We start from the raw sequence: 70,721 nt of genomic DNA, 5'->3' as shown, positions 1-70,721 counted from the left end.
AATTCTGCTGGCAGTTCATGACTTTATGGTGACTCAACTCTGGTCATGTCACATATCTGGAAAAAATGCTAAGATGTACTCTATCAACAAGAAAAGCGAGGTTTACTTAGTGGCAAGAGCTTTCCACATTGAAAACACACACACAAAAAAAATGCTTTTCATGTCGAGCAAGGAGGTTAGATGTTCAAATCATCAAAGGTGTAAAGTGGGAATAGGCCACTATTAACTTCTGCCTGGGCAGGGGTTTTAGGGGGAGGGGATTAGGAGTTTGCACATGAAAACAAGATGTAGCAAATGCTTTTCCATGTTTCCTTAATTCCTCATGAAAGGCACTTTTGAAGGAAGAAATCATATCTTTTTGCACATTGCATTGGCTAGAGAAGCCTTAAAACATGTTGTGTTTGTATCCACTGGGTTATGTCTTCTAAAACTTTAGAGTCGTCCAACTCTGGCATAGAAAGTTTATGCGATGTGATGTGATTTGAGATATCTGCCTCCGTGCTTGTTGTGAATAAAGAAGAGAATTCGGAGATTTTTGAGGTTGACCAATCTGATTTTGCCTAAAACAGATAAATGCTACCTTCAATAATATGAAACCTATGTAGTGGCAACCTTTTTTTTAACTGAAGATTCAGTACTTTTTTCCAAAAAAGAAAAGATACTTAGTACGTGAAATTTGGAACAATTTTTTGACTTTGCTGCCAAGAAGAAAAAGAATATGACTTCTGGCAATTTGGAAGATATTTGCTTCATCTGGTGTTATGAGTTATGGATATTAATTGTAAAGCGCTTTTTAAAATCACAGGAGAGTCGCATATGCCATTGATACACTGGGATTGAAAAAAGGATCTGCAATTGCCATAGATATGCCAATGGATGTCAATTCCGTGGTGATCTACTTGGCAGTCGTTATTGCTGGTTATATGGTTGTCTCAATTGCTGACAGTTTTGCGCCAAATGAAATTTCGACGAGACTCGTGATATCAAAAGCAAAGGCTATTTTCACTCAGGTTGATCCTATTTGTCCTTCTGGAAATAAACAAAAATATGTGACTGCATAACCAGAACTATTATCCGATCCATGGTATCATAGGCAACCTAGTGATTGCAGTAGGGTTGGTGATAAACACATTACATATGAGAGTGCTAAATGTGTGTGGCTTTGAGAAAGTTGGACATGAATGCACTTATTTTTCAGATTTAGAGGTAAGCTATGTAACCTAACTTCCTGGGATCTCAGCTTTGTAGATCTGAACTTCTGGGCTTCTCACAGAGAATCTATAGTTAATGGTTAATTCCTCTTTCAAGAGTAAACATTGCACATATTGAAGTCATATGTTATAGTGAAAAATGACAAAGGTAAGTACGTGAACCTTAACAACAACAACAACAACAACCCAGTATAATCCCACTTAGTGGGGTCTGGGGAGGGTAGTGTGTACGCAGACCTTACCCCTACCCTGGGGTAGAGAGGCTGTTTCCAAATAGACCCCCGGCATCCTTCCCTCCAAGAACTTCCCACCTTGCTCTTGGGGAGACTCGAACTCACAACCTCTTGGTTGGAAGTGGAGGTTGCTTACCATCAGAGCAACCCCTCTTGTCCAAACAATTGATTTCAACATTATTACGAAACAGCCTCTCTACCCCAAGGTAGGGGTAAGGTCTGCGTACACACTACCCTCCCCAGACCCCACTAAGTGGGATTATACTGGGTTGTTGTTGTTGTTGTTGTTGTTGTTCTCTGAGATTGTTTGAATTTATCTTGAAGGCTGTTCTTTATCCTTCGGAATTCTGACTGGACTTTCAGTCACTGAACTCTTTGTATTTGATCTCTCTTTCTCTCTCTCACTCATTGGCTAAAACTCTTTTGGTTGACCATATTCCTAGGATTTCATTAGCCGTGGCGGAAAAAAACTACCACTGTACAGGTGATATCCCACTCCTTTGTCATTTTGTTCTATTTATTTGTTTCACCTTCCTAACTTACATTTCAAACCTGCAGCAAAGTCATTGATGCTCAATCACCAATAGCAATTGTAATTCCGAATAGAAGCTCCACCTCGAGCATAAAATTGCGTGATGGTGACATTTCATGGCATGAATTCCTAGAAAGAGTAGACGAATCTAAGTAAGCACTCATCTTTCTGACGTCATTTTATGGCTTTAATTCCTTCTTTTTGATAGCTAAAGTTGGATTTTGCTTCATTAATGATTTACATCTATCTAACTGTTCCATACAACAACAACAACTACGCCTCAGTCCCAACAAGTTGGGTTGTAGATATGAATCCTCGCTTCTTCCTTTAAGCTCAACTCAATATTAGCAACCAAGAATTTCACCCTTATCCTAACTTCTTGAAGACTATTTACGCGTTAAACATGCTCAAAATCATTCCATGTCTGACAAGACTCTCAAGCGGTATAGAGTAATTGTTTTGAAATAAACAACTATGTATACAGTCAGACCTTTCTATAACAGCATCCTTATATATAACAACACTTCACTATAAAAGCCAAGCTTTTCCGGAACCGATATTTATGTTATGTTATAATATATGTTCTCTATAACAATTAACAGCACTTCGCTATAACATCCAAAAATATTCGGAACAAACGAGGTTGTTATAGAGAGGTTTGATTGTATATAACTTTCTTGCTTTATCACTACCTAGCTGATCATAAGACATCAAAGATTCTTATACTTCCTACCAATCCTGTGAGGTAACCATGGCACATTTTTACTTCAATCTTGTTTATGGGAAGCTCAAAACTCATTAGCCCTCTCTCAACGTGGAACATGCAACCTGTGCATTTTATCCCCTCAATTAGACTTGGTCAATTACGCGAAAAAAATGTATCAATAAACCAGTGACATGTTTAACAAAGGAAACTTCTCTTCTTTTTTTCCCGACTATACCCTCAAATTCTTTGGACTGAAGTGCAGCGACATGGTCAGTGATATAACCGACTCCAATTGGCTTGTGATTGAGGCACAATTGTTGTCGTACAATCAAATTCCTTGAAGATATTACCTGTAGGAAAGGGTGCAAGTAACTTTGCGCAGCCAGCTTTAATGACTTGTAGATCATCAGAAATCGAGCCATCAGCAGCAATAACCCCAAATAGCTTCACTCCACCATCTGAACCTGCACTTCTACAATAGCAGCAGAAATAAAAAAAAATCTTTTTGTTCCTTGATGAATGCAGAGAATAGAGATTACGCAAGTTAATTAGTAGGTGACTACTTACTAAGGCAACCAATACAGTTCCAGCTTTACTATCATAGATAGCAATAGCCAACTCTGCAAAAAGAAAAGTTTATGCTTATGCCCAAGAGGACATCCAAATAGGGAAGCATTAATAATAGTCCTTTACCCAAATTGAGGTCTTGTTTACAAACCTATTCTTCCTCAATCCTGCTAATTGCCTAATCGGATCTTTTACCATCTAAGCCGCTACCTTGACTCTGGTTATAAATAACTAAGTATAAACTCTACACTAGCTAAAGTAGATCTGGCTCTGGAATAAAAATTGTTGCTCTCTCTCTCTCTTTAAAAAGCAGGAAGTTTGAGTATATTGGGGTGGAACTACCTGCTGAAGCATTCACAAATATCCTTTTCTCTTCTGGCACGACAGGTATTTTGATATCCATTGCAAGTATTCTGTCTTGTTCACTTATTCTCTGTACTGGGGTAAAAGTTTTCTCGAAATTCAGGGACCGGTTAAAATTATTTTATGGTTCCACTGTTAATGTGTATGTTCATTATTCTCTCTCATGGAAGGAAAGGGGGACCCTTTCTACCTTATCAATAATATCTTACCTTATAATAAGAGGACCCTTTCTTTTCTCTCCCATATTTACTGAAGAATTTTCATGATACTTACGGGAAAAGATTTTCAGTTTTTTTCTAGTGTCCTTGTAGAATTCATTTTTAAGTATTGGTATGAGAATAATGTAAAAGCTGCTTAGTCGACCCATTCATGAAGGATTAAAAAAGAATTTGTAGAGTAGAACTACAAATACAAGATTATTACATTTACCCTCTATAAATGTGTTTTAGGGGAACCAAAGGCGATTCCGTGGACTACCACTACACCCCTTAAGGCAGCTGCTGATGGATGGTCCCACTTGAACATTGGCAAAGGTGATGTGGTGGCCTGGCCGACTAATCTTGGATGGATGATGGGCCCTTTCCTAATTTACTGCACTCTTCTGAATGGAGCAACCATGGCCTTACACAATGGGTCCCCCCTTGGCTCTGGCTTTGCTAAGTTTGTGCAGGTTTGATGCAATCTAACACTGTAGACTCACTTCAATTACGGAATCAGTTGTGGTGGTGATGGTGATGATGACAAACAACTTTGATTTGTAAAACACAAATTTTATGAATCTCACTAGTTGCATACCTGATTGGCCTTACGTAAAGCAAGGAACTCTCTAAATAACACTCAATACTTCAAGCTAGATGGTCAGAGGACTTGTACAAACTTGAGGTGGCGCGCTTGCTGGACCAAGTAGATATAACAGCAAACTAAGCATTTATGCCAATACAACCTAGGACCAACTCTGTAATTAGTAGTACTCCCTCCGTTTCACTTTATGTGAACCCATTTGACTGGGCACGGAGTTTAAGAAAAGAAAGAAAACTTTTGAACTTGTGGTGTAAAATGAGGCACATAAATTTTGTGTGGCTATAAATCATTGCATAAAGGTAAATTGTTTCCAAATAAGGAAAGGGGTCATTCTTTTTGGCACGGACCAAAAAGGAAATAGGTTCACATAAATTGAAACGGAGGGAGTAGTATTTTGGACATCGTTCCTTTTTTTCCCTCTAATGCTATCAATTATTAACTTGTGATTTCTCAAAGCTAGATCCATCCCAAATGATCTTAGATTGAAAAATAGGTTTTACTATCTACAAGCTCGCTTCTCTTGACATTTTCCCTTTTATGAATTCTACCATTTTTTGCCATCTAAAATTCTCAAAAACATTTTTAGGATGCTAAAGTAACTATGCTTGGGGTGGTCCCAAGTATTGTGAGGACATGGAAATCTACAAATTGCACTGCTGGTTATGATTGGTCAGCCATCTGGTAATGCTTCTTAAGCATCTTTCAAATAGTTAGGTCTTTACAGAGACACTGTATTGTTAATGAAATTATGTGTTATTTTGTTGCCTTCTCTTTTTACCCCTAGACCTGCATGCAAACACTGCTCTGTGCTCTTGGACATATCTATACGAAATGAGTTTCTTTAGAATTTTATTTGACTTCCATAATCCGTGTTGAAACTTGAAATGTCTCACGCACCAAAGATACTTCCAACCTTTTTCTAGCTTAATTTAGTTATGTATGATGGCAGCCGCTTTGCCTCCACTGGTGAAGCATCTGGTGTGGATGAATCCCTTTGGCTGATGGGAAGAGCTCATTACAAGCCTGTAATAGAGATCTGTGGTGGGACAGAAATTGGTGGTGGATTTATTGCTGGTTCGTTGTTGCAACCACAATCTTTATCTGCTTTTAGCACAGCAGCTATGGGTTGTAGTCTATTTATTATTGGCGAAGATGGGTCCCCTAGAGTAAGTATCTTTCACCCTTTCTCAAAACAATAAAGAGTGATTTTCTTATTAAACGAGTTCATCAGCACAGATCAGTTCTTTCTTTAAGATGCAAACATTGCAGGTCTCGTGTAGGAGGCTGTCAAACATTATAATGCCTTAGCTCTTGGTAAATTTCAACTTCTGTTGATACTGCATCTAGGGGCTCTTCCTCTAAAGTATCGTGCTTATTTCTGGGCTCTGTCTATCTCTAGCATACTTGGATATAGTATTGAAGTTAGAACCTTTGGTATTAGAAAACATAATATGTTACTGCATAATATTCCAAGTCAGATGAGCAAACAGTCCCCTGCTTTTACATAAAGAGCAGAATATTCCATTGCATCTGTCTGCTGTTAAGCTGTTCTTAAAAATGCTCTGGTACATTGATCTGCCTTTTATGTTTGGCATGCATGTACCTCATATTCCAAGTGAATAGAGTGGAGCATCCTTTCAAGTTAGAGAGTCAACTGCCTAAGAAGTGATAAAATATAGTGACAATCTGGCAGTTGGAGTTGGATAACGAAAATGGTTTGAAAGAGATTATGTTAAGGTGGTCTTTCTGGTTTTTGGTTGTCTGTGGTTTACATGTTATTTTTATAAAAAATCAGCTTGTTCCCAGCCAATTTAGTAAACTTCCAAGTTTTTACTAATATTCTGGGTTGCAAGGTTGAAAGATTTCCCATAGCATATCTTAGCTTGCTATGAGTAAAAGTCAAGCAATCTACATTATCACAGGGATAGTTGAAAATTATTAAAGGAGGTTAGCTGCATGGAAAAAGCAGTAATCATCCCTGGAAGGGAGACTCACGCTCATGAACAGTGTGTTGGACGAAAGCTCCTCATACTGTAAGTCGTTATACTCTATACTTCCGTCGTTGCTAAGCAGTTGGACAAATTAAGGAGAAATTTCTGATGGCAAGGGAATTCTGAATGGAGTAATAAGGAAGTCTTCGGCACTAAACATGGTATGGCAGATAAGCACTTGAAGAATTTCAGAAAAAATTCAAATTTCTGTGGAAGATGGAAGAAAATTTAGAATGTAACAGAATTGAAGTGAATTCCTTTTCGAAAAATAGAAATGGAGTGAATAGGAAGCATAAGACAATTTTCGAGATCTTCCACCCGTTATTATGGATCAGGAAGAAACCATTGCTGAATGTAGAGCTAGAAACAGGTGAAAATGAACTTCAGAGTAAAAATATCTTAATGGGAGATGGACAAAGCTGGTCAACTCCTAGGGAGAATTAAAATTTGAAGGACTTGGACAGTGGACCTGATTCCTTAAGTGGAAATCAAATTAAAATAGTGTCATCTTTGTTAAATCCTGTTAGAACACTTGAAGCAAAGTAGATGTCATGAAAAAGGATTGCCATGGACGAAATATTGTAGGAAAGAGGAAAGAGTAGCGGGAATTGGGTAGAATTCTGTTCATTCAAACTGCAGCGAAGTGATCTTTATTCTCCTCTTTTCTTTGCAGGGGAGGGAGGGAGGAGGTGGAGTGGTTGAGGGTTGTAAAGAAAGAGAGCTTCCTTTTATTCATAAAGTGGTGCCATAATTACCGTTGAGTAGGAAGCCTTCTCCCCCAAAAAAAAAGATACTGTTATGAGGAAAACTTCAAACTTTACCTAAATGCCCTTTTCATGGTCAAGTACAGGGTTCTAATCAATAGGGGGATGAGCACGTATGCTAATGGCAATTGATGGCTGCTAAATGAAAAGCTGAAATTTTACATTGAAAGATAAATATTGTAAGTAGCCCTTTAAAGATATTCGATACATTCAAAGTAATGCTGTAACTTTAATTGTAGCCATCAGATGTTCCTGGGATTGGTGAACTGGCCCTTGGTCCCCTTCTACTTGGGGCGTCGAGCACACTGCTGAATGCTGACCACTATGGTGTCTACTTCAAAGGAATGCCAGTTTGGAATGGAAAGGTAGCTAGTTATTATTTCTAATTCTATGATACTTTAATCTTTCTTACATGTTTGCTTAATGAGTTACTCATCACCTAGCAGGTTCTGAGAAGACATGGAGATGTATTTGAGCGTACTTCTAGAGGTTATTATCGTGCACATGGCCGTGCAGATGACACCATGAATCTGGGGGGTGTGAAGGTTTACTCTTTACCTTGTATTGTTACTCACAGATCATGAATTAGGGTCTCTTTGGTTTTAAGACTTCATTTGATAAATATTATTACTTGAGACTACTCCTATTTTATCAATTTTTCAGTTGAACCTATCCTGCTTATGTAACTGATATATGCTTCATTTGCAGAAAGATAATATTCCTCATTCCCAAACAAAAAAAATCTATTTTGATATATATTTAATCAATTCAGATTCTCATAATAAGTGGTCCTTGGCTCATTACATCTATATCCTTGTTATACCTGTGTATATTTATGAATAAATGCATGTTTTCTCTTCTTGCTTATCAGTTGTATTAGTTGCAGACAAATTTATGTATTGTTTTCTCTCTTACCCGTAACTGAAACTTGTGATTCGTTTTGCCAGGTAAGTTCTGTCGAGATTGAGAAAGTTTGTAATGCAGTTGCTGAAACTATCCTTGAGACGGCAGCTATTGGGGTACCACCTCCTGGAGGTGGCCCTGATAAGTTAGTTATCGCCGTTGTATTTAAGGATTCTGAAGGGTCAAAGCACAACTTGAATTCATTGAAGTTCTCTTTCAACTCAGCTTTGCAAAAGAAATTGAATCCTCTATTCAAGGTATGCATTTATATTCAGCTTTGGTAATGCTAAGTGTTGAATTTTCCCTTATCAGGCCTAAATATTGCAGGTTTCACATATAGTAGCCCTCCCTTCCCTTCCAAGAACAGCAACAAATAAAGTCATGAGAAGAGTTTTGAGACACCAATTCTCTCAAATTGGCTCTAAACTGTGATCTATGCAACTATGTAGGCCCTTGATTTGACTTGTAATTATATTAGTTTGATTAGAACTACTATTATGAGAATAATGAAGTATTTAAACAATTAGTCAATAATGGTGGGTTATTCTATCTGATTTAATATTTGTTTGTTGCTATATCTAGTTCTTCAAGCATAATTCAGCTTTTCACTATTGTTGTTATAGTTAGCTTTTAGGGTCGAAACAGATTATGGACTATCTTTTCATTCGACTAAATTCACAAATAGCCGAAATTTGCTGACTTTGAACCTAAAATTAATGTTTGAATTAGATAGTGCAAATATTGACAAAAACTTGATTTTTAAACTAAACATTAATGTTAAAATTGTGATAGTGTAATAATTTAGCAAAATTTGACTTAGCAATTAATTTTAAATTTTCTCAATCATTGTTCCTCTACTTACTAACTATAGGGGTATCAAGTTACTAACAACTTGTTTGGATGGTTGTTTTATATAGTTTCATAATGTATCGTATTGTATTGTACTGTACTGTATTGTATCGTTTGATGAATATAATGTTTGGATGGATTGTGTCGTTTTGTCGTCGTTTTATGTTATCACGCACCAGTAATATGATGAATAAGCTTGCAATATTATAAAGAAAAATTATGATGCGGTATATAAAAAGGTAGGGTAAATGATAAAATAAAATTATTTAATAAAAATGAAGGGTGAAATTGAGAGAAAAGGACAAGGTAACGATGCGACCACACCAAATCGGTCGTTGCATAAAGTGGCACATTTCATCGTTATGTAACGACGGATTTAAGATACGATACGATAAAATTTAAGTAACAATCAAAACAAACACTGTATTTAAAGTAACAATACGATACAATACAATAGGTAACAACCATCCAAACAAGTTATAAGTCATACCATGAAAGTTTGGGAGAGAGTGGTGGAAAGGAGGGTAAGAAGGGCGGTGTCTATATCAAAAAATCAGTTTGGGTCCATGACGGGTTATTCTACTACAAAAGCTATCCAACTTATTAGGAGGTTGGTGGAATAGTACAGAGATAGAAAGAGGGATTTACACATGGTGTTTATTGACCTAGAGAAGGCGTATGACAAGATCCCTAGGGACGTTCTTTGGAGATGCCTGGAAGTGAAAGGTATGTCGGTAGCTTATATTAGGGCGATAAAGGTTATGTATGATGGAGCTAAGACTCGGGTTAGGACTGTGGGAGATGACTCAAAGCCTTTTCCTGTGGTTATGGGGTTACACAAAGGATCTACGCTCAGCCCGTTCTTATTTGCCCTGGTAATGGACACACTGACACACCATATTCAAAGGGAGGTGCCATGATGTATGTTGTTCGCTTATGATATAGTTTTGATTGATGAAATGCGATGCGACATTAATGAGAGATTGGAGGTATGGAGGCAGACCCTAGAGTCTAAAGGTTTCAAGTTGAGTAGGACCAAGACGGAGTATTTGGAGTGCAAGTTCGGCGATGTGTCGGGGGACACAAACGTAGAAGTGAGGCTTAATTCACAAGTCATATATAGAATAGAGAGTTTCAAGTACCTAGGGTTAATTATCCAGGGAAACGGGGAGATCGATAGGGATGTCACGCACCGTATCAAGGTGATGTGGATGAAATGGAGGTTAGCGTCTGGAGTCAAGTGTGACAAGAATATGCCACCGAAACTTAAAGGTAAATTCTATAGAGCGGTGGTTAGACTGGCCATGTTGTATGGGGTTGAGTGTTGGCTACTCAAGAATTCACATATCCAGAAGATGAAAGTAGAAGAAATGAGGATGTTGAGATGGATGCGCGGGCACAATAGGTTGGATAAGATTAGGAATGAAGATATTCGGGAGAGGGTACGCGTGGCTCCCATGGACGACAAGATGCAAGAGACGAGACTTAGATGGTTCGGGCACATGTAGAGGAGGAGCCTAGATACCCCGGTTAGAAGGTGTGAGCGGTTGGCTTTGGCAGATACAAGAAGATGTATATGGCGGCCTAAGAAGTATTAGGGCGAGATGATCAGGCAGGCCATGACACAGCTTCAGATTTCCGAGGACATGACCCTTGATATAAAGGTGTGGAGGTCGAGCATTAGGATTGTACGTTAGGGGGTAATTGAGCATTTTTCCTCGTTGTATCGACTAGTCTGATAGTATTTTGTCTAGGACTACTAGCGGTTTTTGTTGTATTTCATATTTTTTTTAATTATTATCATTATTATTGCCCTTCCATTTATTTGTTGTCTATTACGGTACTGTTATTATTTTTCTGGTTTCTGTTGTTATTACGGATATATTGTCTCTGAACCGAGGGTCTCCCGGAAATAGCCTATCTATCCCCTCGAGGGTAGGGGTAAGATCTGCATACACTTACCCTTTTCAAACCGCACTAGTGAGATTCTACTGGGTGATTGTTATTGTTGTTTGTTCCTCTTACTTACTGCCTCTTGTCCATTTTAGTTGTCAAATTTCTTCTTACACGTTCTTTAAGAAGCTATTAACAAGTAGAGTTTTTGATTATTATACTTTTATTTACTCTTACATTTAGGTTTTTTATGCGATATAATCAATATGTTTTACTTTCAAGAATAATTAATATTAGGGACAAATTAAAAAAAAATTGTATCTTAATTTGTTAAAATGCTAAGTATTTTGGATCAGTTATTTTTAGTAACTACTACAACTAAAATGTACGAGAGGGAGTATTCTTTTCACTCTCCGATGATGTCTCTTAGATGAAAGGAGCTACTGAACCCATCGAATAGGGGTGAGCATCAGTCGGTTCAGTTTGGTTATGAATGTTATCGGTTTAGCATATCGGTTATCGGTTTATAAATTTAATAAATCGATAAGATATCGGTTATCGGATATTGATTAATCGGTTATCGATCATTATCGGTTCGGTTATCGGTTTACCCGATAAGATAACTCAATCTAGAGTTAAACAAAAAGGATAAGACAATTCACTTGGAGTTAAGCAAAAGAGAGAAGAATTCACATATACTATACTACCCATTTCTACATTATGTCTAGTGGCCACAACTGGAGTAATACTAATACTTCAACAACCAGTTGCCCAAATACATTAATAATAATACAAAGTAGTAGCAATTTCACCTTAAAATTAACTAGTCCAAACATATAGTACTAACAATTTAAATTCAAGTTAACAAAACAACAACTACTCAATCCTTGTAGGCTTCACCAAAAAATCAGTGGATAAATACTTATCAAACTGCAGCAATTCCCACAAAATATTCCAAGGCATTAGTTGCCTCCTCCAATATGATAACAACAATAGTTGATTTAGAATTTTTATTTCACACAATACCTGCACTTCCACAAGCGTTGAAGCCCTCAAACAGTCCAATATAATATAGATGTTGTTTGTCAAATGCCTAACCTGAAAAAAGAAACCATAAAGCAATCCCTATATGAAGATGAAAGGTTTACGCTAGAGTAACTAGTAAGGTCTATGAAGAATGAAGATGAAGCAACTGAAGAGTGCGGCTGAGAAAGAATAGGAGAGAATGAACTGAAACCCTAGCTATGTATATACTTAAGGGTAAAGTCATAATTTTATTAATTCTTATTGGGTTATCGGTTAACCCATTAATAAAATTGGCAAACTGAGGTCCGGACCGATAACCCAATAGTGAAAAAATTCTAAACCGTTACCAAACCATTAACCCAATAACCTAATACCGATAACCCAATAAACAATTAACGTTCGGGTTATCGGTTTTATCCGATATATGCCCAACCCTACCATTGAACACGATATGCAGGGATTACATTGAAATTAAGCTATAATTTAAGGATCAAAGTGGAATTAAATTACTGTAGAGGGGGCACAATGCGCACCAGGCACAATCTAGAGACCACTAGAGAACACGATATCATAATCGAAAAGCTTAGCAAGAAGTTCCTCCTTTGCAGGCATTCAAGTTCCACCTAACCGGAGACGGAGTGAACCACCTCGGCCGGCACGGCCTATATGGAAAAATTTTCTCCACAATAAGCTCGATTTTCATTCAGAAATCAGTTCAAAATCTAGGGTTCTTATTGGAGGGGACAATTTCATGGCGTCAACTCTCATCTCGAAACCTACCCTTTCCTCTGCTTTCCTCGGCCAACAACTGTAAGCATCTCTGCCTAGAGAAATCTTCCGTGGGATTTTCTTGTCTATTATAAGTCGTATATTGAACATTTGGGATCTATTAAGTTGTTGTTGGAGTTTAAAAGTTCCTAATTTTTTATTTTTTATTTTTGCAGTTCGACTAGAGGAAATTCAAAGAGTTCGGCACCCTCTGGTTTGTTTCTAAGGGGCCCAAGATGTGCGGCGACGGACACTCCTTATGGAGGTGAGTTTTTTGATACTAACACCCATCAAATTAAAACGTCTATGAGAAGGGAATTGTCAAGTAGATAGAATAGACAACAGTAATTGATGAATTTTAGTAGGTTTAGATAGATAAATCAATGGCCGGTTTGGATTTCTGGGTTAGTGTTGAAGTTTGTGTTACAATGTTATAACGGGCTTGAATCTTGGTGCTCAAGGAGCTGAGTTGAAACTAAGTATTTAGTAGGGGAACTTTATACTCAAAAGTATTCAGAGAATTGAAACTCTGTAAATTTCTCTACTGAAAACTCCATTGAAAATGATAAGGGATTAAAACAAAAATTCTGGGGCACAGATATCTTTCTGAAGCCTTAATCATTCCCTCCAAGCCAAATTATTGAAAAGGGCGTTGACTTTTTTCACTTAGATAAGTTTTTTTGTGTTTCCAAGGAGCTGTAAGAAGAGGGAAAAAGGGATAGTTAAATTAACCTTGTCTTTTGGTATTGGATATGATACATATGTATATTGGATCTCAGGTTCTTTTCGAAATGTTTGTTTAAAATTCTAGCATTAAACTTTTATGCTGATGTTCATGATTCGATTTTGGAAGGTAATATTCCGCAGTTTCCTCGAGTGAATGTTTGGGATCCCTACAAACGTCTTGGAATAAGTCGCGATGCTTCTGAGGAAGAAGTTTGGAGCTCACGCAACTTTTTGTTAAATCAGTATTATAATCACGAGAGAAGTGCAGAATCAATTGAAGCTGCCTTTGAGAAGATACTAATGGCAAGCTTCATAAATAGAAAGAAGACAAAGATTAACTTGAAAACAAGGCTAAAAAAGAAAGTCGAGGAATCTCCCCCTTGGGTTCAGAACCTCCTCAGTTTTGTGGAACTTCCACCGCCTGTAATTATTTTGAGGAGATTATTCCTCTTTGGATTCATGGCTTGCTGGAGTGTGATGAACTCTGCTGAAGCTGGACCTGCATTCCAGGTTTGTTCCGTCTCCATTTTGATCCATGAGATGTCTTCAAAGCTAATTTGTCTTGACGATACCCGTTGGGATGGGAAGGGAAGGTTCTTACGGCACACTATGCTTTCTCGCTGTGAATAAATGTTTTCAATGAGTGCAAATTGATTCAGAGATAAGTTTCATAGGCGAAAAGATCTATACAAGTGTTTTTAATTTTCCATTTTGGTTATTAGAGCTAAATTTACAGCCTACAAAGATTGTTGCTTAAAGGTTTTTATTAAAGTCACTACTTTTTAATGCATTAATTTGGCTCTTAGCGCCAGGTCGTTGATAGTGTCTCTCTACTGCGATTATGGACCGTACATGCATTCCACATTTGCCAACCCCTCCCGTATGCCAAACCAAAAAATAGATAAATATAGAAAACAAGAGAGATGAGAAACTTTACTGATATCAAAGAAAAGGAAAGATAAGGATACCCAACACAACATGTAAAGAGAATGAAAATGTCAATGTTCTCCTGTTGATAAAGAATTATATCTGATAGTCTGCAAAAAGGCAAAGAACTTGTTTTTTATTCATCTGAATTGTTTCCTTTTTTTCATAACCGTGGTGTTCGGCCAGTTTGCGCGCACCTTGACTAATTCCATGGGGTACCTGCTATCTCCCACCAGCACAGCGGCACAAATACTGGGTAACTCTGTCCACCAAGGCTTGGACAGATGTGAAAAAATCAATTAGTGATTTACCTCTGCTGGGATTTTCATCTGAATTGTTCCGTGATGCCTTGTAATATCATTACAATAAGATATCCTTGCCGAACATCTTCATTTGCCCTGTTCTCGACAGTGGAAAGGTGGAGGGGGCTTGTTTAAGTAAATAACAAGTGGCCACTTTATATTGTTGTTTGATCCCCGCATTTCTAAGTGTATGGACTATAGTCTATGATGATCCTCACTGCTGGAGCTAGGTTTTGTGATGAGTTAGGGCTAAGGTCCATTTTCTTTACACGTTATTATAGTCGGGAAAGGTGTGGCTATAATAAAGTGTAAAGAAAATGGACCTTAGACCTAACTCATCACAAAACTTTTGAAGCACCCATGTTATATTACTCCACGTTCCAGACATCCAACCTTGAGCATGAGGGGGTGTCAACTCCCTCGTAAGTAAAGTCAATGAGTTGTAGTCTTTTCATATGGTCTTGGAGAAACCTCAGTACTTGAGCTAGTTGTTTGGATTGAGTTAGGTCCAAGGTACATTTTCTTGATTCCAAGCTGAATCACAGGAAACAACCTTTTGTACTCTCAAATATCTTTTTATAATTCTCTTTCATTTCTCTGGCTTCTACATATAAGAAGGGTCATTAATTATGAGCCCCGTACATCTCCAGGGAAATGAAAAAAACGGAGTAAAAGAGCTGTAAAAAGTCGAGCAGTTCATTAGACAAAGTAAAAAATACCTCTTTTCTGTTTGGAAGCTAGTGGTACTAGGGGGGGGGGGGGGTTGATGCTTTGGGATAGTAGAGTTTGGAAAGGGGAGGTGCTGCATATTGGAGCTTATACTGTGACATGCAGATTTGAGGCACTTTTGCAAAGTTTTGAGTGCCACATAACAGGGGTATATGCTCCTAATTGCTACATTGAAAGGAGAGCAGTTTGGAGGGAAATAGGTGGTGTTAGAGGATTGATGGAAGGACCATGGGCTGTTTGTGGTGACTTTAATGTCACCAGGTATGCTTCTGAAAAAAGAAATTGCAATAGGAGAACTAGAGCTATGTTGGAGTTTTCAGACTTTATTGAAGATATGGAATTGATTGATCTTCAACTGGATGGGGATTCTTTTACTTGGTTTAAAGGGGATAACCGAGTCCCTGCTTCTAGAATTGATAGAATATTGCTATCGGAAGAATGGGATGCTAGTTTCAGAAACATCAAGCAAACCCTTCTTCAAAGATTGGAATCTGATCATGTACCTGTATCTTTACAATGTGGTTCCTAGGAGCAAACCAAATCCTATTTCAAATTTGATAATTGGTGGCTAAGTACTGAAGGTTTTGTTGACATGATCAGAGAATGGTGGTCTTCTTTCGAGTTCCCAGGGAAACCAGACTACATCTTAGCATGTAAACTTAAAGCTCTTAAAGGCAAGCTTAAGGAATGGAGCAGAAGTAGCCAGGGTAATTTGGCCTTGCAAAAGACCAATCTGCTAAGTCAAATAGCAGCTTTCGATTCAATTCAGGATATTAGAGCCTTGACGGAGGATGAATCAGTCAAGAAGACATCTCTCCTTATGGAATACGAAGAACACATAAAAAATGAAGAAATTGCATGGAGGCAAAGATCAAGGGCCCTTTGGCTTAAGGAAGGGGATAGAAATACAAAGTTCTTCCATATAACTGCTAATGCTCACAAGAGAAGCAACAACATAGACCAGTTAGTGACCCACGGTGAAACAATAGAATTGCCAGATAGAATCAAGAGTGAGATTATTGATTTTTATAAAATATTGTATACAAAGGCTGAAGGGTGGAGACCAGCGATCAATTTGGATAACTGTCCAGTAATATCTGAGGAAGAAAAGGAGTTTTGCAAGGAAGTTTTGAGGAACAAGAGGTTTTAGATTGTCTGAAGATATGTGCAGTGGATAAAGCTCCCGGACTTGATGGCTACACAATGGGCTTCTTTGTAAAGTGCTGGGATGTTTTGAAGCAGGATATTATGGCTATTTTCCGGAATTTCCACTCCCATGGAATTTTTGAAACAAGTTTCAATGCTACATACATTGCTTTGATCCCTAAGAAGACAGGAGCTAAAGAACTAAGAGATTTCAGGCCTATAAGCTTGATAGGCATTGTTTATAAGTTGTTCTCAAAGGTTTTGACAGAGAGACTCAAAAAGGTGATAGAAAAATTGGTGGACTCGCAACAAATGGCCTTCATTAAAGGAAGACAAATAATGGATGATGTTCTGATAGCTAATGAAGCTGTGGACTCTAGAATCAAACAGAAGAAGCCAGGAATTCTTTGTAAACTAGACATAGAGAAGGCTATGATCATGTCAACTGGAACTTCTTGTTGAAAATGTTAGACAGAATGGGTTTTGGGGAGAAATGGATCAAATGGATAAAACATTGCATCTCCACTGTTAGATTCTCTATTCTTATTAATGGATCTCCTGAAGGATTCTTTCCTGCACACAGAGGTTTAAGACAAGGAGACCCTCTGTCTCCTTTTCTGTTCATATTAGCAATGGAAGGTCTTAACAATATGGATAAGACAGCAAGAAGTCACGGTTGGATCAAAGGTTTTGAGGTAGCCAAAAATGGAAACAATAGTCTGGAGGTTACACATCTCCAGTATGCTGATGAAACTTATTTTTTGTGATGCAAAAAAGGAGCAACTGAGGTTCTTGAGAATTATCTTGGTACTATTTGAAGGCATTTCAGGACTCCACATCAATTGGAGAAAAAGACACTTGTTCCCCATCAATAAAGTTCCTGAAATGGAGCATCTGGCACTAATCTTGGGTGGAGAAGTAGGAAGCCTACCTTCAATTTACCTTGGTATGCCCTTGGGAGAAAATTCTAAATCTAAGCTGATTTGGAATTCTGTTATTGAAAAATGTGAAAAGAAGCTGGCTAGATGGAAATCCCAATATTTGTCTTTGGGTGGTAGACTCACCTTGATCAACTCAGTCTTAGATTCTCTTCCAACATACATGATATCCCTCTTTCCCATTCCTGCAGGGGTTACTCAGAAACTTGATAGACTTAGAAGATCCTTTCTTTGGCAAGGAAACAAAGAAAAAAGGGTTGTTCATTTGGTTAAGTGGAAATCTCTTACAATTGGCAAAGCTCATGGTGGTTTAGGCATTAGGAACCTGAAGAACCAAAACAAGGCCCTAAAGATGAAATGGTTATGGAGGTACTCACAGGAAATTGAAACCTTATGGAGCAAGGTAATCAAAGCTAAATATGGTGAGGAAGACAAGTGGGTATCAAAGGTCGTTAATACAGTATATGGAGTTAGTTTATGGAAGTCCATTAGGTCACTTTGGCCTGTGATGAAGAGTCATTCTTCCATCAGAGTAAATAATGGCAACAAAACCTCCTTTTGGAAAGATAACTGATTGGGAGTTGGTTGTTTAAAGGAACTCTTCCCTGATTTATATGGTTTGGTTCAACATCAGCATAGAACAATAGCTGAAGTATGGACCCCCCAAGGTTGGGATCTTATATTTAGGAGGATGTTAAATGATTGGGAGGTGGCTAGGTTAACTGAGTTTTACAAACAATTGGAAGACTTTAAAGGGTTACAGAGTGGGGGGATACACTATGGTGGCAGGGACACAACAAAGGTATGTATAAGGTGAGTTCAGCCTATAAGCTCTTAAACCATTAATCAACAATTAACTAATTGGCCTTGGAAGCATATTTGGAAAGTAAAAGTTCCATATAAGGTAGTTTGTTTTACTTGGCTGCTAGCAAAGGAGGCTGTCTTGACCCAAGACAATCTCAAAAAGAAAGGGATTCCACTGTGTTCAAGGTGCTATTTCAAAAAGAGAGGGATTCCATTGTGTTCAAGGTGCTTTCTATGCGGGGAAACAACCGAGACAATCAGCCATCTATTTCTTCACTGCACGACAACAGATCAGCTATGGAAAATCTTTATTAATCTCAGAGGTATAGCTTGGACAATGCCTAGTAAGATTACTGAAGTGCTTTTTAGCTGGGATGAAGCTGGAGCAAGAGACAGAGATAGATGGAGGACTGTCCCAGCATGTATTTGGTGGACAATCTGGAAAGAAAGGAATTCTAGATGTTTTGAGGACAGTAGCAACTCAGTACAGAAGATCAAACTAAACTGTGTTTTACTTTTTTGTTTTTGGTGTAAGCAGAGCTACACAGAGAACACTATGTCAATCCTAGATATTCTAGAACTTTGCTAGGACTGCATAGTAGAACTTTTCTTTTCTTTTGCCTTCTTGTAAATATGGTTTCAGTACAACCTATGTACTGAGTTGATTAATATATACAAATATGTTACCATCTCAAAAAAAAATATACCTCTTTTCATCCGTCTACAGAATATTTGGCTTTATCAAAATCCCCCTTACTGCCTATACAAAACCACATAAGAGGCCACTAGTTTTGCAGTTTTAACTCCTTTACAGTATAAAATCCAAAGGCTATAAGTGATGTAAATTAATCTCCTGTATTTTAGTTGAAAAAAGCAGACAGTTCCAGAGCTTGACCTATTTGATAATACGAAGTTTATATTGGGCGGCTGTTGGTGGAATAGTGGTTTGGTGATTTCAGTCTGGATCACTCCTTTGAAATAATTGGCTCTTACAAGCTTTTCAAAGTTTTATATGAATGTCTCCAATTTTAATTACAATTTGTTCTTTCTTTTATGCAGGTAGCTATATCTTTTGGAGCTTGTGTGTACTTCCTTAATGACAAGACAAAGAGCATAGGAAGAGCTGCTCTTATAGGGTACGTTTATTGGTTCTCTCTGTTTTCATGAACAAAAAAGTTGCTGGTTTCTAAAGTCCAAACATTTTCAGATATTTCACTTTCATTATTGACTTCGACTATCACTCAGTGTGAACCTTTTTACATTTCAGGTTTGGAGCCCTAGTGGCTGGTTGGTTTTGTGGTTCACTGTTGGTTCCCATGATCCCTCCGAATCTGTTGCACCCAACTTGGAGTCTTGAACTCTTAACATCTCTCTTTATTTATGTTTCCTTGTTTCTGGGCTGTACTTTTCTCAAATGAAGCTCTACAGAACCCGTTTTGCTGTAGCAGTTTTTACATGTCACATCCTGATTAATTCATGGTGTTCCTTCAGTATTTTGTACCTTCAAGATCGTTATATTGTTATGTTGCGATAGGAAATTGTTATCGAGCTACTAGGAATTTAGTCCGAATTTGTGTCCTCCCTTTATTGCTTGAATTTTCCAATGATGTTGTAAGTGATACACATCTGGCTTTCTCGTTTTCCTTTCACCAAATTAAAGTAAAAATTAAGCGAGAGAAAACGTGCCTGTTACTACACCTGCTCATCCTATTGGTTCCTTCATCTTCTAAACTGGCGTTTCTCTTATCTGCAAGATCTATTTAATTGCAAATCACATTTGTTCGACATATTGACGTAGCATGTGCAGAGAGATGAAGCAATCTTGTGTCATGGTTCAATTGAAACATTTTCCTCTCATTTACCAGAGATTGTGAACTATTTTGAGTGACTGTCAGTGATTACAGTACATTTAGAGAAGATGGATATGTATTATACTTCAGTAGTGTATATAGTGTGCTTCTCCTGGCAGTGGCTTGTAAACAAAGAGTGAGGTCGCGGAGCACTTGATTATGATCGGAAGAGTTAACAGATTAAGTTTGATGTCAGATTATTATACTTCAGATTCTTTTTTCTTGTCGATTTACCAATTAAGTTTTAGTAATTTGAATCAGAAAAAATTGTGTACATTAGGTCTCTGATAGATTTTGGCAAGCTTCTTGTCGGTGGGACGTCTAATTCTAGCAGTAGGATAGCTTCTCGCTAAACATATAATAAGAGAAGAGAAGTCGGTAATAAATAATAAATACAATATCAATGTCTTATACTATAAACCAAACTTCAGTCAAACAAATAATCTTTAGGAAACTGGAAATGTGACAAACCAATATGGTTCATGGGTATGGTTTATGCCTATGGTATCCCTTTGATCTGTTGTTCCTGAGAGCGCAGCAGCCAACACAGTAAACAATGAGGACGACAAAGAAGAGGCCAAAGTTGATGAGGGACAATTTCTTCCAATCTTTCTTGATTTTGTCAAGGAATGCTGTCTTACATGATTGGCAGTTGAAGCAGAGCTCAGTTTGTACATTGCTCCATATTTTGCAGTCATCGAGAGGTTGTGAGTTCGAGTCTCCCCAAGAGCAAGGTGGGAAGTTCTTGGAGGGAAGGATGCCGGGGGTCTATTTGGAAACAGTCTCTCTACCCTAGGGTAGGGGTAAGGTCTGCGTACATACTACCCTCCCCAGACCCCACTGAGTGGGATTATACTGGGTTGTTGTTGTTGTTGTTGTCTGGTACGGCCGGCCCTGCTTTGGGCATAGTCCAGTAGGTAGCGTTGTGGAACTCTAAGCCGCAGTAAGAGGGTGGCTTACAGCAACTCGACTACATGCGCAAAAAAATAAAAACAGAGATTTAAGTTATATAGAATGATATTCAAAGTAGTAAATTTTTGTTATACTGTCTGAACTTAAAATCTTAAAACAATTATGGCATCTTCATTAGGTAATTTCTCTCTTAACTCTGATCTGATCAATGAGCAGAGCTCCTCAGACGTTGAACCAAAAATGACTTGGAGTTGGAACCGCTACGACTTCATATAAACATAAAACTCAAATGTGACAACAAAACCGAGTGGAATTAATCTTAAATGCTGTCACCCTTTTTCTCAAAACAATACATTTCAAGCCAATTTCTTTTCAAAATTTAAGAATAAATAGAAAAAAAACTAAAGTGGATATTTCCAGGATTGCTCTGTGTAGTACCTATCTCAATAAATGAGTGTATATTGCATTCTCGTCTCTTTTGATTGAATTTTTAAATGGAGATACTAAAAGTGTAGGGTTTTAGTGTGAATAGTTTATCAACAGTGGAAAGATCACAACAACTCCATTGCAGAAGGAATAATAGATGCATTTTCATCGTACTAGTACACAAAATATCCCGCATTCACGTAGTATCCGTATCCTAAGGGGTGTAATGTGGACAACCTAGTACCTACTCTAATACAAGCATTAGTGGCTGCTTCCACGGCTCGAACCCGTGACCTATAGAAACGGAGACAACCTTTACTGTTACTCCAAGGCTCCCTTCGAATGGGTGATGCATCATATGCAACATATTTACTGATAGCAATGAGATTAGCAATTTTATTTCTCTAAAAGAAATGGTGGCGTCTGGACTAAAACATCGTTTATTTTTTTATTTTTTGGTTGTACGTGTGTGTTTGGAGTTGGTTGTAAAGACAAAAAAATATTAAGAACCTGAGTAGCAGAGAGGCTATATTTGTAGAAGTCAGCGCCTTTCTCAGTAGGTAGACGTTGACAATATTTGGTATCAACCAAACAACTCTTAATCTCCTCCCAATTTTCAGCATTAAACCACATACTTCTGCAACAGGACCCAATCAATCCCAGTACCGAAACAATCAGTAGAGAAATTCCCAGTATTAACAAAGGCTTCTGAAATACTTTTTGGCAAAGTGTAGCGCTGCCTTCAAAACGGAGCCAAATTGAAAACCCTATGGCTACAAGTGAAACCGCTAGGGTCACACAATTAAGGAATGTGATTATCAAGTTGCTTACTCGGACCATCTTCCTTTCTTTATTTGGATAAATGAAATTATATATAAAAGTTGAAAAAATAACTGATAGTCTGTATGAATATATAGTACTAATACAATAACAACAACAACCCAGTATAATCCCACTTAGTGGGGTATGGGGAGGGTAGTGTACGCAGACCTTACCCCTACCCTAGGGTAGAGAGACTGTTTCCAAATAGACCCCCGGCATCCTTCCCTTATGGAGAGGGTAGTGTGTACGCAGACCTTACCCCAACCCTAGGGTAGAGAGACTATTTCCAAATAGACCCCCGACATCCTTCCCTCCAAGAACTTCCCACCTTGCTCTTGGGGAGACTCGAACTCACAACCTCTCGATTGGAAGTGGGGATTGCTTACCATCAGAGCAACCCCTCTTGTCACATCCACCTTATGGAAACTGCTACGTAACATTTCATAGTGTTCCATTTAGGGGTGTTCGTCTGTCGATACGGTACGGGTATTTAGATATTTCGGTTTGATATTTTCGGTATTCGGTTTCTTAAAATCCTATACCAATATCATACCAAATTAAATTCGGTATGGTTCGATTTTTCTCTTTTCGGTTTATTCGGTTCGGTAATTTCGGTTTGAATACTAATTAGTGCATAGAGCTATAAACTCTAATATTCTTAATTATAGTACTCAAAAATACAAAACTGAAAATGTTTGTTGACAAAAAAATTGTCCAAAACTAGCAAAATCGACCCAAACAGAGAAAATTGTACATAAAAGAATATTTGATCATTAGAAATGTCTTGTTACTTGTATAGAGTTAATTGATGAACTTAGAGAATAAAGAAAAGTAAAATTTTAGATTTTTATATTTATGTTATAATTGATAATATATGTTTTGTGTAATATAATATATATATTTCGGTACGGTATCGGTATTTCGGTATTTTATTTTAAAATACCAAATATCATACCTAATACCAATTTTTTTTTAAAACTTAAACCAAATATCATACCAAATATCAAAATACCGTATACCAAATACCAAAATTTTCGGTTTCGATACGATAATTCGGTAATTACCAACAGCCCTAGTCCCATTACCTAAAGACGACGTGGACATCACTAATTGTGGGGTCCCATTGTTAGAAAAAGGAAGGAGAAAAAAAAAAAGAAGGAAAGATGGTTTGTTGTTAATCCAATGGGTTACGAAATCTAAGAGGATTTAGTAGGGTAATTAGATCCTAATCTTTTCTCTAGCTTAGAAAAGGGGCAAATGCATAGCTGATTTCAGGACTCCAATTTAAAGCATAGACGAAATTTAAATTTTTGTAAGTTTAGTCAATTTAGAATCAAGTTCAGATATACGCAATTGAAATTAAAAAAATCTCGTCTGAAAAGAATTTCAAAATTTTAATTAAATGTATTTCCAACTTTATTTACAGAACCATTTTTATGCAGTTCGCTACTCACATCTTTTGGAGCTCGCGTGTAGCGGTGTTCATAAAAACTCGAAAAATCAAATTAAACCGACCAAAAAAACCGATACTTTTTGGTTTGGTTTGGTTTTGATTTTGAATTTTAAAAATCGATCAAATTTGGTTTGGTTTTGATTTTAATCAGAAAAAATCGAACCAAACCGACTATAGGAGTAGCTATTTCAAATTTATTATTATACATACATACATATATATATATATATATATTATTATACAAAGTTTCAAAAAATTTATGGTAAATGTTAATAGTTTGCACTTTTAATATAGTTCTTTACCTTTACATTTTAGTTTGATTGGTAGTTTTCTTTTGTTTAGTGTAAGAATCCATTTCGTGTTAAAAATAACATATTTTTAATTGAGTCCTTAAATTATTCATCACTATTTGATTCAATTATCATCAATATATTTTGGTAAATAATAGATTTCTTAAAGGGCAATTGATTTGATAGTGTTACATTGAAAATGTGGTCGCCGGAATATGTGTTTGGTAGTGTATGTTTTATATTTAAGAAAAAACCGACAAATACCCGAAAAATCGACATAAACCGAATCGAAAAAAACCGACTTAATTGGTTTGATTTGGTTCTAATATTTGAGGGTAGTGTGTACGCAGACCTTACCCCTACCCTAGGGTAGAGAGACTGTTTTCAAATAGACTCCGGCATGCTTCACTCCAAGAACTTCTCACCTTGCTCTTTGGGAGACTCGAACTCACAACCTCTCGGTTGGAAGTGGGGACAACAAGAACAAATATAGCCACATGAAAAATGTAACTCGCAACCCGAACCCAACAAATCCCAACAGCGAAACAACCAGTAGAGAAGCTCCCAGTATCAGTAAAGGCGTCTGCAATAGTTTTCGGCAAGGAAATTCATCGTCTAACGGCCATAGGCATACAAGAGAAAACCCTAGAGTTACCAAATTAAATATGATTATGGAGTTGCTTAATTGGACCATAACTCCTTTCTTTTTTGGATGAACTAATGAATCTCAAAAGTGAGAAAGAACTGATAGCTAGTACTACTACTCTTTGTCCTCGTTGAGTAGATAATTTGAGAATAATTAATGAGAACAAAATGGCCGGAAAAGGAGGCGGCGGAAGGAAGTCTCCGATCCGCTGAAAAAGTTCCAATTGTTTCCGCAGCCACCGGTTAATACGCATGCATTATTTTCTTCATATTTACCCCTCATGTTTTAGATATATACGAAAATGCACTAAAGAACGGGTCCGGGTCCGGGTCGTTGGTCGGATTTGGATGGTTTTTCCTGCTTATGAGAGCTGCCACGTAACACTTTATTGTGTCCAGTGGCGGAGGCAGGATCTCCACGAAGGGGGTTCAAAAAAAAAATTGTATTTAGTGGAAATTGAACTCATGACCTTATGTAGATTTTGAACCCCCTTGACCACTAAACTACACTTTTGGATTGTGTTAGAAAGGGTTCAAAACTTAATATATAGAGGTAAAAAACAGATTTTGCCTTATATATACAGTGTATTTTTTCGGCGAAGGGGGTTCACCCCCCCTAAATCCGCCCCTGATTGTGTCCCAATCGATCAGATTGTTCTTAAACCAATGGGTTACAAAAATTCAAGAGGATTTAGTAGGATATTTGATAATAATCCTTTCTATAGCTCAGAAGAAGGGTCGGGGACAGCACGATAATTAGATTCTAATCAGTTTCTTAATTCTATCCAAACAGTAACGTATAGAGAGAGTAGACTGTACAAATTAATTAATTTTATTAGACTAAGAATTTCTAATATTTTTCTAGGTCAAAATTCAACTTATATATGGTCTTCTCTTAAGTTTTCTATAGATCTTGAGGTATAAATATTAATGTTTGTCGCCACTACAATTCTCGAGCATAGTTTATCTTCTAAATTTTATACGTTTGACGATTGATTTGCTTTATCCTTCTCAAAAAGAATAGTAAGGCTCATGGTCAATATGTCTAGTTTTCGTTGTGATTTTGAAATAAAATTTCACATAAAATGCATTACAATCATACTTTTCATAGTTAATAAATATATTTAAGGAAAAAAGTTTAAAAAGTGTGTAATATAAAAATTTTAAACTCATAATAGTAATATTGTCACAAAATGAGCCGAGGGAGTAATTTGTTATATTCTTAATTATTTTTTATAATTATAAAAACGCATTTTCATCACTATGATGGAAGGAGAATTTTTTTAAAAAAACTTTTATCCATGTCATTTTTTAAAAAATTGACAAAATTCAAAAGCCCCCAAGTAGTTTCAATTAGCCCAAATATTACGTGTTTGTCCTGATTTTCTTACCATATTTAGTTTTTCTATGTCTTAAAGAAAAGGCAACATATTTATTATAATTAATTTTTTTCTTTTACAAAAAGAAAAAAATACTAAATTTTTTTTCATATATGGCTTGTTCTTTTTTTAAAGGAAAATATTTTGATTTCTATAAATTAAAGATCCTTCATTCTCATTCCATCCATAATATAGTTATAAGAGAGGAGGAGAATTTTTGTGACAAGTATTACCCTACCACTTGCGTTTTTTTTTTTTTTGTGAGGTTGTGATCTCTAGATATTTTGTACTCTATTTTATAAAGTGAATCCACCTGTGGACGTAGGTTAATTGACCGAAATTACGTTAAATATTTGTGTCTCTTTTGGTGTATTTTTTTTTGTTATCCTTATTACCTTTCAAATGACATATGATTATTTCGATCCTAACTGTCGGATAATTTAATTTTTTAAAAATATTCAATTCATCACCGAAATTTATTGTAATGTACAAAATGTATTAATAATTAACGAATCACTTATGTTGTAAAAAAAGAAAAGAATCATTTATAATTGAAAGGCTTCCTAATTCTCAAAGGATGATCAGTAATAACTAATAATGATAATGACTAACGAAATTAAATTCAAAAGGTTAGTTTTAAACAATTTGACATGAAGGGTGTATTTGATACGAAGGAAAATATTTTCCGAAAAATATTTTTCAATTTTTCCATGTTTGGTTGGCTTAAATGTTTTGGAAAATATTTTCCTCATGAACTTATTTTCCTCTAATTGGAGGAAAATATTTTCCCTATCAAGAGAAGGGAAAACATTTTCCAATTTTTTTTTCAACCTTCCCCACCCTATTCCCCATCCCCACCAACCTACCCTCCACCCCACTTACGTACCCCAGCCCGCCCTACCCACCCCACCCCAATCCCCGTCCCAGCTCCACCCTCATCCCCCACCCCCGTCCCAAATAAAAATATTATTAATAGTACTTTCTTTTCATGTTATAGATAGATTATTTTTCATTTCAACAAATGAATATTTTCTTTTCATGATACAAAAAAGTATTTTTTTTATTTTATCAAAAAAGTATATTCTTTTCATGACGTAGAAAAAAGTATTTTCTTTCATTTCAACAAAATGAGTATTTTCTTTTCATGATTTAGAAAAAGTATTTTCATTTATTTCAATAAAATGATTACTTTATTTTCATGCCGTAGAAAGAGTACTTTCTTTTTCAACCAAAAGAAGAGTATTTTTTTTATAGTTATGAATCAAAAATTTCAACGTTGTTTGCGTTAAAAAGTAAAGTGGCACATTAGATCCTTTGGGTTTATGAGAATTTTTAGAAGAATAATTAAATTGTTAAAGAAAATAGAGGTTGAGTATTTGGTGGGGGGGTGGGGGGAGCAAGAAAACATGGGGACTTGGGGGAAGGGGGTGAGTAGAGCAGCATAAAAAAATATTTTCTACTCTCTAACCAAACACTAAAAAAAAATTCCAAAAAATTCGCTCACCAATCAAACAAGGAAAAATAAGTGATAAAATCACTCATTGAAAATATTTTTTAGCAAAACATTTTTCATGAAAAATATTTTCTTTCCTACCAAACACACCCGAATTCTCTTCTTTTTTTTGCCCGTCAAAGGTTGATTTGGTGCCCAAATATTCCAATAGGAAATACCAAACACTGTACTTTACGCTTCCATTTGCATCTATACCCGCTTTTTGGATCATGTTTTAACTTATACCCGTTTTACAAAAAAAATTGCAAGCGTACCCACTTTTCGCGTAACTTCATGCATACGAGCCAGAAGTAGCAAAGACAATCACGCAAACTTCAACATTCTAGTAGACGGGCCTGAAGTAGCAAATTGTTGAACCAAGTGTTGGCTGGAGTTTTTTTTTTTTTTTTTGTAATTGTTGAATTTAATATTCTAGTAGCTGAAGTGTTGTTTTCTATTTGCTGAAATTTTTGTTTGTAATTGCTAAACTTAAACATTCTAGTAGCTAAAGTTTTGTTCTCTATTTGCTGAAGTTTTTCTTTGTAATTGCTGAACTTAAGCATTCTAGTAGCTGAAGTTTTGTTCTCTATTTACTGAAGTTTTTGTTTGTAATTGTTGAACTTAAACATTCTAGTAGCTAGAGTTTTGTTCTCTATTTTTGCTGAACTTTAGCATGTTTTAGCTGAAGTTTTGTTCTATATTTGCTGAACTTAAGCACGTTTTAGCTGCACAACCCGTGCTCTCAATATACGTCAACAATCTTACCATAAGTTAAATATAAGGACAAAATCATGAAGTACTCTGAAAATTCAACACATGTTTGTAGCCATCAGCGTACTTTATATGATTTCAAGTAATATGATCTAATATATAGTTAAAACTCATAACTATGGATTCTAATCCATAGTTATATATAAACTTCCAAATTTGGACTGAAAATTAAATCATCAAGCTCAGGTGAAGAGTGTAACCTATGAACTGAAGTTTCATAGCAGCACCGACAGCAACAGAAGAAAAGAAGAAGAAGAAGAAGAAAACAAAGGAGGAGAAGCAGGAGGAGAAAGATGACGAAAGTTATTTAAAAAGTGAGTACAAATTAAAATTTTAAAAAATAAGTATAGATTAAACGAGGGACGTATAAGAAGGTGAAATTTTTACATGCCTACCTACCCAATGGCCTTTCAAGTCAAACAACCTATCGGTTGGAAGTGGGATTGTTAGCATGCAACCCTTTCAAGTCATAAAATGAAATTTGTATTCTACTACTACTATAACTATAACGTCTCCTCCAAAGCACCAACCACCACCCTTGAAACCATTTTCAACACCAAACTCTGTGCTTTCTTCGCCCTTCGGCGGACTTTCCTATAAACACCTTTTTCTCCATTTAAATAACCCCCAAAACCCTTAACTCTCTTCACCTGAAATCAACTCTCCTCTCTTTCTGCATTTTTACATACATATATACATACAAAATGGCTTTAGCTCCAGCTCAGCTCTCTAAGCCCTTTTTTTCCACCAAACCCAAATCACAAGCGCCGCTTTTCTCATTACCTGCCTCCCAGAAGATTCAATATCGGCCGTCCACTGTCCGCTGCTCCGTCGCCGCTGCTCCGTCGGCCACTGCAGCCAAGGCCTCCTCTAAGGTGAAATCTGTCAAGGCGAGGCAGATCATAGACAGCAGGGGCAATCCTACCGTCGAGGTTGATCTGGTTACCGGCGATGATCTTCTTTATCGATCGGCGGTGCCAAGTGGAGCTTCCACCGGGATCTACGAGGCTCTAGAGCTTAGAGATGGTGACAAGAGCGTGTATGGGGGTAAAGGAGTCCTCAATGCTGTTAAAAATATTAATGAATTCTTGGGCCCCAAACTTGTTGGTGTTGATGTCAGGTAACTAATATTGCTAGTAGTGTTTATTTTCTTATTTCTTAAAATTTTCGTTTCCTTCTTATTGTTTGCTTATAAAGTAAAATGCTCAATCTTCCACCTAGTATCCGCTTTCAATTTGTATATTACAACTGACTTTAAGTTCTATGCACTGCCTTAAAAATATTTACGCCATAAGATCACTTAATTGTAGCTTACTATAGTCAATAGCATTGATAGTTACCTAAAATGGTAATTCATCCGGTTAAATTATGCTTATGGTGTGAAAAATTTATTATGTAACTTAAATCTTTCACAAAATCGTAGTTTTCTTGTCATGCACTGAAATTTTTTAACGAACCAAGTGTATTACATACAGTAATGGATCGTACACAACCCCTTGCTAAGGACCTTCATTCTGATTGCTCTAGTGCTCTAAACATATAATGAAAGGAGCTGAGTAAATGTACATTTTACTACTGGTCTTTATTAGGTAGCTGCACATATGATTTTGGCTACTAATAATAAAATTTGCTGATCTTAGCTTGGTTAAAGTTGAGGTAGAAACTAAGTAGATAACTGCTACATATTACACACCATGGCAACTCAAAGTAGTGCTATTGCTTGTATGGTACTACTATATTTCCTAATAATGAATGCCATAGGAAATAGCTGCCTTGGTGTATTTTTATTTCGTTATCTATGATGGAACTGACCGCATAAAATTTAATTGTTAATTTGCTCTAATTGATATAGTAGTGGTAGTGAAAGAAAGTATACTAAAATGATAGTTGAGAAGTTAGTTTGATAATGAAAATAACACATTACTTTAGTCTTTGAATAATCAATTGAATTAAATTTCTTAAAAGTTGTGAAAATTGTATAGTATATATAATATATTAAAGGAAAAGTGTCAAACCTTTTGGCATCCCAAAATGGAAAAAAGTGTCATATAAACTAGGACGAGGTGAGCAATTAATATGCTTGCAATTTTATTTCTCAACATTGTTCCATCCAAGTATGACAATTTTCATTTCTTCTTGTGAAGGAACCAGGCTGACGTTGACGCTGTTATGCTGGAGATTGATGGAACTCCTAATAAATCAAAACTTGGGGCTAATGCCATTCTTGGAGTTTCTCTCAGTTTGTGTAGAGCTGGTGCTGGAGCAAAAGCAGTACCCTTGTATAAACACATTCAAGAAATATCTGGAACCAAAGAACTTGTAATGCCAGTTCCAGCGTTCAATGTGATAAATGGAGGGAGCCATGCTGGTAACAATTTGGCTATGCAGGAATTTATGATTCTACCCGTTGGAGCATCAACATTTACTGAGGCGCTTCGTATGGGTAGTGAAGGTGAGAAATCTGTTGTCCTCTGGGATCAGGATTGAAGTAAATAGAAAATTGCTTTGCTTCCTCTTTCTTGATCGCTATCTCTGTCTCACTTTAACAAATTAGTGTTGGTTTCAGTAAATCTGCATTAGATGAAGTAAAACAGTAGCTAAACTTCTTATTCTGAGCATTAAAATGCTGCTTTGTCCTGAAGTACCTATAGCTGTTCTTCTCCATGACCTGTAACCTTTGCATATTATGTGTTCTGCAAACTTGTAATGAATATCTTTATACATGGTATTTAACTGTCCACGCTTGATGGGAGAACAGTCTACCACACTCTAAAGGGAATTATCAAAGCTAAGTATGGGCAAGATGCATGCAATGTTGGTGATGAAGGTGGATTCGCTCCGAATGTCCAGGATAACAGGGAAGGGCTAGTATTGCTTATGGATGCAATTGAGAAGGCCGGTTACATTGGAAAGGTCGGCATTCTTTTTGGCCTTTCAGTTTTATTACATTATTTTACTTTCAGAAGTTATGGACTTGCTCATTGAAAGATTGGTGCAGATTAAAATTGGCATGGACGTAGCAGCATCTGAGTTCTTGACAAAAGATGCGAAATATGATCTCAATTTCAAGAATCAACCAAATGATGGAGCTCATGTACTTAGTGCTCAGAGCCTCTGTGAACTCTATAAGGAGTTTGTCAAAGAATTTCCTATTGTATCTATTGAAGATCCATTTGACCAAGATGATTGGAGCTCATGGGCATCACTACAATCTTCAGTTGATATTCAGCTTGTTGGTGATGATTTGTTGGTGACTAATCCAAAGAGAATTGCTGAAGCAATTCAGAAAAAGGCATGCAATGCATTGTTGTTGAAGGTAAGGGCTTATGCCTTAAAGCAACATACAAATCTCTGTAGCAAAGCTGCCTTGTTCCATCAGTAGGCTTCTTTCTCTTTTCAAATGCTTAGTCGCACAAAGGTATAAAACTTACTAAATTAAAGAAACAAAATGAGGTTATGTTACCTGTAAAGTACAGTACCTTTGAGTTGATCCTCGGCATATAAGCAAAATAGCCTTTAATAAATTAACAGGAAGAGCCTTAAAACAGTGGTGCTTAATTTGGTACGTTTCTCCGGAAAAGCCTAGTCTTTTCCTGCCAGAAAAATGCTTAGAGTATTTAACTAATAAGGGTTGTCCTAGAAAGATCTCGGCTTAACAATACCATAGTATTATGTTATGAACCTTTTTGAATGAATGCATATGTCATAGATGGTATACTTCACAGCTTATGTCTCAAATATAGTTAAACACTTGATGTTGACACATTTTTTATACCGTTTGATTAATCTGGGTTCCCTCTTTTCAATGCTACTTTAAGCACTTGACTCGTCAGAGCTCACATGCAGTACACTTTGTTTTCATGTATAGTTCTATTTCAATTATACTATAACTTTAATGGGCTAGAGGGAGAAATTTCAGACATAGAAAATGCAATTTATACGTTGTCATGGGTCCAGTCCTGCAAGACAAAAGCACTGCATTGATGTACATAAATCCCTCCTATAAGGTTAGGTGTTAAAGACGGTAGAGCTCTCTTGAATGAACTTTTAGCCATCTGTAGTGGAACTTAAGCAGCTGAATGGTCGACAGGTTTAAAACCTCAGTCAGCTTGTAGAAGTGCATGGATATTCACTTTGATGGACTTCCTCAGCTGTTTGATATATGAATGACACATGGTAGCGAGGGGCTTGGCTCATCATTTTTCAAATTGCAGGTTAACCAGATTGGTACAGTGACAGAATCCATTCAAGCAGCACTAGACTCCAAAGCTGCGGGCTGGGGTGTTATGGTCAGTCACCGAAGCGGTGAAACAGAGGATAATTTTATCGCAGATTTGTCTGTTGGTTTGGCCAGTGGACAGGTACTCTTGACTTCCAGCTGTTAACATTGGTTAATCTTCTCCACTCTTTTATGCATCGGCAGCATATTAATATTCTTTTAAATTCTCCCTTTAATGCAGATCAAGACGGGAGCACCCTGTCGGAGTGAGCGGCTGGCAAAATACAACCAGGTTAAGATGGAACACTTTAATTACCGTTCTTTCTTTGTTTCTGTCTTCTTATTTCTAAATTGTTGCCATTGCTCTTCTTGTTTTTGTAATTGCTACTGTTATCTCATCATCTCATTTAGTATTCCTTCTCTATCCCTCCCGTGCTCAAACAAATTAGTATTATTTACTCTTTTACTAGAGTTTTGCTAACCAACATTTGTAGAGCGAGTTAGGTGAGGATTACTTTCCCCCTATTTTCTATTCATGATCAGAAACAAAAAAACAACTTTTATTCATCCTGCTGTTAGCAATTTTACTACTCAGTCTTGTCACTGCTTGGAAGTTAATGAGCTTTCGATGTGGATAGTTACATATAGCAGATTGTAAAGTTATACTGAAGTCGTTTAATCTTCCTCCCTGGATCAAAAAAAAAAAAAAAAAAACCTCGAAGCATTTCAACTGGATTTTATTGATGTCTGATGTCTGTCCCATTATGTTTTCTTTGCACTAGCTCTGTGTTTGTTGATAACTTCTTTTCAGAAAAAAAGATTATTTCCTGCTTGTTAGAGTGGCTAAACTCGTTATACTGATTGCAGCTTCTGCGTATCGAAGAGGAACTTGGAGATGTTCGCTATGCTGGTGAATCTTTCAGATCTCCATGAGAAAGCATCAAAAGCTAAATTACTGAAACATTCTTCGCGCCACACCTACAATAGATGAAAACTAAAGTAGGGAGAATCCATTAAAGTTTTCCTTTTTGTATACTCAATCGGCGTTGTTGTTTAGATATATGTATTCGAGGAGGATCTGGTAGGCATTAGAAGCTACTTCTGATCAACATTTCATGCAGTTGTTTTCGAAAAATAAACAAGTCTTACTTTTAGTTTCCAAAATGGAATTCCCTGTCTCCAGCAGGAGTGTTCTCTTTATCAAAATAATAAGGCCCTCCTTTTTGTTATGGATGTCATGACAATATTTGTCTAGTTGGGGGAGGCCTGATATCAAGTCAAATCAGTAATTATTGTGTTAATGAATTCTTCAGGGTTTGGACGAACAATATCTTGATAAAGTACAATGAAGCCATTTTTATATATCGGTTCTCCAGATGTTACTAGAGACACAGTACCATCATATAATCACATTTAAACTAAACATCACAAAGTGACCAACCAGAACTACAATCAAATTAGCAAAGGCTATAGTGCTACAGTTTTGCTGGAGTCGGCTCTGTAAAAACTGACTATGATAATGCCGGAAATGTGGGTTAAGAACTACATACATAAAAAGCGACCATCTATCAGTGATTAGTCTTTTCCATAACAGTTCCCAGCTGAAGTAAAGCAAGGCTTGGAAACTTGAGTGCATTGTACAGGATGCTATTAATTTATAATGTAGAATGTTGAACGCTTGCAGTAACGCTGATAAAACCAACTTGAGCGTAACAAGTGAATGCACTACAGTAGTAGATCTGGGTTCAAAATTTAGCACCATCAATTTCCACACTCCTAAGACAAAAGGCGTATTGACAAACACTGGAGTGATTGAAACATCTTGAATTATGTGTAGATAAATTATTTTGTTCTAGGGTAAGAGGAACAGGGAAAAACAAATTACAAGGGCTCAAAAATTTATATCGTGGCAAATACTTTGTGGACATGGGGGAGCAGATCATGATCTTCTGGAACTAATATCAACTCTGATATACAATGGCGAAGGCTAAACTAAGACATAATACTGTAGCACTTTCAAGATTCTAGTAACATGATACAGCAGCCTTTGACACCCCCCCCCCCCAAAAAAAAGGAATCAGTAACAATACACAGCTGTATGCATCAATTACTGATTTATAGGTCAATCTTAGTCGGGTCACAGTTAAAGGACCATGAACATCCGCACTCCACAACGAATCGATTGCAGGATAAAGATGTATACTGCTACCTTTGGATGGCTGGACCCATGTACCTTCCCGGGCGCATGTACAGATCCTCTGGTGTATCAACCACAGCAAGCCACGCATAGTCTTGTTCTTTTCCATTACCAACAATTTCATCCCCATTTGCTGCAAATGCATGACATGTTAATGTCAATACAACAGTAGAACAAACTGAGTGCATCTGACTCCAATGTGAAATAGCTAAGAAATCCTTGAGAAAGACAAGGCTTCAAACAGAAAGAGGATAGACACTAACCAAAGCTGGAATAAGGATAATCATGGTAGTAGGTACATCTTCTGCCAGCTGCTTCAAGATAAGGAGGAGCAAGAATATCCAGAACCGCACAAGGTGTAATGGCAGTAAAACAATGCAGATTCCCTCCACTCTTGGGATACAAAACAGATGTACTATGTGGTGCCGTTATGACCTTATCAACCGCCAACCTGGCTAGTCTCACTGTCAAATAATGCATCATGTTTCCTTTTCTTAATACTTTTTCATCTGTGCAGTAAATAATAAGGATTCACAAGCAGTAAAGTTGGGAAAATAAGATAGTTATAACTATCAAAATCAGCAAACTTTTCGCATAGCATTGGAGGTATTACACCAGAAGAAAATGTCAGAGATACTATTTCACTTTGAATTAGCAATATATACACAAAATAACAAAACAACAAGCAACTGCATCTAGCGTGCTATGATTCCGAGAGCCTAATACAGTGCTGGTGAATGTTGATTTTGATGAGGATATTGGTTGACTAAGCAGAGATGTGAAAAGCATTTCTACAATGAGATAGTCAATAATTTAAGTGCAAACATCTTAATCAGTAAAAGAATATACAACCACAACAACAACAAACCCAGTGTAATCCCTCAAGTGGGGTCTGGGAAGGGTAGAGTGTACGCAGACCTTACCCCCACCTTCAAGAAGCAGAGAGGTTGTTTCCGGTAGACCCTCAACTTAGGAAAGGTAAAAGGACAACAACAAGCATACCAATCAGAAAACCAAGCAAAAATACAAAACTGACAGTAGGTACTGTAATCAGAAAGCCAAACGAAAGCAACAACAAGTAATAACAGAAGTCAAGGGATACGACAAACAACGCACGGCTACCTATTCTAACCCTTTATCTTTATTCTCAACCTCCATACCTTCCTATCTATGGTCAATAAAAGAATATACGATAATAAAATACAGAGGAAAGCATTATCAAATAGGACAATGTAATAAACTGCTATAACAAACAAGCTGAACAAAGTAGGACCTCAAAAGGACTCGACTCAGTTCAGCTTAGCTCACAAGCTACTGGGCTCAAGCTTGACTAATCCCAAATTGAAATAGATCGAGTACTAGCACATAGATCATTACAAATTAATTGAGCTCATAATGAGATACTCTTGCTTACTAAAATCAACGAGCTGCCAACCTAAATTTCATCCATAGAAATCTAAAGGTGATTCTTAATAAAAAGCCAATCCTCAACATAAGAATCTCAGGTATTCACCCGGGTTGGCATTCATTTGGAACACTGGATAACATTCACTATGAAACAGCTTCAGCTGCCTACACTTCCCACATGCCATGTGTCTATGGTAATTGTACTTTGCTAGACAAGCCTTGTTGTCATATTCCGTATTCTTCCGACTTATCATGAAGTTATAACTAACATAGCTCTAATAGGAACGTTTTAGTCATTACGAAGTAAAAGGTTGATCTCTTATCACGATGACGCCTGAAAGAAAGAGGACATCTAAGTAACTCCATGGTGCCTGATAATTTTTCAAGCGATCATCATAACAGCCACTGAAGGACCATAACAGACATGGTCGAGTTGACAAACTGTCAAATATGAGTGCCAGACAGATTTGTAATTTTGCGTCCACATGTTTTAATTTAAGGGTACAAAGCTCGCTTGTCTTACAGGATCCAACGCACCCAACAAAGTGCTTCTTTCCTACTCTTTTTCCTTTCTGGCTCTTTATACCCAATGTGATTTGTAAAAGAAACACTCAATCATAGCCTGAAAATCTTTGAATGCAAATCCACCGATATTTGGACATCTTCCATTTTCAAAATTTTGATCATACAATTCCAGGACCATATGGAAATTCAACTGCCTCTAAAAGCTTTCAACATATTGTAAGGCAACATATTTACATTATTGGTTTTGCCTGCGCTGCTTAGAAAGGTTTATTTATCTATAGCTAATGGTCGTGATACCATATCAATGAAGTGACTTCTGGCCACTTTATCATCGCCACCAAAATTTTTCAGATTCTCTGAAATTTGCTTAGTGGGTACTCTAATGAAAAGAGATATATTATGTTTTTTTGGGATTAATATGTGAATATTATTTCTTTGGCACCTTAAATTAATAAAAAGCGACTTTAGAAGCACTTGAACACTTGAAATTCATTTAAATCTAACCTGTAGGATGACCAATTTGTACACTCTTCCTGATGCAAGCTGGCTCAACCCAGTCATAACCTTTCACGTGCAAGGATCCATAGAGGACTTTACTCAGTACAGTCATTCCAGGATGATCGTGCAATGGAATGACTGCAGAAGTTGGGAAACAAAACATACACATCTGCATTACATCATTTTCAATTGAGTTACTCTACATATAACAGAAGCTTGAAATGCTTCATTTAATGTAAAACCACATGTTTGATCCTGATGAAAATAACGCAGTCAAATACGCTACACTATAACTTGAAGAATTATTTTTTATCCACAAATGTAGACCTATCGATTCAGGCTTTATAGTCAAAGTGTATTCTAGAATATCCTTGCATGTGTCCAGTCAAATTTGTAGGATTATTTCTCAAAGGTTGGATGGTGGAGATCACAAAAACGTCTCACTGTTGACATACAAATAGTAAGGATATGCAGCTCTGCATTTCATTCTGTAGTACATCTTCAAAGGCTAGGATGACACTAGCACAAATATATTTGAGTGATCAAACAACAATCCAAAGAGAGACCACATAAATGCATTTGACAAATACACATGCAAATAGAAGCTAAATAAGCACGATATCTTACAGTAAAGTTTTGATCCTCGTGTATATCCACATATGTTATCGGTTGAGCCCAGCGATCCACCCTGTTGAAGACATTAAGTCCAAAAAGACCATGACCTCTTTCATCCTCTAAGCTCTCATCTTTCAGTCCAACCTCTTCAGGACCAATTTTATCTGGAAAAAAAAATTGTAAGTTGCTTTTAAAATGCAGCCCTTGAGACCATATACGATACCTTCCCTGAATTTCCATTCTCAATACTTCAAAAATCCCCTTTACCTTTTTGTAAACGCTCCACATTTGTAATGATACAAACAGCAAAAAAAAGTTCATTACCTTATTGGAATAGGAGTTAACTGTTGCCGGTTATACATACATTTTGTAAATCCTTCGTTAATTTTTTTTCTTCTACTCTCTAATAAGCTGATTATTCTTCAATAGGATAAGCAGATATGTTCTGCATCAAATTCATCTAGTTAACCGACTTTCTTCATTATAATCCACATCTAACATCTACATTATGTACATAAATAACTTTAGTTCCTCAATTATTTCCTTAATAAAAACAACCCAGAGCTCGTAATTGTTGCAATTTACATTAAATGAAAATGAAAACATGGAGATGCAAATGAACAAGTTCCAAAAGGCAAAAGGGTAAAAGAGATAAGTACCTAAAAGGGAATAAAGTTTGTGAACGGCTTGAGAAGAAGGTGGGGAAGTTGCAGACGGCGTGAAAGTCTGCTTACAAAGGTCGAATAAAGCCTGAACGGAACAAGGACTCTTCTTCGTCATGTTGAAGAGCCCTCGAACTTGTTGCACACACATTACCAGTATGTATCGAGTGATTATCTGGTCGGAGGAAAATATCAGTAAATTATTAGATGTATTTTGACATGTTCTGGAACAATTGAGGACCCAACAAGAAATTAAGGGTGATATCATTGTTTTTTGGCGAAATGCTTCCTGGTCGCTTAAACTTGTCGGGTTTTTTAAAGCCGATAGATAAACTTATAACTTTCTCATTTGAACACTCAAACTCGTTTTTTCCATAACTAATAAACACATTTGACCATTGACCATGCTCATGTGGGGTCAGTTGGTCCTAATCAGCAGCCCGCGTGAGAAACACGACGCACACGAGCATGAAAACCCATTCCCAACGCCCAACATTACAAAATATCCCCTTCCTCCATTTTTAAAAATCTAAAGCTCTATTTTTAATTTTTTTTTTCATTTTTCATACCGTGAAAATGGTGGAAAGTAGGGAAATTAGGAGGGCCTAATTCTGCAATGTTTTCTTCCATGTTTTCATTATGTATAGAAGAAGAGATTCTAGGGTATTTCAAGTTTCAATTAGGAGGGCCTTCGGATTCTCTCTGAAATTCCAAGCTAGAAAGACGACACACAACGGCATGCCGGCAGTGATCTTCAAAACAAGAGACTACTATGTCATCATGGCGGCTCAATGTAAGAGGACAATTGTTGGTCGATTTCTGAAGACCCGACCCCGAATTATAGGTCAAGATTCTCTAAAAAATTCCCTTTGAAGGGATCTGCAAAAAATGGAGTTTATGATAAATTAAATGTGTTTCTCAGCTTCACTAATGATGAAGATTACAATTTTGTTCTATATAAGCGGGTGATTGAAATTGAAGGTCTGCAAACATACCCAAATTCTGCAAACATTTTAGGAAATTAGGGCACTATCTTGTTAACCGTTGAATCCTTGAAATAAAAAAGCTGGAAAAAAAGAAGGAAGAGGAACGAAAGAGTAACATGAAAAATGATCAAGCTGAGCCACCTGTGAAACAAAATAATGAAAAGCAGGTAGCCATTGTTGATGAAGAAGAACGCTAAAGCAGTCAAAGAGAAGGAGTTGTTGTTTGACTTTTCGCGCCCTTACGTGTGAGACATCCATTGGTCATTTGTTGACTGGATGGACACGTATGTGTATGTGTAATACACGCGCACATGATCAATGGTCAGATGTGTTTATTAGTTATGAAAAAAACGAGTTCGAGTGTTCAAATGGGAAAGTTATAAGTTTATGTATCGGCTTTAAAAAACCCGACAAGTTTAAGTGGCTAAGAAGCCATTTCGCTTTATTTTTTTAATTGCCGATAATATCATTATTAAAAAAAAATATTTGACTGGAAACTCTTTCATTCTTCAAAATTATGAACTAATTATTATTTATTTATTTATTAATTTTATACCAGTAATATCTCATTTGTTTTTTTTTATAGTCTAGTTCAATTAAAAAGTATCATTCTATTGAAATTTGCCCCAAATATGTACTTTTTTGCTTGTTTTTTATTTATAGGATTAATTCTAATATGTACATAATTCTATGTAGCAGTTCACCATTTGGAAATGTAAATTTTCTTTGCTCCGAGCGACTCAAGCCTCATTTGTTTTTCAAGATTAAAAATAATAAGTGATTATGAATGTTTGATTTTTAACATCTGAAAGTATAAAATTTATCTTTATTTGAAAATTTAAAAAATATAAAATTCAAATGAAATACTAATTAGTATAATATTCAATCAATAATATATATATTTTTTTTAAATATGATAGTTGCTGGTGGTGATGGCTAACGGGTGAATGTCGATTGGAGACGGTGGTTGGTGGTAGTTTTGATTGATGGTGCTGGTTTAGGGTAGTAGCTAGTGGTGATTGGTAGTGGTGGCGGTTATGATTGAGGATGGTAGTGGTGGGCGGTGATAGTTAATAATGACGAGTGGTGGTGGCAGTTATGATTAATGAATGTAGTAGTGGGTGGTGGTAGGTTATAATGATGGACATTACCAGTTGTAGTTGATAGTGATAGAGTGGTTAGTTGTGGTAGTTAAGGTGGATGAGTGTTGATTGTGGTTGAGAATAGTGGTGGTGGGGATGGTGGATGGTGATAATCGATAATGGTGGCGGCTATGATTGAGAATGATGGTTGTGTGGTGGTGATGGTGGCGGCGACATCGTGGTAGTTGATAATGATAGATGGTGGCAACAGTTAATTATGAATATGTATGATAACATCTTAATGAAATTAAATCTCAGTTATAGATCTTAATTATACAGACCTATTCAGACCCATCAAGTGGTTGTGAAGTAAAAAAAACAAACATACTTATTGGCGAAGCCAGGAATTTACTCAAGGATATTCAAACTTGAAAAAGTGAAGAAAAAAATCCGAGAAAGAATGTTCAATATTGTTATATACCTTTAAAATCTAATAATTTACCTATATATGCAGTGTAATTTTCCGATGAAGGGACCACCCTTAATAACATGTAGCTTCGCCCATGAACACACTTAATGATTAAAATATGAATAATTAAGATTCAAATTTTAAAAATAAACACACTTAATGTTTTAGATCTGAATGATTAAGATTCAGACCTCTATTAAGTGCAAACAGATGAGGCCTCAGTGTCCTTGGCGGTTCTGATGTTTAAAATTTTCACTTTAATGTAGAAACGCAGTAGGCATTTGGACATAAGAATTGTAAAATTCCAAAAATGGTGAAAAAAAAATTCAAGTGAAAATGATATTTGAAATTTAGAGTTGTGTTTGGGCATAAATTTCAGTTTGGGTTGTTTTGAAGTTTTATGAGTGATTTGAGTGAAAATTTTGAAAAACAACTTTTTAATGTTTTTCAATTTTTTAAAAATTTTCAAAATGCATCTTCAAGTGAAATTTGAAAATTTTATGAACAAACGCTGATTTCGAAATGAAATGAATTTTTTTTATGTCCAAACGGGCTCGTAATGTAGTTCTCGAGTTTATCAACTCCAAAATGCATAAAGACCCCACTCAACTTGTCATGAAAAATTATTTTCACACCTAAACTTTGTGGGTGTCCTAACACCCCACTATTGCTAAAACAAATTGTATTTATTTACTCCCTCCTAAGCCTTGGTCAGGCGTGCGTCTTAGACAACGCAATTGAGTGCGTCTTTGCTCAATTTTAATCGTTAAAAAACCCAAAAAAGAATAAAAATTAAATTTTTAACTTCAATATAACCCTCAACAGTAATCCATTCTTCCCCAATATTTTACCAAACCCAATTGAAGAACCCTAATTTCTTCTTCATCTAAATTCTGCCGAAATTGCATCAAATTGCTCTTTGAAGTTTTGATCTTTGAAAGCAAAGGTTAATCTTTCTCCTTCAAACATAATAATTTTTCACAGATAATTCAACTTCAATGTTTAATCTTGATTCTTCAAAGAACTTTGTCTTCGAACAGGTCTTCCTCCAACTCGTCAGGAATTCTAAATAATGAAATCGAAGGATTTTGCAACTGGTCACTTCAATTTTGTTCGGGTAAATCGATTTTGGCGAGGCAAGAAGAATTTTCAATGGTTGGGCATTAGGGTTCTTCGATTTGGGAATTTTTAACTGATAGGTGAATAAGGCCCGTTTAGAGACTGTTATTTTTATTTACTAGACATTTTGAATTAAGAAAAAAATCAAAGTTTGACCAGAATCAACATAAAAAAGAGCTGGGTTTTCATGAAATATTTATGAGGAGAAAAGTGACCATAGAAAGATTTTGATTCTTTGGAAGAACAGAGGAGGTCTAAGTGATCTGTATATTCCATCACGCTCATAACCAGATTTTTTCCATTGAATTGAACACTATTTTTTTCTTGGTTTTTATGTAATTCTTTTTCCTGAATTTTCAGTGGGGAATGAATTGGTATTTGGAATTCTTGAATTGAGGAGAAAAGACAGGAAAATGACAAAGAAATATATAATGTGCTATGAAAATTAGATAGAGGAAAGACAGTTTGTTGAGTGAAGTCCATGTTAATTACGTGGCTTACTAATGAAGCGCGTGTTTCCCACTCAAATTAATATAACTGGGCCATGGCATAGGAGGGAGTAAATAAATACAATTGTTTTAACAATAGTGAGGTCTTAGGACACCCGTAAAGTTTAGATGGGTAAATAATTTTTCAGGACAAGTTGAATGGGGTCTTTATGCATTTTTTCTACTATTTTCTCTTTAATTTTCACAAAATATTAATTTTACTAGTCAAAATAGCATGGCATAGATATCTTTATGGGTGGTTATTAAAAAATAGACAGTGTTTGTAAAGTTATTGAAAATTAGCCACTATTGAAGAGATAAAATATGGACAAAAATACTCCAGCTGAAATACGAAAAGTTTAAGCATAATATGCTGAATTATGGAATTTTTGCATATAAATTCATTATATTATATTGGAAATCCAGCACGTTATGAATTCCATCATATTATGTCGGAATATCATATGATTTTTTTTTTTTTGAAATCTAGCGTATTATGCCAGATTTCTTTTCCAAAATTTTAAGGATGTTTTTTTGTTCAGGTTTTATTTTCACTTGAAAAATTAGATAAATTTCGATTACTTTTTAAACTATGTCTAATTTTCAATTAGCAGTTATAAATCAAGCTATTTTTGATACATTTTATGGCCTCTAACCGTATCTGGGCGTTTCTCAACATTTTCTTATGAGGGCATTTATACTTTCACAATTTTATGTAGTACAAATAGTATGGATTAGTCAGTTTTCGGACTGATAATTGAAAAATAGTTATCATTTGCAAAGTTATTGAAAAATAGCCACTATTTTATGCGAAGAAAAATCTAGAAAAATATTCTGGCTAAAACACGAAAAGTTCCAACATAATATATTGGATTATGAAGTTCTTGCATATAAACTTCCAGCATATTATGAAACTTCAACATATTATGCTGGAATCTCATATGTAAAAATTCGAATTCCAATATATTATGCTGAAATTTATTCTGACTTTTAAGTGTATTTTTATTCAAATTTTATTTTTACATAAAAAATAGCTCAATTTCGATTACTTTTAAAACCTAGGGCTAATTTTCAATTAACAGTTATAAATCAGGCTATTTCTTAAAATTTTCCCTCTTATGCAGGCCTACGCGCTCGGTCTATTTGGGGGAAAGGCCCAACCTTTCATGGCGGGAAATGGGTGAGGGGCACTGACACAAATAAAATAAAAAAGGCGAAAACCCTTGAATTAAGAATTTTGAAATTGCAGAAACCCCAAACCCTTGAGCAAATTGGAAAGCGAGGAAATGGAAGGAAGCGAGAGCGAGAAAGTGTTCGATTCGCTGAACCTAAATCCGAAACACTTCGTCAACGAGGCACTCAATATTGCCGACGAGTTAGTTGATGATGCTTTTGATTTCTTCCACCGGTAAGTTGTAGCTCCCCTCCTTCATGTCTAACTAATTGTCGTCGAATTCCATTGCCGTTTATTTTTCCTTTATGACCTTCTGTAGAGAGGCAGCAAATCTTCTGAAAACTGAAGGAACAAATCGATCGGAAGATCTAAAAGAGGTCAGTTTTCATAGTTTTTTATTTTTATTTTGAATATTGTTAAGTTTAAGCAGCTCAGACCACTGAGAGACAAACTAATTTTATTTGCAGGGTGTGGCTCAAATTAAGAACATGGTCCAATTGACTCTGGACAAGCGGTTGAGTTATTGGGAGAAGTACTGTTTGGACAAATGCTTTAAGGTTCCGCAAGGGTTCTCTTTGCCTAAAGCTGTATGTTCTCTATTATTGATAGTTCCCCGTGTTTTTTATTTACCTCGGTTGAGAAATATAACTTGTTTGATATTAAGTATATAGCTTCATTTTCTGCATATTGGAAATCTGAATTAAACATTAAAGACGCGAAGAAGCTAAGGGTATTCAACATCTAATATATACACATAAAATAAACCTTTACCTTATATACACTGTAATTTTTTGTCGAATGCACCCCCCCCCCCCTTACGCCCCTAGCTCCGCCCATGCTTATATACCATCCCTTGTTTAAGACATGCATATTTGAGTACTAAAATCTTTATTTTGGATGTGATCTGTTTAATCATTCTGGTGAAGTTTGTTCAATAGCATATGTCAAGTTACAGATATGGAGTTTGAGAACAAAAATAATTTGTTTATAGTGAGATGATTGTCAACTGGCTCTTCAACCATCTCTGACTCCCTAAGAAATAGGAGTACCTGGGCTAGTTGATTAGAGTCTTTCCATTATAGCATACAGATAGAAAATGCTGTCATTCAGCGTGGTCCACTTCATAGCCAAATTTGTAAGTAGGAAATAGTAAAGGGATAAATGTAGGAGTGGAGAAGATTGGTGCAAGTTGTTCATATGGATATGGGTCAAAGGACATGCTTCCCATGCCACATCCTACTGAAAGTGCACAATGAAGAGGTAACTATCGTTAAACCTGCAGTTATATCCATCTACAATTATTAGAAAGTAGAAGGAATATAAGCATCAATCTTCTATTGGTAATTCGTCTGATTGGGAATAAATGGAGAATTTTAAATGAGCAGAATGCCTGAGCGGTGATGAAATCTCAATCTCGGTGACATTCATGGATCTTTTAGTTTAAATGTTGTTTATTAAAAATTGATTCATTATCTGCTGATGGCTACTAGACACTTTTATCTATGAATTAAAATTACTTTTGGCATGTTTATTTAGGATGGACCATCTGGTGACACTTCATTTGATATTAATGCTGTTGAGAATCCTGAACTAGATGAAAAGTTGGATTTCTTAAGGAACAAGATTTCTGAGGTAGGGGATCCTCAGCAAATTAGTAGATGCTTCATGTCTTTATAAATTGATAATTCCTTTGCAATTTATGATCTCTCCAGGTGGGAAAAGAGTCTGCTGAGCTCCACAGAGAACTACGAGCTCTCGAAAGGCAGTCCATGTTAAGTGGCCACTCTGCTGCCTCTCTTACTGAAGCATTGGAGTTGTATCAGCAACTGGCAGTGGATGAGAAGTTTGAAGGTAAATATTTTTCTGCAAAGCTTCAACTTCGTAAATGCTTCTTGACTTGAGGAGTCATGAAAAACCATTTTGGGAAAATTGCGACTTAATCTGATACCTTTCTGTGGATACAAGCCTTTATTAGTGAAAATAGTACGTATGTGGCGTTTTATGATTGATAATTCCTCTTTTATTTTTCGGATCCGAACCTTCTGCAGCTGGGCTAAATAAAGATACGTGTTACTGCAAATGATCTGGATTTTCATATGAACTATACCTGCCTTGGATGTTGACTATAATTTAGGCGGTGTTTGTTTTTTAGTTTTCTCTTTTCCAACTAATATACTACCTTTCTTGCTTTGCCAAGACCTTAAGTAGTTAAGTGGCTTGGAATTTTCCACCTTGCTATTAATTGTTTCCTTGCTCTTCCATTCCAAGGGAGGTTCAGCCAACTATGGAAAATTCACTATCTGCACAGTCTCATGGGTATGGTCAGTTTTTTGGGGTTCTGCACCTTGATATAGCTTCTAATGTCCTAGCAACAATAAAACAGCGAAGAAGGGAAGTAGATAGAAGGATGGCTGAAACTGGATGTCTATCTTTGGCCAAATAGAAGATTGAATTTGCAGAAGATGTGGTTGTAGCTTGTGAGAAAAGTAGGCATGTGTGTGTTTTTGCATAATGTGCTGATCATCTAATTTCTCTTAAATTTGAGAGTGGAATCGACTTAATCCAGCTTCTACTTCTAAACTTTTCCTACTTCAGCTTATTATGTAATTCCTTTATGGAATTGAAATGGTGATTGCACTCCAAATTTGAAATCCTTAATACGGGAATATCACCCCGAAATTTTCCGTTGCAGGGCTTTGTGCTTCTTAATGATATAATTCCACTAAATTCAAGTTATTGATATGGTTCTTTTAATTGGCGGTTTCTGCCAGAACTGGTACGAACTGCATCAGATTTTCAAACCAAAGTGGAGAATTTGGCGACCAGAATGGTGGAGAACAGTGAGCACCGAAGAGCAAAAAGAATTCGCACTTCAAATGGGGAAATGTTTAGACTGAGCAATGATGGAGGTGAGCATTCTGGCTAACTTAATTTAATTATTTGACAATGCCCTTGATAGATTTTATGCGCTAAATATTGCATATTATCTTGTAGGCCTACTGAGTGCGACACTGGAGGAACTTCAAGAATTTGTGAATGATATAAAGACTCTCCGTGACTAAACGGTGGCTTAATTTACTGATGCTGTAAAGAAGTGCTTTTGTAGAGCTTAGTAATGTAAAAAAATTTCTCTGTGGGATATTTTTTCTGTTTTGAAAAAAATGCGTATCAGTGATGACCTGTCAATACTTAGATGATTTGCATGTTTGTGACAAACTCAATGAAAAGCCATAAATTTTAGCTGCTGCTCTTATGTGGGCCACAATCTCAAATTTCCACCAGTTTTATTTTCTTTTCCATTGATCTGTTGGAATAGAGGGAGCGAGGTTAGGGAAAACTAAGTTCATTGGCTTTTGATAACATGAAAATTTGTGCAAAGTTGTGCAAGAATAATAGCACAAGCAAAGTTGTTACTGCAAAAACCTGCAGCCAAAACGACTCTGGATGAGATTGATGATGTTTGGTTCTTAGTCCAGCCAGTAGTCCAATAGTAATGGTAAAGCAAGTTACAGGTTCTTATGGATGACACTAAGTAGACCTGCTACCAAGTGTGGTTCATATTCTAGGCGGCTAGAAAGTCAAAAGTGCTCTTGGTAAAAGGATAAATTAAAATTCTGTATACATTAATTAACTGAGAATTGGTATTACATGGAAAATGCATTGTTGAATAGTCAAAAATATCTTTCTTAAGATCAAGATGACTGCGGGTAATACAAATGCTATGCTGTAAGAAAGGCCTGCAGCATCTTTTATTTTAGTGTGGATAGTACTTAAATGCTTATATCATAAAGCTTAATATCCTCACAACACTGGTCCTCGGCCTCACTCAGTCAGAAACCTCTCAAGCCACCCGGGATACAGTAAAACAGGATGCTCAGTCGAAATATCATTTAAAGTATCAAAACGGAGTAAATAAGACTGAGTTATGAAACTAGTAAAACATAGCATGCCTGAGTACAATTATTAAATCAAAATAGTGAGGAATTTCAGTAAAGAAAATCATTAAGGGTCCAAACAGTTGGTACGAGGCCCAACTATGACATCCAGCCCAAAACATAGCAATACTTTCCAAAACACAATAGTATCAAATAGTTTCCAATCAAATACGCGATATAATAGTCGTACGGAACGGACCAAATCACAATCCCCTACGGTGCACGATCCCACGCTCATCATCTAGTGTGTGCGTCACCTCAAAGTAGTGAAACGATGTGAAATTTGGGGTTACATATACTCAGGCCAACATTTACAATCATTACTTGCCTCAATCCGGTCAAAACTCTAGCCCGCAATGCCTCTGCCCCTCGACTCGGCCTCCACTCACGTCGAATCTATCCAAAGTCAGAATCATAACATCAATATATGCTAAGGGAACGAAGCATATGCAAAAATAATCAAATTACATAAAAAATTCCGAAATCGGTCAACCCGACCCTCAGGCCCACGTATCGGAATCCGATAAAAATTACATCAATAGAATCTTTGTCCTCCCACGAGTTCATACATACCAAATACATCAAAATTCGACCACAAAAAACGGAAGACATCAAACTCCAGAAACACCAATGAAGTTCTGATCTAAAGACCCAACATAAAGTCTGCCATTATATTACTTGAACTTAAGTTATCCCATTAAGAGTATTATATTGAGCTGTGAAATTTCGTGTTTCCGTGACTTTTCCGAACTGATTGATCCTTTTTCCTGTCGAAGATGTGGTGGGAATCAGCTGTTGTTTCATGCTGACAATAGCCACCCAAAGGTCTCCCGTCACAGTCCTCTTAATGTTATCTGGATTTCCTCCTATGTTTGTTAAAATATCCGATGAAAATTTGCTTTTGCACCTTTGAGCCAAAACCTCGAATTCTTTGGGCAATAGATCCACTGATCAAGACATGTGCTGAGTGCTAACCCTGCTGGCCCTGAAACTCCACTTAGCAATAATATGACCTGTTTTTTTTTTCTTTCTATTGGTGGTAAGCAACCTCCACTTCCAACCGAGATGTTGTGAGTTCGAGTCTCCCAAGAGCAAGGTGAGAAATTATTAGAGGGAAGGATGCCGGGGTCTATTTGGAAACAGTCTCTCTACCCTAGGATAGGGGTAAGGTCTGCGTACATACTAACCTCCCCAGACCCCACTAAGTGGGATTATACTGGGTTGTTGTTGTTGTTGTTGTTGTATTGACGTATCTCCGCTTTGAGCAATTAGACTCTGCTGCTAAAAGAAAATCAGTTAGCTATTCTTCTTTTCTTAATCATATTAAATGTAATATTGGAAAATAATTGAGACAAAAGTTTTAGAGCGACGAATCCAGTTCGGAATATGGCTTCTGAATCTACAAAATAAATGACTCCAATTTCTTGGTCGATATCTAGTGAGTCAAGAAAGGCAAAATGCGTGCTTAAAGCCAGTAACAAGTTGTTTAACGATCCCTCCGCTTGCTCTAACCACCAAGAGGCCAAAATATGCATCTCTTATGTAAAAGTCACCAGTTTTATAGTAAAATCCGAGGCCTATGGTCTTCCACATATTTGTTGTAAAATAGGGTCATTTGTTCCATCACATATTTCCTTGTTCCTAAAGATGCATAATGCATTAAGAAAATTATCAGCCGTTGAGAAAAGAAGGAGAAAAAAAATCTAAGCTTAGAATTTGAATTTACCTGTTTTGTGATGTAATAGCAAAATCAGTGAAGCCAACAGTTGGACCTTGATATTTGACTACTCTGCCATCCGCAACACTTGCGTAAGGTCCGTCACCTTTTGCATCGAAAGCAGCAGAGTCAGGGCCTACGGTTCAGTGTATGGAAGTAGGAGCTCTCTAAATGGTGGAAATGTGCAATGAACAAGGTAAGGCGAGACATTTAGCAATATCAAAATCTGGACAAGTAATATTGGTTTTCTAATTGAGACTATTTTCATGTTTCTGGTGTACCTAAGAAATAATCAGTTGGTGATACTTGTAACAATTGCCCGCCACCCCTAACCTCTTATTTATTAACATCCCATGTTAGAATAACCATGATAGATATACAGATTTTAGGCTGATTTTAGAATAGACTGATTTTAGTAAGAGGTCAGCTGAGGTTAGTTAGACAGTTAGAGAAAACAGTAGAGACAGATTCTTTCAAATGTAATAAATAGTAGCCATTCTCAATCCTTATATAGAGGGAGTTAAAAGTTAGTTAGAGGTCAGCTGAGGTTAGTTAGACAGTTAGAGAAAACAGTAGAGACGAATTCTTTCAAATGTAATAAACAGTAGCCATTCTCAATCGTTATATAGCATTGTAATTCATAGTTACAGATCATATATGAAACTATTACAATTTCCTCTAAAATCTCTTCATATCTCTCTCTCTTTACATTTTCTTCTTCACAACTCCATAGCTGAACTCTCGAGTCCTCGAACTCCTGAACAGCTACTCAATCGTCGAATTCCTTGCTGAATTCCTGCAATTGAGTAATAATGGTATTAGAGTTGATCATCCTCGGCAATCATGGCGAAAGGTGCTCGATTGAATGACACTGCCACAGAAGAAACAAGGGATTTACGTGAATTGATGCAGAAGTTAATCGCAGAAGTTGGGGCTTTATCTGGAGAAGTTTCAAATCTGAAACGTTTGGACCAAACTGTTCTTGAATTAAAGGAACAGTTAAATCATTCTAGAGAAAATAAAAGGGACAAAACGCCTATGCAACATGAAGGTGAACCATCTGATGAAAGGTCACCAAGAGAAAAGAGTCCTGACTATTATAACCATCACAATTCTAATTTCTCGAAGTGGTCGAGGATGGAATTCTTGAGGTTTAATGGGGAAGATCTGAAGTCATGGCTATTCAAAATTGAGCAGTTCTTCTCCATGGAGAAGGTTCCTGCTGAAGAAAGGGTGGAGGTCATTGCAATGCAGTTAGAAGGTGAAGCTATACAGTGGCATTTAGCATTCATGAGGTATAGACAATATCCCCAACCAACTATATAGACGGAGTATGTAATGGCATTGGTGGAAAGATTTGGAGTCGACTTTCAAGAAGATCAGACAAACGGGTACTGTCAAGGAGTACCAAGCTGCTTTTGAAAGGAATCTCACAAGGGTGAATCTGTCACAAGAAAATGCCATCAGTTGTTTTCTTGGTGGACTTAAACATGAGTTGAACATTGCAGTAAAACTCACCAATCCCACAACCTTATCTCAAGTGTACAAAATTGCTAGGATGCAAGAGGCTTATTTAGCTGCTATTAGGCTACCTTCTTCAACTAGCAATGTACCAGCCAATGCTCCCAGAAGGGTCATGGATCAAAGAAACAATAGCAGACCATTGTTACCAACTTCTAGCCAAGGTATTGCTGGGACTTATAAAGGATTTAATAGGAGAACTTTAAGTCTAGAGGAGATGAATGAAAAAGGGCTAAAGGCCTATGCTACTTTTGCAATGAAAAATATGTTGTAGGGCATAGATGTAAGAATTTGAAGTAGATATACTTGCTTGAATTGGAAGAACCAGAAGAAGGGTTGTTTTCAGAAGAATTAGTTAGTGAACTAGAAGAGCAGGATATGGAACTAACACATCCAATAGAGCAGGTGGGAATTTCCATTCATGCTCTGAATGGATCATTGGGGTACATGACACTAAGAGTGACATGGTATCATTCTCAAAAACCCTTGCACATATTAGTGGACATAGGAAACTCTCACAATTTTATGGATCCTGAGTTAGTGGAGAGATTGAAATGCCCTGTGAGAGCAACTACACCACAGCTGGTAGCAGTAGCCAATGGAAACATGTTGAAGGTGGATAAAGTTTGCAAATTTCTTGGCTTCTACAAGGAGCTGAATTTTCTACTGAATTCTTGCTGTTGCCATTAGGATCTTGTGGAGTGGTATTAGGAGTTCAATAGTTATTAACATTGGGGGATATCAAAATGAACTTCAGAATACTTACCATGGAGTTCTATTACAAAGGAAGGAAGCATGTACTTAGAAGATCGGGGAAGCAAATTCTGACTCCTGGAGATGGGAAGTTGGCTAGAATTTCAGGTAAATAATCTGAATTATGCATGATACAAGTAATGCCTGCTATGTGTAATGAAGTACAATGTTGTTCTTTGGAAACTAAGGAGACATTTGAACAAGATCCTAGACTACTGAACTTGTTAAATGAGTTTAAGGAGTTGTTCAAAGAACCTACTCAATTGCCACCATCTAGAGGAGTGTTTGATCATAGGATTGTCCTTCAAAATGGAATTGAACTTATAAATAAAAGACCATATAAGTATCCCTCAGTCAAGAAGGATGTTATTGAGACCTTAGTAAAACAGATGCTAAATCATGGTATTATCCAACCAAGTAGCAGTCCCTTTGCTGCACCTGTAGTTTTGGTTGGAAAGAAAGATGGTACCTGGAGGCTGTGTGTCGATTATAGGGATTTGAACAAGCAAACAGTAAAAAACAAATTCCCTATTCCCATTATAGAAGATTTACTGGATGAACTAGGAGGATCTAAAATCTTCTCAAAGATAGACCTGAGATCTGGTTATCATCAACTAAGGATGAAAGTTGAAGATGTACCAAAGATTGCTTTTAGAACCCATGCTGGCCATTATGAGTATTTAGTAATGCCCTTTGGGTTGTCAAATGCTCCTGCAACTTTTCAAGGATTAATGAACTCAGTTTTTCAGAAGTTCCTTAGGCAATATGTCTTGGTCTTTTTTGATGGCATACTAATATATAGCAGCAACATGGATGATCATCTGTTGCACTTGAAGTCTGTTTTGGGGGAAATGAAGAAGCATCAATTATTTGCTAAGCAGAGCAAATGTTTCTTTGGGGTTCAAAAAATAGAATACTTGGGGTATTTTATTACTGCTGAAGGGGTTTCAACAGATCCTCAAAAGATAGAAGCTGTGAAGGAGTGGCCTTTACCTACTAATGTTAAACAATTTAGAGGATTCCTTGGGCTAGCTGGTTACTATAGGAAGTTTATTAGAGGATTTGGTTCCATTAGCAAACTATTAACCGACCTCCTCAAGAAAGATAATTTCAAATGGTCGCATGCTGCTTCAAAAGCCTTTGAACAACTGAAGATTGCATTGATTCAGGCTCCAGTGTTGGAATTACCTGATGCTAACAAGACCTTTATTGTTGAAACTGATGCAAGTGGACATGGTATAAAGGCTGTTCTAATGCAGCAAGGGTACCCTATTGCTTTTATCAGCAGAACACTCTCTCCCAGACATGCTGCTCTTTCAGTTTATGACATAGAACTTCTAGCTATTGTTTATGCTGTCACAAAATGGTCCCAGTACCTACTTGGTCAGAAATTTATTATAAGAACTGATTAGAGGGCCCTTAAATTTCTAATGGAGCAGAAACTCCACATAAATTCTCAGCTTATGTGGCTCACTAAGTTGATATCTTTTTACTATCTTATTGAGTACAAGAAAGGGGCGGAGAACAAAGTAGCAGATGCCCTATCTAGGGTACCTGGAGCTGGGTTATTCTCTTTATTAATTTCCACAACTAGCTCAGAGCTGCTACAGGCTATCTTTGATAGCTGGAACACAAATGCTAACTTGAAGACCCTTATTGAACAATTACAGACTAATCCAGCTAGTCATAGTCAATTTACATGGATTCACAATCAGTTGAAGAGGACAGGGAAGCTAGTAGTTGGGAAGGACCCTCAGCTTATAAGGAATATTATATCATTATGGCACTCTATCCCTCAAGGTGGTCACTCTGGCATAGAAGCAACACTCAAGAGGATTCTGTCATTATTTTACTGGAAGGGAATCAGGGAAGATGTCAAGCTTTTTGTTCATGGATGTGATATTTTCCAGAGAAATAAAGCTGATTTGGCAGCCTATCCTGGTCTTCTGCAACCACTCCCTTTTCCTGAGGTAGTTTGGTCTTAAATTAGTATGGATTTCATGGATGGTCTTCCTAAATCCCAAGAGTATGAAGTCATCTTAGTCATAGTGGATAGATTGAGCAAATATGGTTATTTTATTCCTTTGAAACACCCCTATACTGCTCAGTCTGTGGCAAAGTTATTCATGTAGGTCATATACAAACTACATGGATTGCCAGATTCCATAGTGAGTGATAGGGATGTATTATTTCTAAGCACCTTTTGGCAGGAGTTATTTGCAATTCAGGGAGTTCAATTAAACACCTCAACAGCTTATCATCCTCAGTCAGATGGCCAAACTGAGGTCCTAAATAGGTGTTTAGAGACCTATCTAAGGGGCTTCTGCTCTGAAGAATCCACAGATTGGTATTCCTATTTACATATGGCTGAGTATTGGTATAACACTTCCTTCCACACAGCCATAAAAACTACACCTTATGAGGTATTGTATGGCAGGCCACCACCACTTCATTTACCTTATTTGCCAGGAGAATCAGCTTCCACAGAGGTTGATAACACCTTACTCAATAGGGAGATGAAGCTCCAATTATTGCAGCATCATCTATTGAGGGCTTAACTCAAGGTGAAACAACAAGCTGACAATCATAGAAGTGACCGGAATTTTGAAGTGGAAGATTAGGTATATTTCAAGGCTCAACCTTACAGACAAGTAACTATTACATCTCATCCTTTCCACAAATTAGCTTCCAAATATTATGGACCCTTCCAGATTGCTAAGAAGGTAGGTCCTGTGGCATACACCCTCTTATTTCTACCTTCAGTTAAGATACACCCCACCGTGCACGTTTCTCTCCTAAAAAAATGCTATGAGTTACCTACACAAATTACCTACCCTCCTACCAATGACATTGCTGATCCTAATTGTTCTGAACCAGAAGCTATTCTACAGAGAAGGATGATTAAGAAAGGAAATAAGGGTTTTGCCTAGGTTTTGGTTAAATGGACAGGTTTGCCCGCTGATAATGCCACATGGGAGTTCTTCAATGCCTTGAAGACTAGGTTTCCTCACTTTGATCCTTGTGGTCAAGGATCTTCTACAGGAGGGAGTATTGATACACAATTACATATTAAGCTCAAGAAACAATCCAGTTCAATGCCACATCAGCTTGATGGTTAAAAGTCAGTTAGATGGAGTTAAAAGTTAGTTAGAGGTCAACTGAGGTTAGTTAGACAGTTAGAGAAAATAGTAGAGACGGATTCTTTCAAATGTAATAAATAGTAGCCATTCTCAATCCTTATATAGCATTGTAATTCATAGTTACAGATCATATATGAAACTATTACAATTTCCTATAAAATCTCTTCCTCTCTCTCTCTCTCTCTCTCTCTCTCTCTCTCTCTCTCTTTCTTTTCCTCTCTTTACATTTTCTTCTTCACAACTCCATAACTGAACTCTCGAGTCCTCAAACTCCTAAACAGCTACTCAATCCTCGAATTCCTTGCTGAATTCCTGCAATTGAGTAACACGTCATTGCTGTTGCGGAAGCCAAATGTATATAATGTGAATAAGTCACAACTACTATACCAAAAATTATGACAGCCACCAAATAATAAATAAGACAATAAAGCAACAATAAAGAGAACACCAGAATTTACGAGGTTCGGCTAATTTTGCCTACTCCTCGGACACAACCAATATTTTATTTCACTCCAAAAATACAAGTGAAATAATACTAAAGAGAGAAGATACAAATGCCTTAAACAGATGAGAAGGCAAATGAGAGGTGTGTTTAAATCCTAAATATTAAGCCTTCTTTTATAGGGGGAAAATTCCCCCAAAACTTAAGAGCCCACCGATGTGGGACAAAAATTTGCCAAATTCAACAAATCTCCACCTTGGCAAAATTCCACATCTTCAATTTTCTCTCAATAACAAATTTTGATTGTGTCTTCATCTTCAATCTTCAGTTTTCAACAATGTTGATCAAATCCAAACAATGTTGAAACTTGACCGCAGTCACCACCTTTGTCAGCATATCAGCAGGATTCTCCGTAGTATGAATTTTCTTCACTGTGACTCCACTTTCTTCTATGATTTCTCGTACGAAATGATACCGAACATCAATGTGCTTCGTCCTTGCATGATACACTTGGTTCTTCGCTAATTGAATAGCACTTTGACTATCACAAAAAATTGTGATACCCTTTTGTTCAACACCAAGCTCTTTTAGCAATCCTTGAAGCCAAATTGCCTCTTTCACAGCCTCTGTAATAGCCATGTACTCTGCCTCTGTTGTAGACAAAGCAACTGTTGACTGCAAAGTAGACTTCCAACTAACTGGTGCTTTTGCAAAAGTAAACACATAACCAGTAGTTGATCTTCGTTTGTCCAGATCACCCGCAAAATCTGAGTCACAATATCCAACTACAGACTGATTGTCTTCCTGCTCAAAAACTAACCCGACATCTACAGTATTATGAATATACCGTAGAATCCACTTCACAGCTTACCAATGCTCCTTCCCTGGATTGTGCATATATCTGCTAATAACTCCAACAGCTTGTGAAATGTCAGGCCTTGTGCAAACCATTGCATACATCAAGCTACCAACAGCATTTGCGTATGGTACCTTTGACATATACTTTCGTTCAGCTTCATCCATTGGCGACATAGTAGTACTTAGCTTAAAATGGGAAGCAAGTGGAGTACTAACTGGCTTAGTCTTGTCATCTATGCCAAAACGTTGAAGTACTCTCTTCAAATATTCCTTTTGAGATAAACAGAGTTTCTTTGAACATCTATCTCTAATTATCTCCATGCCAAGAATTTTCTTTGCCTCACCCAAATCCTTCATCTCGAACTCCTTCTTCAGTTGAATCTTCAACTTATCAATTTCTTCCGAATTCTTGGAAGCTATCAACATATCATCAACATATAGGAGAAGATATACAAAAGAACCATCTTTAAGCTTGTGCAAATACACACAATGATCGTATTTGCTTCTCTTGTACCCTTGCCGCAACATAAACTCGTCAAATCGCTTGTACCATTGTCTAGAAGATTGTTTCAATCCGTACAACAATTTTTCAAGTTTGCACACCATATTTTCTTTTCCAGCAACTTTGAATCCTTCTGGCTGAGTCATGTAGATTTCCTCCTCCAAGTTTCCATGTAAAAACGCAGTTTTTACATCCATCTGAACTAGTTCCAAATCCAATTGTGCTACCAAAGACAACATAATTCTAATGGAGGAATGTTTTACAACTGGAGAAAACACTTCATTGTAATCAATTCCCTCCTTTTGAGCATATCCTTTGACCACCAATCTTGCTTTGTAGCGAACATTTACTTGGTTAGGAAATCCTTCTTTCTTTGCAAATACCCATTTGCACCCAATTGCTTTCTTTCCCTTCGGGAGATTGGCCAATCTCCATGTATGATTCTGATGAAGGGACTGTATTTCATCATTCATGGCAATCCTCCACTTATCTTCTTCTGAACTTTGGACATCATCTTTATAAGTGGTAGGAACATCATCAGCTACAATTGAGGTTGCACAAGCAACCGTCTCTATGAGACGAACATGTTTCGTTATTGTTCTTTTTGGCATGCTGGTTGCTATTGATTCAAGTTGTTGTTGAGGTTCCTGAGTTGGAATCTCCTCTACTGGCTCTCCTTCCAGAGGGTAATCTTCATTTGTTTCCTCCTCTGCTTTTTGTGTAGGAAAAATAAATTTTCCCTCAAACTCCACCTGCTTAGAAGCACCTTCATTTTGTTTGGTATCATTTGTTGCCTTATTTACCATAGCAGATTCATCAAAGGTAACATCCCTGCTGAATATTACTTTCTTTGTCATAGGACACCATAAGCGATATCCTTTGACTCCAGAAGTAATTCCCATAAAAATAGCCTTTTTTGCCCTTGGATATAATTTTGACTCTATCACATGATAATATGCAGTTGAGCCAAACACATGCAAAGAGTCATAATCTACAGCAGACTTTCCATACCATTTTTCAAATGGTGTCTTGCCATCAACAACAACAGATGGTAAGCGATTAATGAGGTGGCATGCATATGTAACTGCCTCAGCCCAAAATTCTTTGCCCAAGCCAGCATTGGACAACATACACCGTACCTTCTCCAGCAAGGTCCGGTTCATACGTTCTGCCACTCCATTCTGTTGTGGTGTATGTCTAACAGTGAAGTGTCGGACGATGCCATCATTTTCACAGACCTTATTGAAATGATCATTTTTGTATTCACCTCCATTATCTGTGCGAATACACTTGTTCCTCTTGCCTGTTTGATTCTCCACCATCGTCTTCCATTTGAGAAAAATTCCCAACACTTCATCTTTGCTCTTCATTGTATACACCCATACTCTTCGGGAAAAATCATCAACAAAGGTTACAAAATAGTGCTTCCCACCCAATGAAGGTGTTTTGGAAGGACCCCAAACATCTGAGTGTACATAATCCAAAATGCCTTTAGTATTATGGATCGTTGTACCAAATTTAACCCTTGTCTGTTTCCCTTTAACACAATGCTCACAAAACTCCAAGTTGCAAGCCTTTACTCCTTTTAACAATCCTTGATCTGATAGAGTTTTCAAGGATTTTCCTCCAGCATGTCCCAAGCGCATGTGCCATAGCTTGGTTGCTTCTGCTTCTTTGTCATCACTGGATGTCACTGTCGTTGTCCCAATAACTGTACTGCCACGATAGCGGTACATATTATTATTCTTCCGATTAGCCTTCATTACCACTAGTGCACCGGAGCATACTCTCATCACTCCATTTTCTGCAATGATTTTAAACCCTTTTGATTCTAGGGCTCCCACAGAGATGAGATTCTTCTTCAAATCCGGTACATATCGAACATCTGTCAATGTTCTGATCATTCCATCATGGTTCCTTAATCGTATTGAACCAATGCCATATGAGGTAAGAGGGCTGTTATCCGCTGTGTGGACGATTCCATATTCTCCTTCTTGAAATTCCACGAACCAGTCCCTGTTGGGACACATATGATAGCTACAAGCCGAGTCCATCAACCATATGTCTGATGATGTTGATGACTCTGTTATAACTAATGAGAAGCCTGAATCATCACAATCAGCTACATTTGAATCCATAATAGCCTTTCCATTGTTATGTTTGGCCTTATTCTTCAACTTCGGACAGTCTTTCTTCCAGTGCCCTTTTTCTCGACAAAAGGCACATTCATCTTTGCTGGGTCTGGATCTTGACTTGGATCTTCCCTTCTTTGTCCTCGTTTGATTTTGAGGACGACCCCTCACAAACAGTGCTTCTCCTTCTCCGCCCTTCTGTTTTTCTCGCTTTCTTTGTTCATAGCTGTACAAAGCCGAACAAACTTCTCTGAGAGAAATTTCGTCATTTCCATGAAGTAGAGTAGTTTCAAGGTGCTCATACTCATCAGGAAGTGACGCCAACAACATTAAGGCCAAGTCACCATCATCATAAGTTGTATCCATATTTTGCAAATCTGTGACCAACTTATTGAAACTGGTGATATGTTCATTCATCGTGGTACCAGGAACATAGGTGAAGTGAAACAGTCTCTTCTTCATGTACAATTTATTTTGACTATTTTTCTTCAAAAATTTATCCTCCAGTGCTTTCCATAATTTACTTGCAGAAGTTTCCTTTGTGTATGGATATTTCTGCTCTCTAGCAAGGTAGGATCGAATGGTACCGCAAGCAACACGGTTGATAATTCTCCAATCTTCTTCTCCAATAACATCTGGTTTCTTTTCTTCAATGGCCAGATCTAGCCCTTGTTGAAAAAGGACATCTAGAACCTCGCCTTGCCACATCCCAAAATGTCCGGACCCGTCAAATATTTCGACCGCAAATTTCGCATTTGACACAATTCTTGTCATAAGCGAAGATGCCAATGATGACGTATTGTTGACACTTGATGTAGATTCTTCTTGTTTATTGTCTCCCATCTTTGACACAAATATTATTTAATAGCTGACGACACAAATCAAGATTATTTCCTTTATGGTGTGGAAGATCAGACTAAGCTGCAACCACAGAGCATACTCAGACAGAACCTTGGCTCTGACAGCAGCTGTTGCGGAAGCCAAATGTATATAGTGTGAATAAGTCACAACTACTATACCAAAAATTATGACATCCACCAAATAATAAATAAGACAATAAAGCAACAATAAAGGGAACACCAGAATTTACGAGGTTCGGCTAATTTTGCCTACTCCTCGGACACAACCAATATTTTATTTCACTCCAAAAATACAAGTGAAATAATACTAAAGAGAGAAGATACAAATGCCTTAAACAGATGAGAAGGCAAATGAGAGGTGTGTTTAAATCCTAAACATTAAGCCTTCTTTTATAGGGAGAAAATCCCCCCAAAACTTAAGAGCCCACCGATGTGGGACAAAAATTTGCCAAATTCAACAATTGCTTCGAACAACAGCTAGACTCCAACTTGGTGCCATACCTTCTAAACAGTAGACCCCATCAGAGTCTAATCTGCCTCTTCAGTGAATGGTCTTGTATTATACAACCAACATAATCAAATAATATTGAGCAAGCATTTGTCCCTTGTTAATTTATGGACTGATATTAAATTACAAGAAAAAGCAGGGATGTATAGGACATGGCAAAGGGCCAAGGTTTTTGATATCTTTGCACTTCCTGACTCTAGTGCTTTGAGCCTTCCCCCATCGGGCATTATGATTTCTATTGGCTTATGTAACACATAGATATTCTTGAGAATTGGTTTATGTGGAGTCATGTGATGACATGATCCACTATCAATTCCCCAGCATCTTTGTTTCATCCTTACCACTCATTAAGGTTGTTACTTGGTCTTCTTGTTGTTTCTCCTTGAACAAGTGTAAGCACATGATTTTTGCCCAATATGAGAATTACTCCCAAAAATTCAAAAATAAAATAATTTTCCTTGGTGTGCAATTTTGTGATATTTTGTGATATTTTGAATAATTATTTGTATTTGTTTGTGCATGTTTATTTGCTAAATTAATAAAAAATACAAAAATATGTCGCATTTTGTATGTAGGATTTAATTCTATAATTTGTTAGTAATTAAGTTTGTTTACAAAAAAATAAAAATTTACAAAAATAGGCATCGTTTGCATTTTTAGCATTTAATGTCCAAATATACAATTTTATGCTTAATTATTACTTAATTGTGCGTTAATTATTATTGGAAGTTAATTTGCACTTTTATAACTTAATTTAGTTCTTAATAATAATTTAAGTATTTTTATAATTTAGTTTTAGAGAAATAAAAAGAAGAAAAGAGAGCGAAAATATAAAGAAAGTCGGAATTGGGCCTCTTCTTCGATTTCAAGCCACAGGCCCAAAAAATGGCCCAATCTTCCCAAACGACCCAGTCCATTTCAAACCGGGTCAACCCGGTCCATAACCCAACACCCCCTATCTTGCATTTCAAAAAAAAAACAAAGCAAAACAAAACAAAACAAAAAAAAGAAAAGGAAGAAAACCCTAAAAAATCCCTCTCTCTCATCCGCCCCCCCCCCCTTTCTCTTTCTCTCTTTTCTTCTTCTTCTTCAAGCATCCAAACACCCCATCCATGGCTGCCCTTCCCCCACCTCTTCTCCTTCACATACACACACACAACCACGGCAACACAACACACACACACCCGCCGCCCGTGTTTCTTCTTCTTCTTCAAGATCGCGAGTGTTTCTTCTTCTTCAAGTTCACGTTGATCGTTGCTTCTTCTTCTTCCTCACTTCATGATGCTGCGTGACTGCTTCGTCCAGCATCTACTGCTGCTCACGTTTTGCGTTGCTGCTGCCCCGTCCGGCATCGCTTTCACGGTTGTCTGCTACCTCTCCTTCAAGCTCTTCGTTTGTCCGTTCGTGATCGTCTTCGGCGTCAAATGATTTTGGTGCGATATTTGTTTCCAGGCAGATTTGTTTCCGTTCAAGTTCGTCATTGTTTCGATCCGGTTAGTGGGTTTTTGAGTTTCATTTTTTGCCCGTAATTTGTTTGATATTTTTCGGATCCAAAATCGATAAATGATTCAATTCTTGTTTTGTTTGTTCATCATTGAAATAATTTTTTTTTAGTTTGTTTATATGTTTGGTTGGTTTAATTTTCAGATTCAAATAAAAATTTAATTAATTGATTTTCAGTTTATTTCATGTTAATTTAATTTTTGCAAAAAAGGAATTGTTAGTTTAGGTTTAATATTGTTAGATTTAGTTTAAATCGCTTGAATCCGTTGTTTGTTTAATATAGATTTCATTCATGATCATGTATCTTTGTTATTATTTTTTGTTGGATTTAATTAAGAAAGATTAATTGATTATTTGAAGATTAGTGATTTGAATATGTTTATTTGTTTTGTTTAAGTTCAATTCGAAATTTGAATAAAGTTTGTTATTGTGGTTGAATCTTTTCATTCATGTTCATACTTTGTTTGATTGATCTTGAATCCGAAATTTGTATAGTTTGATTTTCTTATTTCTTGTTTATCATTTGTGATTATTTCTTGAATTGGTCTCATAATATTGTTTAAAGTTTAATATAAGAATTGTTTGTTGTAATGTTGTTAGAGTTGATTTTAAGTTCAATATTATTGAATTTAAGAATCTAAATATACTTGTTTGATTGTTGTTGTTTAAATCCGAAAAATAGGTTTGTTGTTGCTAAAAATATTGTTCAATCAAATTTTAGTTGTTCTTGGTTGTTCAATTTGTGTTCATGTGATTTGTTGTTGAAATGTTGTTAAAATCATGTTCATGTGATATTGTTGTTATGATGTTCATCCGTGTTCATATTGTTGTTTGAACATTGTTAGAAATTGATCATATTGTCTATATTTTGGTTAAGTTTGATTAATTGATGTGTTATAGCTGATGGGTAGTTTGTAAATTTGTAATACGTTCAGGGGTAGTTTGGTAATTTCAGTAAGGTCGGAAGGGGTAGTTTAGGAATTGTACATTTTGTAATTGTTTATTTGAAGCATGGGGGACAAAATGAAATGGGGTGGGTTGTGATATGATTATTTAATATAAAGGGGAGACAAGATTTAATTTAAAGGGGAATCTTGCATTATTTTAAATGAAGCATGGGGGACAAAATGAAATGGGGTGGTGTGATATGTTTATTTAATGTAATGGGGATGAGTGGAAAGATAATGGGTTGGGTAGAGAAAAAGTATTGATTTTAATTAATTGAAAGGTTTATGGGATGTGTTATATATGTGAAGTCTTGAAATCAAAAGAAAATATACAGAGAGATAGAGAAAAAATACACAGATACGAGAGAGAGAAACAAATCTGAAAATAAGAGAGAGAAAAGGGCTGAACATTTAAGAGATAGAAAATTCCGAAAAATATTTAAGCTTTCAAAAATAAAAAAAAAACTAAAAAAAATATTCTGCTTTCTTTTGTTGTTTGAAATCAGAATTAATTGTTGTTTCATCAAAGCTGGAAGATTTTGTTTTTTTTTTGGATTACTACTCCACTGGTTTGTTACTGTTGCTGGGCTATTGTTGCTGTGTTGTACTGATTTTACTGCTGCTGCTGATACTCATATTCATTTTCTTTTGCTTCCAATATCAGGTACACAACTGAAAAGCTGGTTATTGTAATCCGAAATATGAAGCATGAATACATATGAAGAATGAAAATTTGAAGTTTTAATTTCGTTTTTTTTCTTTGTTTCTTTTGTTGATTGTATTTAAGCTATTTCATGAATTACTAAATAATAGCTGGAATAAGAAAATAATATCATAAGTTAGTCTGTAATAAATCAGTTCGGCAAAACAGGTTAATTCACTAGCTATGAAGGCTTCAAGATTGTAGGTTGATCATGAACAAGTAGCTAAATTTAGTTAAAACATGAATTTAAATTAAACATCGTAAATTAGGCATTAAGGCATGACTTGAGCTTAAGCAAGATTAGAAGAACGTTTAAGTCTAATAAACTTTCTAATAAGCTTTAGTAATTATGGTTAAATCTAGTTTCAAATGATTGTGAATAATTAATCTCAATAATATTTTTTTAAAAAAAAATAATAACAATGCTGAGTTTTAATCTAGCTATATTTGTTTATTTTGAATATTAGTTGTTGAATTTTTATTTTATTTTAAATTTCGAAATTAAGAGTAATTTTTTTTCATCAATATTTGTATTAACCAAGCAATTAGCATGTCATGTTTTCTTAAAATTATAAAAGCTAGTAATTAATTAGGATTTTTCTTTCTTTATTTTAGAGACTAATTTTTATAGAAAAAATGTAGTCGCTTTAAGATTTGTCCATTTAAAATAAATGAGATGAGCCTCGCTTAATGAAATGTATAGATTTCGGGGCCCTCAATAAATGTACAGTTAATTGCTTAGAATTAGGGAGGAGCCGTTTTAGCAAATTTCACGGCCCTACCCAAAATAATGACACGCTAGTCGCTCTAGACGCGTATTTAATAATGTTATTTCCTTAAATACGGGTGTGCATTTATGTAACCCAAATCTAAATCTCAACGGAGTCGAAATGTGTCGATAACCACGGGTGCAATTGATTGCGACGTGATTTGAAATACGTTTTCACAATGTTGCAATTTTTCGTAAAATAATAACAATAAATAAAAAGAATAATAAAAGCGGCTAAGGGATAAAATTTGCACATAAGTTTATAATACGTATTATATTAGATAATCAAGCCGAATATAACAGTTAAGCGACCGTGCTAGAACCACGGAACTCGAGAATGCCTAACACCTTCTCCCGGGTTAACAGAATTCCTTATCCGGATTTCTGGTGCGCAGACTGTAATACAGAGTCATTCTTTTCCTCGATTCAGGATTAAAATAGGTGACTTGGGACACCCTAAATCTCCCAAGTGGCGACTCTGAAATAAAGAAATAAATCCCGTTTCGACTGTCCTTTAATTGAAAAAAACTCCTGTACCCTCGCGAGGGCGGAAAAAGGAGGTGTGACAGCTCTGACGACTCTGCTGGGGATAACGACCCAGAACCACTAGTTCAGGGTTCAAGAATTCGAGCTTAGAATAATTGTTATATTTGGCTTTATTATCTGATATATATTGCATGTTCTGACATAACATACTAAATGTTGTCTTTTACCGCTTTGATATTATCTGAACTGTATATAAACTGTGCCGAAACCATTCTCTTCTTACCTCCGGGGAGAAGCTCGCTGGTCGAGGCTCCCTATTCTGTTAGTGTCAATACCTGAAATAAGAAAGAGGACGGATAAGTTACGAAGCCGGATGGCCTTTTGGTTCCCGATAAGTTGCCCCCTCCTCGACTCGAGTTGTCCGCTCGGGTACACAGTCTAGAACATATACCCAGGTTATAAACCTAGTATAACGAAACCTCATGCCGGATCCCTAATAGGAACGATTATTTGCATCACGTTACATTTGACTTAGGGGACTCAACACAGGGGTTGGGTCCGTCTAGGACTAGCAACCTGAAATGAAAAGACCATTCTGATGCATCCTACTTGCTCTGTACATATATTTGTTCCGAACTTGCATGTTGACCGGTTTCTGAATCTCGGGAATGTTGGAAAATTGAAAAAAAAAGAAAAAAAGGGAAAAAGAATATATCAGTTAGGGAGTTAATTGATTATTTTAGAAAAAATCAATGACCAATTACTGGCGAAACTCTGCCGAAATTTTGAAAAAAAAAAGGAAAATATTTTATTTTGTTTTACTAAAAAATATATATAAAAAAAAGAGTCTTTTATTATTATTTTTTTTTTCGGAAAAATAGATTGTTTTATTGTTTGTTGAAAATGAAAAAAAAATCGTTATTTTGTCTTTTTCAAAAATAGAAAAGGAAAATAGATTGTCTTGCCAGGAAAAAAATAAAAATGTAAAAGAGTCATGTTTTAAAATAGTTCGGTTAATTTGCCCGAACTACGCGGGTTTGATTCTCACCGGATGTGAGATACGTAGGCAACCCTCATCGGGTCCAACCCCCTTTTTGCTAAAAAAAGCCAAAAAACAAATAAATAAAAAAAAAAAACATGTCAAGAATTTTAATTTTGCCATAAATAAGTCGGGTGGTGTCCAACCTCCCCTTTTGCTAATAATAGCAAAATATATATGTCAAATTTCTAAGAAGTCGGGTGACGCTGTTTTATGAAGACATAGCCGAATGTTCCCGAAGGGGACGCCGGAAGGCTGACTTTGCATAAACAGCCACATTTGGGTCATATTTAAGATTTGGTCCAGTTGACCCACACAGCCTTAAAAATCTTCGTCCCCGAGACGTTGAAAGGCTGTGTTTGCAATAGTGAGTTTCCTAATTTGAAAAACGATAAAAAAAAGAGTCATAAATAAGTCAGGTGATGTTGTTATGTCATAAATAGCCAAATATTCCCAAACGGGGCACCGAAGGGCTGACTTTGCATAAACAACCACCTTTGGTCGTATTTTGATTTTTGACCTTCACAGCCTTAAAATTTTTGCCCCTGAGGCGCAGAAAGGCCGTGTCGCAATATCGGGTCTTTTATCTAAAAATATTAGAATTAAGAATTGAGTTCTTCATTTAAAATATAGGGTTAATTTTGAGTCGATAATATAGATAGTAGTTTTTGGAGTTAAATAAAAGTTTTCTTTTGCTTAAACGCTCTAGCTTCTTTAGGGGTTATTACTTCTTTGGTAGCTCAACACATGTACTCTTTACCTGCTTATGCATTCATAGCACAAGACTTTACTACTCAAGCTGCATTATATACCCACCACCAATATATCGCAGGATTCATCATGACAGGAGCTTTTGCTCATGGAGCTATATTTTTCATTAGAGATTACAATCCGGAGCAAAATGAAGATAATGTATTGGCAAGAATGTTAGAGCATAAAGAAGCTATCATATCAATGTGCAGGATGAGCACAACAATAAATGAGCCTTTTTCAATAATGACCAAAATCCCTTTTGAGTTGCAATTGTGGTGGAATGATTTGGGCAAAGAAGGGCAAGACGAAGTGAGAAAATATTTGAAAGACCTTCCGGATTTATTAGACATTCAGCCTCGGGGGGATATCATCAGGGCATTGGTCGCCCATTGGGATTCGGCACATAATGTGTTTCATTTTTCAGACTTTGAACTCACCCCAACAATAGAAGAAATAGCGGGGTACATTGGAAGTGACCAAGCTCCATTGAGATTCAAATACTTGATTGCTCCTAGAGCCATTACCATACATCGATTCCTGGATTCCTTGAAAGTACCCCGGACAGTTCATCACCCAGATTTTGCAAAGGGTTTCTACAGTTTCCGCTTCGTGTATGATAGATATGGACATGTGGGCGGGTTCAATAATCCAGACTTTATGCTTTGCAGCAGAAATAGCCGACAAAAATGGGAGAAACACAGGCGAGTGGCATTTATGGTAGCTTTTTTGGGTCTCGTAATATTCCCAAGGAAAGATGGTAATATTGATTTGAAAATAGCAGGCGTCGTCAGTACTTTGCAAACCATGGGGAAAAGCACTTTAGCACCTATGATTGTGGCTGATATCTTCAGAGCTCTCACTGCGTGCAAAGCTGGGGGCAAATTTTTTGAGGGATGTAACTTATTGTTACAAATATGGATGATTGAGCATTTGTGCCCGCGCTCTCAGTTATTGAGTTATGGCTCGGCTGAGAAAACTTGTATAGGGGAATTTTGTACGAGAATCAAAGGGGTTGGTCTACCTGAAGGAGTCACAGCTTGGACATTATTATTTCGGAACCTCGAGGCTAGCCAGATACAGTGGGTGCTTGGATGGTTGTCTGTCGAGGAAGTTATATATATGCCAGCAGCCCGACCTCATTTTTTGTTAATGGGACTCAAAAGCATACAACCTTATGCACCATATCGGGTTCTGAGGCAACTCGGTAGATATCAAGTAATACCGAGAGATGAAGATTTAAGTACCCAAGTGATCGAAATTAGTCCTGACGGTCGATTCCCCGAGGAAGAGGTTCGTCAAATTTGGAGTGAGTGTCAATATCTGATGGCAAACACTTGTGTATCTGATAGGGTCAGAGGGGAAATTGCTCCAGGGTATCACGAATGGTTCAGAGGCGACGTGGCATATGGAAGACCGGCTAAAAGACCTCATCTCGAAGATTTCGCCAAGTCGTCCCAAGAGCAGTGGGATTGGTTAGCAAAGGAAGAAAGCTATCGAGAGTCTGAAATTCGAGAGCAGTGTACATGTTGCTGAGGATCAAGGTGAAAAGAATAGACTAGCCAGAGAAAATGACGCTCTTAAAGCCCAAGTCCGACAGTTGAAGATAACCATCGATAAGCAACCGAGAAGCCGATCCGATGAACAATTGGTAAAAAGATTGGAAAGCGAAGTCAGAGAATGACGGGATGAGCTAGGAAAAGCTGAAAATGTCATGGCAGAACTCAAAGCACAATGGGCGACAAGAACCGAAGAGCGTCGCCAATACTTGAATCAGTTGAAGAGGGACCATGAGAAAATTGTTGCCAATTTAAAGAGAAAAGTAGTTGCCCTTGAAGGTAGAGCGGTTAGGCAGGCTAGAGACTTCGAAACTGAGAGCAGACATTGTTACAACTTTTTAGCCCAAATGGAGGAAGAAGTGCAACAGCTGCAAGACCAGCACTTGCAAGACTCCCGAGCTTTAAAGACGTGCAGCGATCAGATAAGACGCTTGCTCATAGAAAAGAAGCAAACAAAAGACAGGATTAGAGCCATTGCTCATGCTATTGTCAGGAGATGTCGGGTTTGTGAAGACATGACCCGTACTACTTTTATCTCAGCAGTGATGATCTATGTGAAGCGAACCATGAATGAGTTAGATCAGCTTGAAAGGGATTTGGATCCTAGACCCGCGGAGAGGCCGAACGACGCCCCGCGGATACCTAAGTTTGAAGCACTAGAATATGCATAGTTCGTGTCTTTGAGTGTCTACCATGTCGAGTCAGTCTTTTGTACGTCCGGATTGAGTATGTTTGCAGCTTAGAGTTTTTGTTTGCTTTCAGATTGCGTTTGTTAGTTTCTTTCCAAAACAAAAGATGTCGAGTTTGTAAGAGTCTGTTTATTAATGAAAGTTGAGCATTTTATTTCCACCCATATTTTTACATTTATCTGCACGAACTACGCTTGGTCTGATTCGTGCGGGGTCACGATACGTAGGCAATCTCTATAGGATTCGACCTTAATTTAAAAAAAAAAAAGAATATATGTTTGTCAAAGCAAAAATAAGCTGGGATGATGCATGAGGTCAGAGCAAAAGCATGTTAGAAATGATTAAATGCCTAGGAGCATTGCATCCCCTTAACGTGCAATTACAATATCTGTTAAGACTCTAACACTGACAAGTTTGTTGTTTTTCCAATATCAATTAGTTGTTAGAGCGTACTGGCACCGTATCATTATCAAACAAGATCAAAAGGTCCTATACCAGAAAGCATGACTGGGTCAGACAACAGCGTTGAGTCAGAAAAAACGGCCAATCAGATGCTGAAGGAAGCCCTGGAGAAAATGGAAAAAATGAGGCTAGAAATAAATGAAATGCAGATAGCCTTAGCTAGAGCCCAGAAGGGGCAAGAACTACCCGTTACTCCTACCCTCCAACCAGTACACACGCCGGAATACCCCTCTCCCGGTCCTTCAACAAGTTTCCCAAGCCATCACTATTATCAGGGAAGAGAGGCTTATGATTCCCAAGCTCCACCTCCCACTCAAAACCCTCCTCCACCAAATGTTCCCGTCTTTGTGGCACCTCCCCCAGCTCCACTACATAGATCATCCAGTGAGCCGCTATTCCAAGCTCACGACACCCAATATTACCCTCCAACACCCACTTTCAAAGCGCCTGAGCCATATACCTCCTCTCCCCATTTTGAAATCCCGGGAGAAGTTGAGAAACCGGTTAAGAATGCAGAACAAGAGGAGGTGATTCGTAAAGTCAAAAGCCTGGAGCAATCCTTCAGGAACATGCATGGTTTAGGAAACCAAGTTAGTGTCGCATACAAAGATTTGTGCCCTTTTCCTGATGTACAGTTGCCTGCGGGGTTTAAAATGTCGAAGTTTGACTTATATGAGGGGCACGGTGACCCAGTAGCCCATCTGCGTGGTTTTTGTAGCAAAATGAGAGGGGCTGGGGGAAAAGATGAGTTGTTGATAGCATATTTCGGGCAAAGCCTGAGCGGGTCAGCGCTAGAATGGTACACGAGGCAAGACCCCGGTCGATGGTATACATGGGATGATTTGGCCCAGGCATTCATCGGCCATTTTCAATATAACCTCGAAATAGTCCCTGATCGTCTGTCATTGTTGAAACTAGAAAAGAAGCCTGGGGAAAGTTTTAGAGAGTTTGGTTTCCGCTGGAGGGAACAAGCTGCAAGGGTTGATCCTCCCATGCGGGAAAGTGAGATGGTAGATTACTTCTTGCAAACATTGGAACCTACCTATTTTGGTCATCTAGTGACATCTGTCGGGAAGTCGTTTAATGAAGTGGTAAAGATGGGAGCCATGATTGAAGAAGGATTGAAATCTAACAAGATCTTGAGCTACTCGGCTTTGAAAGCAACCACCCAGGCTATCCAAAGCGGTACTGGTGGTGTGCTGGGAAAGAAGAAGAAAGAAGAAGTTGCTGCAGTTGAAGCTAATGTTTGGTCCAGGCACAATAACCGTCCACTCTACTACAACAAACCCAGACCCCATCACCCAAACTATCAATATACCTCATATGGTCCACCGCAACACTATTATCCACCACCAGAATCACAATTTTCTATTCACCACGCCCAGACCTACACTCAACCCCCAGTGCACTCGCAATGGCGTACACCAAGTCCCCAAAATACACAGCCACACCCACAAAACACCTATCCACCTCCCAGGGCTAACAGACCAAGAACCAGCTTCCGCCCAAACCAAGCTTTTAGAAATGAGAAGGCCCCAAACAAAAAAACATTTACCCCGCTGGGAGAATCTTACACTTCTCTTTTCCACAGATTGAAACAGTTGGGGATGTTGACCCCAGTTGAATCCAAAGCACCAAATCCTCTTCCCAGAAACCTGGACCACTCTGTTAGCTGCGAGTATTGCTCAGGGATGTCGGGGCACGATACTGAAAAATGTTGGAAGTTGAAAAACGCAATCCAAGAGCTCATTGATAATCGTCGTATTGAGGTACAGGCTCCAGAGGC

General features: G+C 37.0%; 6 protein-coding genes across 10 annotated transcripts in view; 4 read left to right on the top strand and 2 right to left on the bottom strand.

Moving 5' to 3' along the window:
• LOC107785166 (putative acyl-activating enzyme 17, peroxisomal) overlaps positions 1-8,644 on the top strand; it is a 15,974-nt gene extending 7,330 nt beyond the window's left edge. For 2 of the 4 annotated variants that reach the window (XM_075256718.1, XM_016606402.2), the window contains exons 4-14: positions 806-1,010; positions 1,888-1,928; positions 2,003-2,128; positions 3,563-3,636; positions 4,062-4,282; positions 5,000-5,094; positions 5,363-5,579; positions 7,408-7,533; positions 7,615-7,713; positions 8,116-8,328; positions 8,399-8,644. In XM_075256718.1, coding sequence (XP_075112819.1) covers positions 806-1,010; positions 1,888-1,928; positions 2,003-2,128; positions 3,563-3,636; positions 4,062-4,282; positions 5,000-5,094; positions 5,363-5,579; positions 7,408-7,533; positions 7,615-7,713; positions 8,116-8,328; positions 8,399-8,503 — 1,522 coding nt within the window. In that variant the 3' untranslated portion in view covers positions 8,504-8,644. Of the gene's footprint in view, positions 1-805; positions 1,011-1,887; positions 1,929-2,002; positions 2,129-3,559; positions 3,637-4,061; positions 4,283-4,999; positions 5,095-5,362; positions 5,580-7,407; positions 7,534-7,614; positions 7,714-8,115; positions 8,329-8,398 lie in introns of all 4 variants that reach the window. The other 2 variants (XM_075256717.1, XM_016606401.2) reach the window with 1 other exon arrangement.
• A 3,719-nt stretch (positions 8,645-12,363) lies between these two features.
• Positions 12,364-19,672, top strand: LOC107785167 (protein CHAPERONE-LIKE PROTEIN OF POR1, chloroplastic-like). Its single transcript, XM_016606404.2, has 5 exons — positions 12,364-12,649; positions 12,784-12,872; positions 13,461-13,843; positions 19,239-19,315; positions 19,447-19,672. The coding sequence occupies exons 1-5, from the start codon at positions 12,591-12,593 to the stop codon at positions 19,595-19,597; spliced, it is 759 nt and encodes a 252-aa protein (XP_016461890.1). The 5' UTR covers positions 12,364-12,590; the 3' UTR covers positions 19,598-19,672.
• Positions 19,673-20,418: 746 nt separating this feature from the next.
• On the bottom strand, positions 20,419-22,210 carry LOC107785165 (tetraspanin-8-like). The gene is made up of 3 exons (XM_016606399.2): positions 21,878-22,210; positions 20,906-20,999; positions 20,419-20,727 (listed from the first exon to the last, which is right to left on the bottom strand). Exons 1-3 carry the CDS (start codon positions 22,205-22,207, stop codon positions 20,510-20,512), a joined length of 642 nt encoding a protein of 213 aa, XP_016461885.2. The 5' UTR covers positions 22,208-22,210; the 3' UTR covers positions 20,419-20,509.
• A 6,540-nt stretch (positions 22,211-28,750) lies between these two features.
• On the top strand, positions 28,751-33,667 carry LOC107832416 (enolase 1, chloroplastic). The gene is made up of 7 exons (XM_016660260.2): positions 28,751-29,339; positions 30,364-30,671; positions 30,978-31,132; positions 31,218-31,535; positions 32,434-32,580; positions 32,680-32,730; positions 33,306-33,667. The coding sequence occupies exons 1-7, from the start codon at positions 28,924-28,926 to the stop codon at positions 33,369-33,371; spliced, it is 1,461 nt and encodes a 486-aa protein (XP_016515746.2). The 5' UTR covers positions 28,751-28,923; the 3' UTR covers positions 33,372-33,667.
• Positions 33,668-34,247: 580 nt separating this feature from the next.
• Positions 34,248-38,575, bottom strand: LOC107832417 (plant cysteine oxidase 3-like). Of its 2 annotated transcripts, none has more exons than XM_016660262.2 (5): positions 38,340-38,573; positions 37,693-37,844; positions 37,072-37,234; positions 34,899-35,099; positions 34,248-34,768 (listed from the first exon to the last, which is right to left on the bottom strand). In XM_016660262.2, the coding sequence occupies exons 1-5, from the start codon at positions 38,491-38,493 to the stop codon at positions 34,644-34,646; spliced, it is 795 nt and encodes a 264-aa protein (XP_016515748.1). In that variant the 5' UTR covers positions 38,494-38,573; the 3' UTR covers positions 34,248-34,643. The 2 variants fall into 2 exon arrangements, with proteins under 2 accessions (XP_016515748.1, XP_016515747.1); XM_016660261.2 differs by having other exon boundaries at positions 34,496-34,768; positions 34,899-35,144; positions 38,340-38,575.
• Positions 38,576-43,720: 5,145 nt separating this feature from the next.
• Positions 43,721-46,910, top strand: LOC107832418 (protein MIS12 homolog). The gene is given in 7 exon segments (NM_001326278.1): positions 43,721-43,894; positions 43,980-44,037; positions 44,128-44,247; positions 45,197-45,292; positions 45,373-45,511; positions 46,432-46,569; positions 46,655-46,910. Coding segments are annotated over 7 exon segments (741 nt in total). The 5' UTR covers positions 43,721-43,772; the 3' UTR covers positions 46,723-46,910.
• Positions 46,911-70,721: the final 23,811 nt, after the last annotated feature.

Source organism: Nicotiana tabacum, chromosome 6 (assembly GCF_000715075.1).
Source record: "Nicotiana tabacum cultivar K326 chromosome 6, ASM71507v2, whole genome shotgun sequence".
Taxonomy (NCBI): Eukaryota; Viridiplantae; Streptophyta; class Magnoliopsida; order Solanales; family Solanaceae; genus Nicotiana; species Nicotiana tabacum.
The sequence above is the reverse complement of the archived record's forward strand: the minus strand, read 5'-3'. Positions and strand labels throughout refer to the sequence as shown.

What these genes read in the sequence shown, in the direction of transcription:
- LOC107785167 (XM_016606404.2), top strand. Translation starts at nt 12,591, where the DNA reads ATGGCGTCAACTCTCATCTCGAAACCTACCCTTTCCTCTGCTTTCCTC. An exon ending in GCTTTCCTCGGCCAACAACT is followed by an intron (nt 12,650 to 12,783) that starts GTAAGCATCTCT and finishes TTATTTTTGCAG; the next exon opens with TTCGACTAGAGGAAATTCAA. An exon ending in GACGGACACTCCTTATGGAG is followed by an intron (nt 12,873 to 13,460) that starts GTGAGTTTTTTG and finishes CGATTTTGGAAG; the next exon opens with GTAATATTCCGCAGTTTCCT.
- LOC107785165 (XM_016606399.2), bottom strand. Translation starts at nt 22,207, where the DNA reads ATGGTCCGAGTAAGCAACTTGATAATCACATTCCTTAATTGTGTGACC. An exon ending in ATAGCCTCTCTGCTACTCAG is followed by an intron (nt 21,000 to 21,877) that starts GTTCTTAATATT and finishes TTGCGCATGTAG; the next exon opens with TCGAGTTGCTGTAAGCCACC. An exon ending in AGGGCCGGCCGTACCAGACA is followed by an intron (nt 20,728 to 20,905) that starts ACAACAACAACA and finishes CACAACCTCTCG; the next exon opens with ATGACTGCAAAATATGGAGC.
- LOC107832416 (XM_016660260.2), top strand. Translation starts at nt 28,924, where the DNA reads ATGGCTTTAGCTCCAGCTCAGCTCTCTAAGCCCTTTTTTTCCACCAAA. An exon ending in CTTGTTGGTGTTGATGTCAG is followed by an intron (nt 29,340 to 30,363) that starts GTAACTAATATT and finishes CTTCTTGTGAAG; the next exon opens with GAACCAGGCTGACGTTGACG. An exon ending in TTGGTTTGGCCAGTGGACAG is followed by an intron (nt 32,581 to 32,679) that starts GTACTCTTGACT and finishes CCTTTAATGCAG; the next exon opens with ATCAAGACGGGAGCACCCTG.
- LOC107832417 (XM_016660261.2), bottom strand. Translation starts at nt 38,493, where the DNA reads ATGTGTGTGCAACAAGTTCGAGGGCTCTTCAACATGACGAAGAAGAGT. An exon ending in ACGAGGATCAAAACTTTACT is followed by an intron (nt 37,235 to 37,692) that starts GTAAGATATCGT and finishes GATGTAATGCAG; the next exon opens with ATGTGTATGTTTTGTTTCCC. An exon ending in ACAAATTGGTCATCCTACAG is followed by an intron (nt 35,145 to 37,071) that starts GTTAGATTTAAA and finishes TTTACTGCACAG; the next exon opens with ATGAAAAAGTATTAAGAAAA.